Source organism: Mytilus galloprovincialis, unplaced genomic scaffold, assembly GCF_965363235.1.
Source record: "Mytilus galloprovincialis unplaced genomic scaffold, xbMytGall1.hap1.1 HAP1_SCAFFOLD_46, whole genome shotgun sequence".
NCBI classification, from domain to species: domain Eukaryota; kingdom Metazoa; phylum Mollusca; class Bivalvia; order Mytilida; family Mytilidae; genus Mytilus; species Mytilus galloprovincialis.
The window spans coordinates 57849-129937 of record NW_027467993.1 but is presented as its reverse complement, the minus strand read 5'-3'; the positions used below and the strand labels follow the sequence as shown (position 1 = coordinate 129937).

The 72089-nt window shown below is 33.9% G+C and overlaps 2 protein-coding genes and 2 long non-coding RNA genes across 4 annotated transcripts; 2 read left to right on the top strand and 2 right to left on the bottom strand.

Moving 5' to 3' along the window:
- Positions 1 to 21999: 21999 nt before the first annotated feature.
- LOC143059954 (uncharacterized) lies at positions 22000 to 25832 on the bottom strand. Its single transcript, XR_012973714.1, has 3 exons — positions 25795 to 25832; positions 22732 to 22906; positions 22000 to 22477 (listed from the first exon to the last, which is right to left on the bottom strand). It is a non-coding gene; the product is annotated as an uncharacterized LOC143059954 (long non-coding RNA).
- A 2266-nt stretch (positions 25833 to 28098) lies between these two features.
- Positions 28099 to 37086, bottom strand: LOC143059956 (uncharacterized). Its single transcript, XM_076233506.1, has 12 exons — positions 36950 to 37086; positions 36714 to 36753; positions 35857 to 35889; positions 35360 to 35395; positions 34989 to 35012; positions 33609 to 33632; positions 32730 to 32771; positions 31294 to 31323; positions 31014 to 31061; positions 29843 to 29869; positions 29380 to 29403; positions 28099 to 28148 (listed from the first exon to the last, which is right to left on the bottom strand). Exons 1-12 carry the CDS (start codon positions 36983 to 36985, stop codon positions 28099 to 28101), a joined length of 414 nt encoding a protein of 137 aa, XP_076089621.1. The 5' UTR covers positions 36986 to 37086.
- Positions 37087 to 46660: 9574 nt separating this feature from the next.
- LOC143059955 (uncharacterized) lies at positions 46661 to 50529 on the top strand. The gene is made up of 5 exons (XM_076233505.1): positions 46661 to 46839; positions 47601 to 47690; positions 48088 to 48321; positions 49567 to 49815; positions 50471 to 50529. Exons 1-5 carry the CDS (start codon positions 46749 to 46751, stop codon positions 50527 to 50529), a joined length of 723 nt encoding a protein of 240 aa, XP_076089620.1. The 5' UTR covers positions 46661 to 46748.
- Positions 50530 to 51928: 1399 nt separating this feature from the next.
- Positions 51929 to 53186, top strand: LOC143059953 (uncharacterized). Its single transcript, XR_012973713.1, has 3 exons — positions 51929 to 52020; positions 52616 to 52796; positions 53114 to 53186. It is a non-coding gene; the product is annotated as an uncharacterized LOC143059953 (long non-coding RNA).
- The last annotated feature ends 18903 nt before the right edge of the window (positions 53187 to 72089 follow it).

Sequence of the window (72089 nt, the reverse complement as noted above, 5' to 3'; positions counted from 1 at the left end):
CAAACACTAACCATGACCCTAACCCTAACCCTAACCCTAACCCTAACCCTAACCCTAACCCTAACCCTAACCCTGACCTTAACCCAAACACTAACCCTAACCCAAACCCCAAATGTGTTAAAATTGTTGTTTTGGAGGCCTAGCTTTATCTCGGAAAGGATAAGTCTAGGAGGGTAACCGATTGGATTTTCGTATTAAGTTTTTTCACGAACTTCTCAAAAATCAAAGTTTTGGAGGGATGGGGGGTCAGGTTATGGTTTTTGGTACTTTTCATAGTCGATCTTTTCAATATTTCAACATGATCCTATGCTTCGTTCGGCTTGATGTTAAAAAATCGGCCCCGTTAGGGGTAGTACTTTTTGACAATTAAGCCCCTGGTGAAGACCGCAAGTCTTTATCTTTTGTAGTTTGGGAGTTGGTGTTAATTTCGGGGTTAGGCTTTACTCTCGCACAAACGTTTCTTCAGTGAGGTCGGAAAGTGCGGTCGTACACTTCAGTGATACCAATAAGTTTTCATCCTTTAGATCGCCTTTCCATCTTTTAGGAACAGTTAACTTTATGAAAATATCTCTATTCAAATCCATTCTACATCTGTTTGAAGATTGAGGTCAAAGGCACTTTTCATACTCTGTACTTAGAAAAATTGTTGGAAATTTCTGACGCATGCGCAGTCACAAAAAAGGGCAGACATGCGCAGAAGTGACAATGGGCACCTCACTAACCCTCGTCAAAGTACACTACCCTGTCCCAATCATGACCCTAATCCGTACCCTAACCCTAACCCTGACCCTAACCCTGACCCAAACCCTGACCCTTACCCTAACCCTAACCCTGACCCTAACCCAAACACTAACCATGACCCTAACCCTAACCCTAACCCTAACCCTAACCCTAACCCTAACCCTAACCCTAACCCTGACCTTAACCCAAACACTAACCCTAACCCAAACCCCAAATGTGTTAAAATTGTTGTTTTGGAGGCCTAGCTTTATCTCGGAAAGGATAAGTCTAGGAGGGTAACCGATTGGATTTTCGTATTAAGTTTTTTCACGAACTTCTCAAAAATCAAAGTTTTGGAGGGATGGGGGGTCAGGTTATGGTTTTTGGTACTTTTCATAGTCGATCTTTTCAATATTTCAACATGATCCTATGCTTCGTTCGGCTTGATGTTAAAAAATCGGCCCCGTTAGGGGTAGTACTTTTTGACAATTAAGCCCCTGGTGAAGACCGCAAGTCTTTATCTTTTGTAGTTTGGGAGTTGGTGTTAATTTCGGGGTTAGGCTTTACTCTCGCACAAACGTTTCTTCAGTGAGGTCGGAAAGTGCGGTCGTACACTTCAGTGATACCAATAAGTTTTCATCCTTTAGATCGCCTTTCCATCTTTTAGGAACAGTTAACTTTATGAAAATATCTCTATTCAAATCCATTCTACATCTGTTTGAAGATTGAGGTCAAAGGCACTTTTCATACTCTGTACTTAGAAAAATTGTTGGAAATTTCTGACGCATGCGCAGTCACAAAAAAGGGCAGACATGCGCAGAAGTGACAATGGGCACCTCACTAACCCTCGTCAAAGTACACTACCCTGTCCCAATCATGACCCTAATCCGTACCCTAACCCTAACCCTGACCCTAACCCTGACCCAAACCCTGACCCTTACCCTAACCCTAACCCTGACCCTAACCCAAACACTAACCATGACCCTAACCCTAACCCTAACCCTAACCCTAACCCTAACCCTAACCCTAACCCTAACCCTGACCTTAACCCAAACACTAACCCTAACCCAAACCCCAAATGTGTTAAAATTGTTGTTTTGGAGGCCTAGCTTTATCTCGGAAAGGATAAGTCTAGGAGGGTAACCGATTGGATTTTCGTATTAAGTTTTTTCACGAACTTCTCAAAAATCAAAGTTTTGGAGGGATGGGGGGTCAGGTTATGGTTTTTGGTACTTTTCATAGTCGATCTTTTCAATATTTCAACATGATCCTATGCTTCGTTCGGCTTGATGTTAAAAAATCGGCCCCGTTAGGGGTAGTACTTTTTGACAATTAAGCCCCTGGTGAAGACCGCAAGTCTTTATCTTTTGTAGTTTGGGAGTTGGTGTTAATTTCGGGGTTAGGCTTTACTCTCGCACAAACGTTTCTTCAGTGAGGTCGGAAAGTGCGGTCGTACACTTCAGTGATACCAATAAGTTTTCATCCTTTAGATCGCCTTTCCATCTTTTAGGAACAGTTAACTTTATGAAAATATCTCTATTCAAATCCATTCTACATCTGTTTGAAGATTGAGGTCAAAGGCACTTTTCATACTCTGTACTTAGAAAAATTGTTGGAAATTTCTGACGCATGCGCAGTCACAAAAAAGGGCAGACATGCGCAGAAGTGACAATGGGCACCTCACTAACCCTCGTCAAAGTACACTACCCTGTCCCAATCATGACCCTAATCCGTACCCTAACCCTAACCCTGACCCTAACCCTGACCCAAACCCTGACCCTTACCCTAACCCTAACCCTGACCCTAACCCAAACACTAACCATGACCCTAACCCTAACCCTAACCCTAACCCTAACCCTAACCCTAACCCTAACCCTAACCCTGACCTTAACCCAAACACTAACCCTAACCCAAACCCCAAATGTGTTAAAATTGTTGTTTTGGAGGCCTAGCTTTATCTCGGAAAGGATAAGTCTAGGAGGGTAACCGATTGGATTTTCGTATTAAGTTTTTTCACGAACTTCTCAAAAATCAAAGTTTTGGAGGGATGGGGGGTCAGGTTATGGTTTTTGGTACTTTTCATAGTCGATCTTTTCAATATTTCAACATGATCCTATGCTTCGTTCGGCTTGATGTTAAAAAATCGGCCCCGTTAGGGGTAGTACTTTTTGACAATTAAGCCCCTGGTGAAGACCGCAAGTCTTTATCTTTTGTAGTTTGGGAGTTGGTGTTAATTTCGGGGTTAGGCTTTACTCTCGCACAAACGTTTCTTCAGTGAGGTCGGAAAGTGCGGTCGTACACTTCAGTGATACCAATAAGTTTTCATCCTTTAGATCGCCTTTCCATCTTTTAGGAACAGTTAACTTTATGAAAATATCTCTATTCAAATCCATTCTACATCTGTTTGAAGATTGAGGTCAAAGGCACTTTTCATACTCTGTACTTAGAAAAATTGTTGGAAATTTCTGACGCATGCGCAGTCACAAAAAAGGGCAGACATGCGCAGAAGTGACAATGGGCACCTCACTAACCCTCGTCAAAGTACACTACCCTGTCCCAATCATGACCCTAATCCGTACCCTAACCCTAACCCTGACCCTAACCCTGACCCAAACCCTGACCCTTACCCTAACCCTAACCCTGACCCTAACCCAAACACTAACCATGACCCTAACCCTAACCCTAACCCTAACCCTAACCCTAACCCTAACCCTAACCCTAACCCTGACCTTAACCCAAACACTAACCCTAACCCAAACCCCAAATGTGTTAAAATTGTTGTTTTGGAGGCCTAGCTTTATCTCGGAAAGGATAAGTCTAGGAGGGTAACCGATTGGATTTTCGTATTAAGTTTTTTCACGAACTTCTCAAAAATCAAAGTTTTGGAGGGATGGGGGGTCAGGTTATGGTTTTTGGTACTTTTCATAGTCGATCTTTTCAATATTTCAACATGATCCTATGCTTCGTTCGGCTTGATGTTAAAAAATCGGCCCCGTTAGGGGTAGTACTTTTTGACAATTAAGCCCCTGGTGAAGACCGCAAGTCTTTATCTTTTGTAGTTTGGGAGTTGGTGTTAATTTCGGGGTTAGGCTTTACTCTCGCACAAACGTTTCTTCAGTGAGGTCGGAAAGTGCGGTCGTACACTTCAGTGATACCAATAAGTTTTCATCCTTTAGATCGCCTTTCCATCTTTTAGGAACAGTTAACTTTATGAAAATATCTCTATTCAAATCCATTCTACATCTGTTTGAAGATTGAGGTCAAAGGCACTTTTCATACTCTGTACTTAGAAAAATTGTTGGAAATTTCTGACGCATGCGCAGTCACAAAAAAGGGCAGACATGCGCAGAAGTGACAATGGGCACCTCACTAACCCTCGTCAAAGTACACTACCCTGTCCCAATCATGACCCTAATCCGTACCCTAACCCTAACCCTGACCCTAACCCTGACCCAAACCCTGACCCTTACCCTAACCCTAACCCTGACCCTAACCCAAACACTAACCATGACCCTAACCCTAACCCTAACCCTAACCCTAACCCTAACCCTAACCCTAACCCTGACCTTAACCCAAACACTAACCCTAACCCAAACCCCAAATGTGTTAAAATTGTTGTTTTGGAGGCCTAGCTTTATCTCGGAAAGGATAAGTCTAGGAGGGTAACCGATTGGATTTTCGTATTAAGTTTTTTCACGAACTTCTCAAAAATCAAAGTTTTGGAGGGATGGGGGGTCAGGTTATGGTTTTTGGTACTTTTCATAGTCGATCTTTTCAATATTTCAACATGATCCTATGCTTCGTTCGGCTTGATGTTAAAAAATCGGCCCCGTTAGGGGTAGTACTTTTTGACAATTAAGCCCCTGGTGAAGACCGCAAGTCTTTATCTTTTGTAGTTTGGGAGTTGGTGTTAATTTCGGGGTTAGGCTTTACTCTCGCACAAACGTTTCTTCAGTGAGGTCGGAAAGTGCGGTCGTACACTTCAGTGATACCAATAAGTTTTCATCCTTTAGATCGCCTTTCCATCTTTTAGGAACAGTTAACTTTATGAAAATATCTCTATTCAAATCCATTCTACATCTGTTTGAAGATTGAGGTCAAAGGCACTTTTCATACTCTGTACTTAGAAAAATTGTTGGAAATTTCTGACGCATGCGCAGTCACAAAAAAGGGCAGACATGCGCAGAAGTGACAATGGGCACCTCACTAACCCTCGTCAAAGTACACTACCCTGTCCCAATCATGACCCTAATCCGTACCCTAACCCTAACCCTGACCCTAACCCTGACCCAAACCCTGACCCTTACCCTAACCCTAACCCTGACCCTAACCCAAACACTAACCATGACCCTAACCCTAACCCTAACCCTAACCCTAACCCTAACCCTAACCCTAACCCTAACCCTGACCTTAACCCAAACACTAACCCTAACCCAAACCCCAAATGTGTTAAAATTGTTGTTTTGGAGGCCTAGCTTTATCTCGGAAAGGATAAGTCTAGGAGGGTAACCGATTGGATTTTCGTATTAAGTTTTTTCACGAACTTCTCAAAAATCAAAGTTTTGGAGGGATGGGGGGTCAGGTTATGGTTTTTGGTACTTTTCATAGTCGATCTTTTCAATATTTCAACATGATCCTATGCTTCGTTCGGCTTGATGTTAAAAAATCGGCCCCGTTAGGGGTAGTACTTTTTGACAATTAAGCCCCTGGTGAAGACCGCAAGTCTTTATCTTTTGTAGTTTGGGAGTTGGTGTTAATTTCGGGGTTAGGCTTTACTCTCGCACAAACGTTTCTTCAGTGAGGTCGGAAAGTGCGGTCGTACACTTCAGTGATACCAATAAGTTTTCATCCTTTAGATCGCCTTTCCATCTTTTAGGAACAGTTAACTTTATGAAAATATCTCTATTCAAATCCATTCTACATCTGTTTGAAGATTGAGGTCAAAGGCACTTTTCATACTCTGTACTTAGAAAAATTGTTGGAAATTTCTGACGCATGCGCAGTCACAAAAAAGGGCAGACATGCGCAGAAGTGACAATGGGCACCTCACTAACCCTCGTCAAAGTACACTACCCTGTCCCAATCATGACCCTAATCCGTACCCTAACCCTAACCCTGACCCTAACCCTGACCCAAACCCTGACCCTTACCCTAACCCTAACCCTGACCCTAACCCAAACACTAACCATGACCCTAACCCTAACCCTAACCCTAACCCTAACCCTAACCCTAACCCTAACCCTAACCCTGACCTTAACCCAAACACTAACCCTAACCCAAACCCCAAATGTGTTAAAATTGTTGTTTTGGAGGCCTAGCTTTATCTCGGAAAGGATAAGTCTAGGAGGGTAACCGATTGGATTTTCGTATTAAGTTTTTTCACGAACTTCTCAAAAATCAAAGTTTTGGAGGGATGGGGGGTCAGGTTATGGTTTTTGGTACTTTTCATAGTCGATCTTTTCAATATTTCAACATGATCCTATGCTTCGTTCGGCTTGATGTTAAAAAATCGGCCCCGTTAGGGGTAGTACTTTTTGACAATTAAGCCCCTGGTGAAGACCGCAAGTCTTTATCTTTTGTAGTTTGGGAGTTGGTGTTAATTTCGGGGTTAGGCTTTACTCTCGCACAAACGTTTCTTCAGTGAGGTCGGAAAGTGCGGTCGTACACTTCAGTGATACCAATAAGTTTTCATCCTTTAGATCGCCTTTCCATCTTTTAGGAACAGTTAACTTTATGAAAATATCTCTATTCAAATCCATTCTACATCTGTTTGAAGATTGAGGTCAAAGGCACTTTTCATACTCTGTACTTAGAAAAATTGTTGGAAATTTCTGACGCATGCGCAGTCACAAAAAAGGGCAGACATGCGCAGAAGTGACAATGGGCACCTCACTAACCCTCGTCAAAGTACACTACCCTGTCCCAATCATGACCCTAATCCGTACCCTAACCCTAACCCTGACCCTAACCCTGACCCAAACCCTGACCCTTACCCTAACCCTAACCCTGACCCTAACCCAAACACTAACCATGACCCTAACCCTAACCCTAACCCTAACCCTAACCCTAACCCTAACCCTAACCCTAACCCTGACCTTAACCCAAACACTAACCCTAACCCAAACCCCAAATGTGTTAAAATTGTTGTTTTGGAGGCCTAGCTTTATCTCGGAAAGGATAAGTCTAGGAGGGTAACCGATTGGATTTTCGTATTAAGTTTTTTCACGAACTTCTCAAAAATCAAAGTTTTGGAGGGATGGGGGGTCAGGTTATGGTTTTTGGTACTTTTCATAGTCGATCTTTTCAATATTTCAACATGATCCTATGCTTCGTTCGGCTTGATGTTAAAAAATCGGCCCCGTTAGGGGTAGTACTTTTTGACAATTAAGCCCCTGGTGAAGACCGCAAGTCTTTATCTTTTGTAGTTTGGGAGTTGGTGTTAATTTCGGGGTTAGGCTTTACTCTCGCACAAACGTTTCTTCAGTGAGGTCGGAAAGTGCGGTCGTACACTTCAGTGATACCAATAAGTTTTCATCCTTTAGATCGCCTTTCCATCTTTTAGGAACAGTTAACTTTATGAAAATATCTCTATTCAAATCCATTCTACATCTGTTTGAAGATTGAGGTCAAAGGCACTTTTCATACTCTGTACTTAGAAAAATTGTTGGAAATTTCTGACGCATGCGCAGTCACAAAAAAGGGCAGACATGCGCAGAAGTGACAATGGGCACCTCACTAACCCTCGTCAAAGTACACTACCCTGTCCCAATCATGACCCTAATCCGTACCCTAACCCTAACCCTGACCCTAACCCTGACCCAAACCCTGACCCTTACCCTAACCCTAACCCTGACCCTAACCCAAACACTAACCATGACCCTAACCCTAACCCTAACCCTAACCCTAACCCTAACCCTAACCCTAACCCTAACCCTGACCTTAACCCAAACACTAACCCTAACCCAAACCCCAAATGTGTTAAAATTGTTGTTTTGGAGGCCTAGCTTTATCTCGGAAAGGATAAGTCTAGGAGGGTAACCGATTGGATTTTCGTATTAAGTTTTTTCACGAACTTCTCAAAAATCAAAGTTTTGGAGGGATGGGGGGTCAGGTTATGGTTTTTGGTACTTTTCATAGTCGATCTTTTCAATATTTCAACATGATCCTATGCTTCGTTCGGCTTGATGTTAAAAAATCGGCCCCGTTAGGGGTAGTACTTTTTGACAATTAAGCCCCTGGTGAAGACCGCAAGTCTTTATCTTTTGTAGTTTGGGAGTTGGTGTTAATTTCGGGGTTAGGCTTTACTCTCGCACAAACGTTTCTTCAGTGAGGTCGGAAAGTGCGGTCGTACACTTCAGTGATACCAATAAGTTTTCATCCTTTAGATCGCCTTTCCATCTTTTAGGAACAGTTAACTTTATGAAAATATCTCTATTCAAATCCATTCTACATCTGTTTGAAGATTGAGGTCAAAGGCACTTTTCATACTCTGTACTTAGAAAAATTGTTGGAAATTTCTGACGCATGCGCAGTCACAAAAAAGGGCAGACATGCGCAGAAGTGACAATGGGCACCTCACTAACCCTCGTCAAAGTACACTACCCTGTCCCAATCATGACCCTAATCCGTACCCTAACCCTAACCCTGACCCTAACCCTGACCCAAACCCTGACCCTTACCCTAACCCTAACCCTGACCCTAACCCAAACACTAACCATGACCCTAACCCTAACCCTAACCCTAACCCTAACCCTAACCCTAACCCTAACCCTAACCCTGACCTTAACCCAAACACTAACCCTAACCCAAACCCCAAATGTGTTAAAATTGTTGTTTTGGAGGCCTAGCTTTATCTCGGAAAGGATAAGTCTAGGAGGGTAACCGATTGGATTTTCGTATTAAGTTTTTTCACGAACTTCTCAAAAATCAAAGTTTTGGAGGGATGGGGGGTCAGGTTATGGTTTTTGGTACTTTTCATAGTCGATCTTTTCAATATTTCAACATGATCCTATGCTTCGTTCGGCTTGATGTTAAAAAATCGGCCCCGTTAGGGGTAGTACTTTTTGACAATTAAGCCCCTGGTGAAGACCGCAAGTCTTTATCTTTTGTAGTTTGGGAGTTGGTGTTAATTTCGGGGTTAGGCTTTACTCTCGCACAAACGTTTCTTCAGTGAGGTCGGAAAGTGCGGTCGTACACTTCAGTGATACCAATAAGTTTTCATCCTTTAGATCGCCTTTCCATCTTTTAGGAACAGTTAACTTTATGAAAATATCTCTATTCAAATCCATTCTACATCTGTTTGAAGATTGAGGTCAAAGGCACTTTTCATACTCTGTACTTAGAAAAATTGTTGGAAATTTCTGACGCATGCGCAGTCACAAAAAAGGGCAGACATGCGCAGAAGTGACAATGGGCACCTCACTAACCCTCGTCAAAGTACACTACCCTGTCCCAATCATGACCCTAATCCGTACCCTAACCCTAACCCTGACCCTAACCCTGACCCAAACCCTGACCCTTACCCTAACCCTAACCCTGACCCTAACCCAAACACTAACCATGACCCTAACCCTAACCCTAACCCTAACCCTAACCCTAACCCTAACCCTAACCCTAACCCTGACCTTAACCCAAACACTAACCCTAACCCAAACCCCAAATGTGTTAAAATTGTTGTTTTGGAGGCCTAGCTTTATCTCGGAAAGGATAAGTCTAGGAGGGTAACCGATTGGATTTTCGTATTAAGTTTTTTCACGAACTTCTCAAAAATCAAAGTTTTGGAGGGATGGGGGGTCAGGTTATGGTTTTTGGTACTTTTCATAGTCGATCTTTTCAATATTTCAACATGATCCTATGCTTCGTTCGGCTTGATGTTAAAAAATCGGCCCCGTTAGGGGTAGTACTTTTTGACAATTAAGCCCCTGGTGAAGACCGCAAGTCTTTATCTTTTGTAGTTTGGGAGTTGGTGTTAATTTCGGGGTTAGGCTTTACTCTCGCACAAACGTTTCTTCAGTGAGGTCGGAAAGTGCGGTCGTACACTTCAGTGATACCAATAAGTTTTCATCCTTTAGATCGCCTTTCCATCTTTTAGGAACAGTTAACTTTATGAAAATATCTCTATTCAAATCCATTCTACATCTGTTTGAAGATTGAGGTCAAAGGCACTTTTCATACTCTGTACTTAGAAAAATTGTTGGAAATTTCTGACGCATGCGCAGTCACAAAAAAGGGCAGACATGCGCAGAAGTGACAATGGGCACCTCACTAACCCTCGTCAAAGTACACTACCCTAACCCTAACCCTAACCCTAACCCTAACCCTAACCCTAACCCTAACCCTAACCCTAACCCTAACCCTAACCCTAACCCTAACCCTAACCCTAACCCTAACCTAACCCTAACCCTAACCCTAACCCTAACCCTAACCCTAACCCTAACCTAACCCTAACCCTAACCCTAACCCTAACCCTAACCCTAACCCTAACCCTAACAGTTAACTTTATGAAAATATCTCTATTCAAATCCATTCTACATCTGTTTGAAGATTGAGGTCAAAGGCACTTTTCATACTCTGTACTTAGAAAAATTGTTGGAAATTTCTGACGCATGCGCAGTCACAAAAAAGGGCAGACATGCGCAGAAGTGACAATGGGCACCTCACTAACCCTCGTCAAAGTACACTACCCTGTCCCAATCATGACCCTAATCCGTACCCTAACCCTAACCCTGACCCTAACCCTGACCCAAACCCTGACCCTTACCCTAACCCTAACCCTGACCCTAACCAAAACACTAACCATGACCCTAACCCTAACCCTAACCCTAACCCTAACCCTAACCCTAACCCTGACCTTAACCCAAACACTAACCCTAACCCAAACCCCAAATGTGTTAAAATTGTTGTTTTGGAGGCCTAGCTTTATCTCGGAAAGGATAAGTCTAGGAGGGTAACCGATTGGATTTTCGTATTAAGTTTTTTCACGAACTTCTCAAAAATCAAAGTTTTGGAGGGATGGGGGGTCAGGTTATGGTTTTTGGTACTTTTCATAGTCGATCTTTTCAATATTTCAACATGATCCTATGCTTCGTTCGGCTTGATGTTAAAAAATCGGCCCCGTTAGGGGTAGTACTTTTTGACAATTAAGCCCCTGGTGAAGACCGCAAGTCTTTATCTTTTGTAGTTTGGGAGTTGGTGTTAATTTCGGGGTTAGGCTTTACTCTCGCACAAACGTTTCTTCAGTGAGGTCGGAAAGTGCAGTCGTACACTTCAGTGATACCAATAAGTTTTCATCCTTTAGATCGCCTTTCCATCTTTTAGGAACAGTTAACTTTATGAAAATATCTCTATTCAAATCCATTCTACATCTGTTTGAAGATTGAGGTCAAAGGCACTTTTCATACTCTGTACTTAGAAAAATTGTTGGAAATTTCTGACGCATGCGCAGTCACAAAAAAGGGCAGACATGCGCAGAAGTGACAATGGGCACCTCACTAACCCTCGTCAAAGTACACTACCCTAACCCTAACCCTAACCCTAACCCTAACCCTAACCCTAACCCTAACCCTAACCTAACCCTAACCCTAACCCTAACCCTAACCCTAACCCTAACCCTAACCCAAACACTAACCATGACCCTAACCCTAACCCTAACCCTAACCCTAACCCTAACCCTGACCTTAACCCAAACACTAACCCTAACCCAAACCCCAAATGTGTTAAAATTGTTGTTTTGGAGGCCTAGCTTTATCTCGGAAAGGATAAGTCTAGGAGGGTAACCGATTGGATTTTCGTATTAAGTTTTTTCACGAACTTCTCAAAAATCAAAGTTTTGGAGGGATGGGGGGTCAGGTTATGGTTTTTGGTACTTTTCATAGTCGATCTTTTCAATATTTCAACATGATCCTATGCTTCGTTCGGCTTGATGTTAAAAAATCGGCCCAGTTAGGGGTAGTACTTTTTGACAATTAAGCCCCTGGTGAAGACCGCAAGTCTTTATCTTTTGTAGTTTGGGAGTTGGTGTTAATTTCGGGGTTAGGCTTTACTCTCGCACAAACGTTTCTTCAGTGAGGTCGGAAAGTGCGGTCGTACACTTCAGTGATACCAATAAGTTTTCATCCTTTAGATCGCCTTTCCATCTTTTAGGAACAGTTAACTTTATGAAAATATCTCTATTCAAATCCATTCTACATCTGTTTGAAGATTGAGGTCAAAGGCACTTTTCATACTCTGTACTTAGAAAAATTGTTGGAAATTTCTGACGCATGCGCAGTCACAAAAAAGGGCAGACATGCGCAGAAGTGACAATGGGCAGCTCACTAACCCTCGTCAAAGTACACTACCCTAACCCTAACCCTAACCCTAACCCTAACCCTAACCCTAACCCTAACCTAACCCTAACCCTAACCCTAACCCTAACCCTAACCCTAACCCTAACCCTAACCCTAACCCTAACCTAACCCTAACCCTAACCCTAACACTAACCCTAACCCTAACCCTAACCCTAACCCTAACCCTAACCTTAACCCTAACCCTAACCCTAACCCTTTTTGGTACTTTTCATAGTCGATCTTTTCAATATTTCAACATGATCCTATGCTTCGTTCGGCTTGATGTTAAAAAATCGGCCCCGTTAGGGGTAGTACTTTTTGACAATTAAGCCCCTGGTGAAGACCGCAAGTCTTTATCTTTTGTAGTTTGGGAGTTGGTGTTAATTTCGGGGTTAGGCTTTACTCTCGCACAAACGTTTCTTCAGTGAGGTCGGAAAGTGCGGTCGTACACTTCAGTGATACCAATAAGTTTTCATCCTTTAGATCGCCTTTCCATCTTTTAGGAACAGTTAACTTTATGAAAATATCTCTATTCAAATCCATTCTACATCTGTTTGAAGATTGAGGTCAAAGGCACTTTTCATACTCTGTACTTAGAAAAATTGTTGGAAATTTCTGACGCATGCGCAGTCACAAAAAAGGGCAGACATGCGCAGAAGTGACAATGGGCACCTCACTAACCCTCGTCAAAGTACACTACCCTAACCCTAACCCTAACCCTAACCCTAACCCTAAACCTAACCCTAACCCTAACCCTAACCCTAACCCTAACACTAACCCTAACCCTAACCCTAACCCTAAACCCTAACCCTAACCCTAACCCTAACCCTAACCCTAAACCTAAACCTAACCCTAACCCTAACCCTAACCCTAACCCTAACCCGTGAATTCCTGCACAAACATTTTATTTTCCAACAATTTTACAATTAACGTGTTCCCATATATATCGAGTCAAAGATAAATATATAAGAATTCCAAAACAGCTTTTAGAATTTGGATAGCATTATATATAACGAAATAACGAGTGAATAAAGCTGACTACATATTTTTCAACTTTTAACTTTTTGTCAAATTTCAATAATCAATTGATCAAAGTGGTCGGTTTGATTAAATGCATACTAATTAGTATAGTGTTCAATGAAGATGTATTATTTTCAGAAGACCTACGCTTTAGCTTTCCAACACAGTTTTTGGATCGATTCTAACCGAATGTATATCGTCAAAATATCCAATTTTGTACACCTACCCATAATGTGCAAACAGTGCTAAAGCTATGTTTTTTTTCATGTTTTCCATTTTTCTTTCACTTATTGAATATTAAAAAATCAACAATTTAGTCAACTCTATCATTCACAGTTTTCAGATTAAGAAAATCTTCATTAGAAATGTCAATAAAGGCTGATATATATTTTCACCTGTTTAAGTATACAGGTAGCCAACTACCGCTAATCTGCGATATTGTTCATCAGATAAAGACATGAATTAAAAAAAAAAAAAAAGAATAAGTACATATGTACAAACACATTAATTTAGTCTAAACTGAATGAATTTTTATTTGTTGTAAGTGGCTTTGAACTAGCTGTCAGTTAATTGCAAGTACTCTCAGATCTGTTTCTAGTGTCTTTTTGTTGTTGGGATGTACAAGTACCCAGCATCGTTCTCTTGTATTTTTTGTCCATCTGATGGGTTTTTCAACTATAGTTTATTCTTGTTGTACTATTATACCACTGTCAAGGTTAGGGGAGGGTTGGGATCCCGGGAATGTGTTTAACCCCGCCACATTATGTATGTATGTGCCTTTCCCAAGTCATGAGCCTGTAATTCAGTGGTTGTCGTTTGTTTATGTGTTACATATTTTTTTCGTTCAGTTTTTTTTCTATATAAATGAGGCCGTTAGTTTTCTCGTTTGAATTGTTTTACATTGTCATTTCTGGCCTTTCATAGCTGACTATGCGGTAGTGACTTGGCTCATTGTTGAAGGCCGTACGGTGACCTATATTTGTAAATTTCTGTATCATTTTGGTCTGATGCGGAGAGTTCTGTCATTGGCAATCATACCACATTTTCTTTTTTATATATACTCTATTTAGAGACATATATAAACATAAGTAGTTGCACATATTATCGGTTACCTATTAGAAAAATCCTTTAAATCACCTATATTACTTCGTCTCTATTGCATATATACTTTGACATCCCCAAAATCCCTCACTGCTGACTATTGAGATGATACGTAAAAGGGTAGGTTCTCTTTTTTTATTATAACTTCTTTATTTCTTGACCGATTATTAAGTTTTATAGCGGAATATGTGCAAAAATTATTGGTCCACTCTTGCAAAAAAATAAAAGTCTGGCAAAAAAAATCTTTGCTCAATATCGACAAGATGTATACTTAACAAAGTCAATAACAGTAGCCAAATGCCGCTGTTTAGTAGTAAATTACCGCTGATTAGTAACCATTTACAGCTGATAAGTAGTAAATTACCGCTAATAAATAGCCAAATGACGCTCAGATGTAGCCATTCACCGCTATGAGCGCTGCGGTAAATGGCTACACATTTGCGGTGAATGGTTACTTTGTAGCCAAATACCGCAGCGGTAATTGGATACCTTATAGCGTCAATTGGCAACATTACAGCGGTAATTGGTGACAAAACAGAGGTATTTGGCAACTAAGTAACCATTCAACGGTTATTTAGTAGCCATTAACGCTATAAGGTATCCAATTACCGCTGCGGTGAATGGTTACGTAGTTCCTAACTACCGCTTTTCTGTAGCCTATTACCGCTTGTATCGTAGCCAAATACCGAAGCGCTAAATGGATACCTTATAGCGTCAAGTGGTTACATTATAGCGGTAATTGGTGACAAAACAGAGGTATTTGGGAACTAAGTAACCATTCAACGGTATTTAGTAGCCATTAACGCTATAAGGTATCCAATTAGCGTTGCGGTGATTGTTACCTTGTTGCTAAATACCGCTCTTCTGTAGCCTATTACCGCTTGTATCGTAGCCAAATACCGCAGCGCTAAATGGATACCTTATAGCGTCAATTGGCTACATAACAGCGGTAATAACCTCCGTTGCCAAATACCCCTCTTCTGTTGCCAATTACCGCTTTCATCGTAGTCATTTACCGCAGCGCTAATTGGATATCCAATTAGCGCTGCGGTGAATGGTTACCTAGTTGCTAAATACCGCTTTTCTGTAGCCTATTACCGCTTGTATCGTAGCCAAATACCGAAGCGCTAAATGGATACCTTATAGCGTCAATTGGCTACATGATAGCGGTATTTGGCAACTAAGTAACCATTCAACGGTATTTAGTAGCCATTAACGCTATAAGTATAGCGTTAGATGGCTACATTTAAGCGTCAATTGGCTACTACATGGCCGATATTGGCTACTTTTAAGCGGTAATTGGCTACTATTAATTGACTATTTCGAAAAGATAAGTAATTAATGCTCAAACAGGAACCGATTAATAAGTAACATTTTTATACAACCATAAAACAAAAAAATGTCAATTGTGACTATACAAAACAATATTGGGCCAAAAGTAAAAATATTTAAATATATCTATACACATAAATGTACCATCTGATACCATTGTATTCACCCATAAGTACATGTGTAAACACATACTAAAAAGCATACACACATACAGATATTTGTATACATATACATAAATGTATATGCTCACCTACAAAAAAATTAAATACATACACATTGGTTTGTACATATACAAATGTGTTCACATATATACAAATATGTACACATATACTCAAATATGTACACATATACACAATTCTGTACATATATATACAAACATGTACATTTATACATTTGTACACATATACATAATGTATATGCTCACATTCAAAATTTTAAATGCATACACATTGGTATGGACAAATAAAAATTTGTACACATATACATAAATGTGTACATATATACACACAAGTGTTCACATATACACAAACATGTACATACATACAAATGGGTAAACATATACGAAAGGATATATATGCATATAAACACAAATATATACACATACAAAACATAAGCATTTATGTGTATACGTATAACAAATTTATTTACACGTTCACACTTGTGTACGTACATACACAAATTGACACAAACAAATAAGTATGCACATACAGAAAAATTTACTAATGTGGGTACACATATTTTTATGAGTGTTTTTATGAAGGTATACATACACATATGTGTATTTTTGGAATTTCTTTCTTTTTCGTGCGGAGATCTCATCTAAACTATCATTAAAGGTCTGAGAATATAATATATATATTTGATAATAGCAGTAACTTTAAATATCTTTATAGTAGCCTATTACCGTTGCAAGTTTTTTGCGATGACTTTGACCTGCTGACACAATGTTGTCCCACACTATTGGTACTGTATGGCATGTGCAATATCTAGACAATCATACAGCCTAACAATTTACAAAAGTTCAGGCCAAACTCTCTTTTAAAAAAAAATTGTAACATTTTGAAAGTGGATGTCAAAGAAAAAAAAAAAAAAGAAAAAGAAAAAGTCCCACAGTTTAGGTTCTAATGGCTTTCAAATATCCCAAAATGGAAAAAAAAACATCACATGCAAAATGATCCAAAAATAGTAGCCAATAACCAGATTAGCCAAAGAGGTACAAAAAAGGTAGCCATTGGGTAGCCATAGTAGCTAAATTGACGCATACAAAGTAGCCAAAGTAGCCATCGGGTAGCCATGGCTACCGTATTTCCGTTAGTTTGGCTACCACTGCTACTTCGTTTTACGTTGATTTGGCTACTGTGGTAGCCAAAACGGTTACCGTCGAGCCAACATTCTCATAATGAAAATTTTGGGAATATTTTTCCGTTAAATTGACAGCATTTTGGCTACTCGACGAGAACCCTAACCCTAACCCTAACCCTAACCCTAACCCTAACCCTAACCCTAACCTAACCCTAACCCTAACCCTAACCCTAACCCTAACCCTAACCCTAGTTTTTCACGAACTTCTCAAAAATCAGAGTTTTGGAGGGATGGGGGGTCGGGTTATGGTTTTTGATACTTTTCATAGTCCAACTTTTCAATATTTAAACATAATCCTATGCTTCGATCGGCTTGCCGTTCAAAAATCGAGCCCGTTAGGGTCAGTACTTTTGGACAATGAAGCCCGTAGTGAAGACCGCAAGTCTTTATCTGTTGTAGTTTGGGAGTTGGGGTTAATTTCGGGGTTGGCTTTACTCTCGCACAAACGTTTCTTCAGTGAGGTCGGAAAGTGCGGCCGTACACTTCAGTGATACCAATAAGTTTTCATCCTCTAGATTATCTTTCCATCTTTTCGGAACAGTTAACTTTATGAAAATATCTCTATTCAAATCCATTCTACATCTGTTTGAAGATTGAGGTCAAAGGCACTTTTCATACTCTGTACTTAGAAATATTTTTTGAAATTTCTGACGCATGCGCAGTCACAAAAAAGGGCAGACATGCGCAGAAGTGACAAAGGGCACCTCACTAACCCTCGCCAAAGTACACTACCCTGTCCCAATAATGACCCTAACCTTAACCGTAACCCTTACCCTGACCCTAACCCAAACACTAACCCTAACCCAAACCCCAAATGTGTTACAACTGTTGTTTAGGAGGCCTTACTCCATCTATGAAAGGGTAAGTCTAGGAGGGTAAGCGATTAGATTTTCGTATTAAGTTTTTTCACGAACTTCTCAAAAATCAGAGTTTTGGAGGGATGGGGGGTCAGGTTATGGTTTTTGATACTTTTCATAGTCGATCTTTTCAATATTTAAACATGATCCTATGCTTCGATCGGCTTGCCGTTCAAAAATCGACCCCCTTAGGATCAGTACTTTTGGACAATAAAGCCCGTAGTGAAGACCGCAAGTCTTTATCTGATAGTTAGGGAGTTGGGGTTAATTTCGGGGTTAGGCTTTACTCTCGCACAAACGTTTCTTCAGTGAGGTCGGAAAGTGCGGCCGTACACTTCAGTGATACCAATAAGTTTTCATCCTCTAGATTATCTTTCCATCTTTTCGGAACAGTTAACTTTATGAAAATATCTCTATTCAAATCCATTCTACATCTGTTTGAAGATTGAGGTCAAAGGCACTTTTCATACTCTGTACTTAGAAATATTTTTTGAAATTTCTGACGCATGCGCAGTCACAAAAAAGGGCAGACATGCGCAGAAGTGACAAAGGGCACCTCACTAACCCTCGCCAAAGTACACTTCCCTGTCCCAATCCTGACCCTAACCTTAACCGTAACCCTAACCCTGACCCTAACCCAAACACTAACCCTAACCCAAACTCCAAATGTGTTAAAACTGTTGTTTTGGAGGCCTTACTCCATCTGGGAAAGGGTAAGTCTAGGAGGGTAACCGATTAGATTTTCGTATTAAGTTATTTCACGAACTTCTCAAAAATCAGAGTTTTGGAGGGATGGGGGGTCAGGTTATGGTTTTTGATACTTTTCATAGTCAATCTTTTCAATATAAACATGATCCTACGCTTCGATCGGCTTGCCGTTCAAAAATCGACCCCATTAGGGTCAGTACTTTTGGACAGTGAAGCCCGTAGTGAAGACCGCAAGTCTTTATCTGTTGTAGTTAGGGAGTTGGGGTTAATTTCGGGGTTAGGCTTTACTCTCGCACAAACGTTTCTTCAGTGAGGTCGGAAAGTGCGGACGTACACTTCAGTGATACCAATAAGTTTTCATCCTCTAGATTATCTTTCCATCTTTTCGGAACAGTTAACTTTATGAAAATATCACTATTCAAATCCATTCTACATCTGTTTGAAGATTGAGGTCAAAGGCACTTTTCATACTCTGTACTTAGAAATATTTTTTGAAATTTCTGACGCATGCGCAGTCACAAAAAAGGGCAGACATGCGCAGAAGTGACAAAGGGCACCTCACTAACCCTCGCCAAAGGACACTACCCTGTCCCAATCCTGACCCTAACCTTAACCGTAACCCTAACCCTGACCCTAACCCAAACACTAACCCTAACCCAAACCCCAAATGTGTTAAAACTGTTGTTTAGGAGGCCTTACTCCATCTGGGAAAGGGTAAGTCTAGGAGGGTAACCGATTAGATTTTCGTATTAAGTTTTTTTACGAACTTCTCAAAAATCAGAGTTTTGGAGGGATGGTGGTCAGGTTATGGTTTTTGATACTTTTCATAGTCGATCTTTTCAATATTTAAACATGATCCTATGCTTCGATCGGCTTGCCGTTCAAAAATCGACCCCCTTAGGGTCTGTACTTTTGGACAATAAAGCCCGTAGTGAAGACCGCAAGTCTTTATCTGTTGTAGTTAGGGAGTTGGGGTTAATTTCGGGGTTAGGCTTTACTCTCGCACAAACGTTTCTTCAGTGAGGTCAGAAAGTGCGGCCGTACACTTCAGTGATACCAATAAGTTTTCGTCCTCTAGATTATCTTTCCATCTTTTCGGAACAGTTAACTTTATGAAAATATCTCTATTCAAATCCATTCTACATCTGTTTGAAGATTGAGGTCAAAGGCACTTTTCATACTCTGTACTTAGAAATATTTTTTGAAATTTCTGACGCATGCACAGTCACAAAAAAGGGCAGACATGCGCAGAAGTGACAAAGGGCACCTCACTAACCCTCGCCAAAGTACTCTACCCTGTCCCAATCCTGACCCTAACCTTAACCGTAACCATAACCCTGACCCTAACCCAAACACTAACCCTAACCCAAACCCCAAATGTGTTAAAACTGTTGTTTTGGAGGCCTTACTCCATCTGGGAAAGGGTAAGTCTAGGAGAGTAACCGATTAGATTTTCGTATTAAGTTTTTTCACGAACTTCTCAAAAATAAGAGTTTTGGAGGGATGGGGGGTCGGGTTATGGTTTTTGATACTTTTTATAGTCGATCTTTTCAATATTTAAACATGATCCTATGCTTCGATCGGCTTGCCGTTCAAACATCGACCCCGTTAGGGTCAGTACTTTTGGACAATGAAGCCCGTAGTGAAGACCGCAAGTCTTTATCTGATGTAGTTTGGGAGTTGGGGTTAATTTCGGGGTTAGGCTTTACTCTCGCACAAACGTTGCTTCAGTGGGGTCGGAAAGTGCGGCCGTACACTTCAGTGATACCAATAAGTTTTCATCCTCTAGATTATTTTTCTATCTTTTCGGAACAGTTAACTTTATGAAAATATCTCTATTCAAATCCATTCTACATCTGTTTGAAGATTGAGGTCAAAGGAACTTTTCATACTCTGTACTAAGAAATATTTTTTGAAATTTCTGACGCATGCGCAGTCACAAAAAAGGGCAGACATGTGCAGAAGTGACAAAGGGCACCTCACTAACCCTCGCCAAAGGACACTACCCTGTCCCAATCCTGACCCTAACCTTAACCGTAACCCTAACCCTGACCCTAACCCGAACACTAACCCTAACCCAAACCCCAAATGTGTTAAAACTGTTGTTTAGGAGGCCTTACTCAATCTGGGAAAGGGTAAGTGTAGGAGGGTAACCGATTAGATTTTCGTATTAAGTTTTTTCACGAACTTCTCAAAAATCAGAGTTTTGGAGGGATGGGGGGTCGGGTTATGGTTTTTGATACTTTTCATAGTCGATCTTTTCAATATTTAAACATGATTCTATGCTTCGATCGGCTTGCCGTTCAAAAATCGACCCCCTTTGGGACAGTACTTTTGGACAATTAAGCCCGTAGTGAAGACCGCAAGTCTTTATCTGTTGTAGTTTGGGAGTAGGGGTTAATTTCGGGGTTAGGCTTTACTCTCGCACAAACGTTTCTTCAGTGAGGTCGGAAAGTGCGGCCGTACACTTCAGTGATACCAATAAGTTTTCATCCTCTAGATTATCTTTCCATCTTTTCGGAACAGTTAACTTTATGAAAATATCTCTATTCAAATCCATTCTACATCTGTTTGAAGATTGAGGTCAAAGGCACTTTTCATACTCTGTACTTAAAATATTTTTTGAAATTTCTGACGCATGCGCAGTCACAAAAAAGGGCAGACATGCGCAGTCACAAAAAAGGGCAGACATGCGCAGAAGTGACAAAGGGCACCTCACTAACCCTCGTCAAAGTACACTACCCTGTCCCAATCCTGACCCTAACCTTAACCGTAACCCTAACCCTGACCCTAACCCAAACACTAACCCTAATCCAAACCCCAAATGTGGAAATACTGTTGTTTAGGAGGCCTTACTCCATCTGGGAAAGGGTAAGTCTAGCAGGGTAACCGATTAGATTTTCGTATTAAGTTTTTTCACGAACTTCTCAAAAATTAGAGTTTTGGAGGGATGGGGGGTCAAGTAATGGTTTTTGATACTTTTCATAGTCGATCTTTTCAATATAAACATGATCCTATGCTTCGATCGGCTTGCCGTTGAAAAATCGACCACCTTAGGGTCAGTACTTTTGGACAATAAAGCCCGTAGTGAAGACCGCAAGTCTTTATCTGTTGTAGTTTGGGAGTTGGGGTAAATTTCGGGGTTAGGCTGTACTCTCGCACAAACGTTTCTTCAGTGAGGTCGGAAAGTGCGGTCGTACACTTCAGTGATACCAATAAGTTTTCATCCTCTAGATTATCTTTCCATCTTTTCGGAACAGTTAACTTTATGAAAATATCTCTATTCAAATCCATTCTACACCTGTTTGAAGATTGAGGTCAAAGGCACTTTTCATACTCTGTACTTCGAAATATTTTTTGACATTTCTGACGCATACGCAGTCACAAAAAAGGGCAGACATGCGCAGAAGTGACAAAGGGCACCTCAATAACTCTCGCCAAAGTACACTACCCTAGCCCTAGCCCTAGCCTTAACCCTAACCCTAACCTTAACCCTAACCCTAACATACAAAGTGTGTCATATCAAGTTATATGTCTTGGAGCAGGTGCTACAATATAAAATAGACTAAGAATAGAGTCAATCTATTTTATTTTTAATTAGATCAAACAAATTGTTATCTTATAATCATTCCATATTGATAAAAGTGTCTAATCTTAAAGCATGCTAATAAAGAAAAAAGAAAAAAGAGATCAATAGACTACATTTAATCATGAATAACTACATTAATGTAAGATGCTTTTTGGGAACTATATACATGAAATGTGAAATGGAATAAGTTGGAAAATATGTATACCCTTATTGTAACAAAGTTCAATGAATAATGCACACAAAAAATTGGAAAATGTAACACTGTCAAACAGACAGGCATCATGATTTTCTTAATTCATGATAGTAGAAAAACATATATTCATCAAAAATATTGACTTTCACAATGTTAAAATCTGTATGGCCAGCTGGATATCCTAGGACATAATGGTCGTTCTTCTACCGTTTATTCCTCACAAGTCAATGTCTGTAAACCATCTTACAGGGAAGGCTTCATTGGCTTCCTGAAAAAAATATATAAATTGATGATAAAAAAAAAATGAATAAATTTGTGATATATTGAATAATTTAAGAAATAATCGTAAAATCTAGAAATGTTTTTGTCATAAACTAGTGTATGCCAATTTAAAACTGAAATGTAATAAACTCAAATGCTTAATAATGAAATAGAATATAAACTACCACAGATGTCGAACACTGAACATTTGGACCAAGTATAAAGAAGACTACATTCAAAATATATTACAGTATTACTGACTTTCTCATGTTTTTCACCTTGTCCCTTAGTTGGGACAAGGTGAATTCCTCCTCCTTGAAGACTCCTCGTTGAACTCCTTTGGACATCATCGTTTTTAAGGCAGTTTCGTTTACTGTCCAATTCAACAAGGCAGCGAAGGACCCCACGAATTTAGTCTGTTCTTTATTGAAACAAACTGAAATAAGATGCAGATGAAAAGGTTTAATATTCACCGTAATAATTTTTTGACATTATTTTACAACCTGATTGTTGCACAGTATGGAAAAAACATATCTAGTTAATTTGGAACCGCAGAATTACTGTAAGAAATTTCAAGCCCGTTAAACTACACCTTTGTCCCTAGGGTAATTCTTTTTATGTACACACTTCATTAGAAAGCATTTAATTGATTTCATTAATACAACTAATTTGTAACATCTTCTTGTATAGTTAATTAAGGAAAAACTCCTATTTGGATGTCAGACATAAGAGAAGAAATGCCAAATATCGTCACAAGGAAAAAATGTACATATTGCATCGTAAAATGTTATGTGTATTAATTTAAGGAGTCATACTTTTTTTCAGTAAATTTGGTAACACATGTACTGATAAAACAAAACAATGTCAAGTTTTGTATAAAATCAATATTCATTTTGAATCTTAAATTGATCGTTTGAAGTTTATATACATCATTTCAAATGATCATGGCAGAGTAGTAGTGTCGATATTTGCTACATTATTCAAATAACCCTCTAATTAGAGCTTTAAATACAATCTTGAAGAAAAACTTTACCAGATAGCGTTAGTTCAATTTTAACTAAAATATACAAGAATTGTGATGTATGATATAAAAAATAAAACCAAAAACTCTAAACACAAGGAAATAATTGACGTTTATACATATACTGTAAACCAACTTATTTTTGCGGATACTTAATTTCGCGTTTAGCTCTTTCTAGCCGAATTCGCAGCAATTTAATTTCGCGATTTTCAAATTTACTAAATGTAATTAGACAAGGACAGATCAAAGTTTTAAATTTTCGCGAAGATTAATATTCGCGGTTTTTTTACATCTCTCGAAATAAATCGTTTGCGAAAATAAGTTGGTTTACAGTAACATCCCGAAAATTTACTAAGACTCTTCATTGGAAAGTCATGCATTCTAGTATTTAGGTAACACACGTACGCGTATAGATGTTGAATATACTCAAATAATTCTTATTTTTTTCTGTTAGCACACACTAATTTCAAATAAAAATAATATTAAATACTTCCATGCGCAACATATAGTTGAAAATCGGATGTTTAAAACATCATTACAAATTATTCTGATAGAGTAGTTCTGTCAAGGTTTGCTACTTCTTTACATCATATCTTAAATTAACCTTTGAAGGCAATCGAAAAAAAACGCCAGATGACGCTGTTGCTCACCTTGGCCTAAAATAAACAAGAACCAGCATGTCAGATGACATGAATGAAACGAAAGACTCCGAACACAAGGAAATTATATATATTGATACATAGTACATCCAAGAATATATGTGTATTCGTTGACATAGTCTCTACTTAAACAAAATAAGTTTTTCAGTAATTAAGTAACACCCTTAAAACGGTGGAATATTCTCCCATAAATCTAAAATTTACTGATTGCACACAGCAAGGCAAATTGGCTTCATATTCAATACTGCCATATTCCTGTACATATACAATTCTGCACTTTGCAGTTGCATATGTATTGATAACGTGATATAGATAAACTAACTACTATTATCCTTCAGTTCTTTCGAGGCTACAGTTAGAACATTTGACACTATAATATAAAGAAATAAAATGCTTTGTCAGAAAAAAAGTAGCAATCAAAACTATGTAAAGTTGAACCAATTAGATATAATAAGTTGAAGGTGGCTCATATGAAAATTGCATGTTGTATTTCAGAAAGCATGAACTTTTATTCAAATGATATGTCGCCTCATTTTTACATTCTGAAGTCAAAGAATTAGAAAGCACTTTGAAAACGCATGAGCGCAGGCATCAGTTCATCGTTGTATTCATGTGCCATTATCCACTTTGTTTACAACTAACAAAAAATTATGAACATAAATGTTATCTAATTGAAATGTTTGTTAATGGCAGACCATCAGTGGGTAAGAATAGAAGTCAGAAAAAGTGTTAGCTTCATTAAATTTATCTTCTTATGTTCAACGAGATCCTAGCTAATGATTTCTGGATTTTGATAGAGTAGATCCGTCGATGTTTGCTGTTTTGTTAACATCGGACATTAATTTGAGCTTTTAATACAATCTAAAACAAAACTTACCAGATGGCTGTTGTATAACTTGACCTAACATATACAACAATGCGGAGTTCAGATATAATGGATAAAACGGAAGATTAAAACGGCCTCAAGGAAACTTGTTCAATAATTTAATAACACGCATGTAACATGTAATCGTAGAATATTATACTGTTAATCTTGTTTCGATTGTAGCACACAACAATGTCAACATACGTAAGAAATCAATATTCCATATTAAAATTGATCGTTTGATCTTTATATCATCATTACAAATAATTTTGATAGAATTGTACTGTCAATCTCTGCTACTTTTTTTTTAAATTGAAGTGTAGTTTCAGCTTTAAATACAATCAGAGAAATCTTACCAGATGGTTTTAATTCAACTTGACTTGAAATATACAAGAATTTTGATGTCAGATACAATGGATCAAACAAACAATTCTAAACACAAGGAAATTATTCACCTTTATACATCCTACATACTGAGAGTTTATATATGTCAGTTTACGTAGCCTCCTCATTAAAAAAGTCAAACTTTCAGTATTTGGTGTCACGCATAAGCGTAAATCTGTTGAATAGTCTCCCATCAATCTTATTTCTACTGTTAACAAACAACAATGTCAAATTACTTTAAAATTGAATACTTCATTTTAAAACTTAAATTGATCGTCTGATGGTTATAAACATCATTACAAATTATTCTGATAGAATAGTACTGTCAAGGTTCGCTACTTCTTTTAAATCACACTTTAATTGGAGCTTTTAAGACCATTGAAAAAATAACTCACCGGATGGCTGTCGTTCACCTTGGCCTAAAATATACAAGAACTTGCATGTCAGATAAAATGAATGAAACAAGACATTTCGAAAACAAGGAAACTATATAAATTGATACATTGTACATTTAGAAAGTATATGTGTATCAGTTAACGTAGTCTCTACTTAAACAAAAAAACAAAATTCTCAGTATTTAAGTAACACAGAAAGAACGGTAATATAATCCCATAAATTCTAATTTTACTGTTAGCATTAAGCCATGCAAATTGGCATTCATAATTACTGAAAACCTTTACTAAATTTTTTCATAGATATAAAGATTTGGTTTTGAAGTTTGGATGTACCTGTAGAAAACTTATTTCAAACGGGATAGCACATCCTCATTTTTACGGAAATGTTGTTAACCGTATTCGGAAATTTAGAAATGATCCATGTAAACTTGTCGCTCCTTTAAAAAAATTAATCTAAACGGTTACCTATTCAACACTGTTATAAGATCATTAAATATTGTTTTTATTGGAATAAATATTGATTTTGTTATCAGTAGATTAAAAGCTTACAAAATTTTACTAGTATGTTATATATATACATATTCATGGATCTACAATCTGTCGATACCTGTAACTTGGCATTGCACAAGGTCATGTTTTTCTCTGGCTGTTTATGATGTCTTTACACTAAATCCATTGGATGTTGGATGTGTACGGATTGATAGTTTAGTCTTAAGATGCATGATTTTTTTATTAGTTGTAAGCTTTGAACTAGCTGTCAGATAACTGCGAGTACTCTCAGATCTGTTCATTGTGTCTTTTGTGTCGGGAAGTATAAGTACCCGGCCACGTCCACTTATATTTTTGTCCATCTGATGAGTTAAGCCTTTTTCAACTGATTTTTATAGTTCGTTCTTATGTTGTACTGTTATACCACTGTCCCAGGTTAGGGAGAGGGTTGGGATCCTGTTAACTTGTTTAACCCCGCCACATTATTTATGTATGTGCCTGTCCCAAGTCAGGAGCCTGTATATTCAGTGGTTGTCGTTTGTTTATGTGTTATATATTTGTTTTTCGTTCAGTTTTTTTACATAAATAAGGCCGTTAGTTTTCTCGTTTGAATTGTTTTACATTGTCTTATCGCGGCCTTTTATAGCTGACTATGCGGTATGGGCTTTGCTCATTGTTGAAGACCGTACGATGACCTATAGTTGTTAATGTCTGTGTCATTTTGGTCTTTTGTGGTTAGTTGTCTTATTGACAACCATACCGCATCTTCTTTTTTATATTCACATTCAATACTGCCATTCTCATTCACATTTACCAGCGAGGGAATATATTTTGCAGTTGCATATGTGTTTATATTCAAATATGAATAAACTTACTGCTTTTTCTTTTCAGTACTTTGGAGGCTGCAGTTAGAACATCTGACACTGTAATATAACAAATAGAATTCTATGTCAGAGAAAAAGAAGAAATCAAAATTATATAAAGTTGTAACAGATTCCATACAATACGTTAGAATAAAATTAACGGTACCAATTTTTTTGCACCAGATGCGCATTTCGACAATACATGTCTCTTCAGTGATGCTCGTGGCCAAAATATTTGAAATCCAAAGCTTATATAAAAGAAGAAGAGCTATAATCCAAAAGGTCCAAAAAGTCGGCCAAATCCCTGAAAGGAATCAGAGCTTTGCATGAGGGAGATACATTCCTTAATTTTGTAATAATTTCTATAATTTTGTAACAGCAAATTCTAATAACACAACAAATCCGTATTTTCATGCCAGTACCGAAGTACTGGTTACTGGGCTAGTGATACCCTCGGAGATCAATAGTCCACCAGCAGAGGATCGACTTAGTGGTAGTTATACAATTAACGGTACCAATTTTCTTGCACCAGATACGCATTTCGACAATACATGTCTCTTCAGTGATGCTCCTGACCAAAATATTTGAAATCCAAAGCTTATATAGAAGATGAAGAGCTGTTATCCAAAAGGTTCAAAAAGTATAGCCAAATCCGTGAAAGGAATCAGAGCTTTGCATGAGGGAGATACATTCCTTAATTTATTATAATTTCTATAATTTTGTAACAGCAAATTCTAATAACACAAAAAAATCCGTATTTTCATGCCAGTACCGAAGTACTGGTTACTGGGCTAGTGATACCCTCGGAGACTAATAGTCCACCAGCAGAGGCAGCGACCCAGTGCTCATATGAAAATCGACTGTTGAATTTAAGACAGCATACTTTTTTTTATGTTGATAGAATGGAACTATAATTGTTTGCTGTTTTGTTAACACACCTTGATCTGACCTTTTAATACCATCTGAAAAATAAAATTCTTAATGCATGTAGTTCAACTTTACCTGAAATATACAACAATGCAGATGTCAGATGCAATGGATTACACAAAAAAATCCGAACACAAGGAAAGTTTTTCAGTAGTTTAGTAACACGCGTATAACGGTGGAATATTCTCCTGTAAATCATATTTTTACAGTTAGTAACAGCCAGTATGTTCCGTCAGTTACTTTGTTCTGGCGGAACTTTTAAACTTGTTATTTCATTCCGATGGAACTTTCCAACTAGTTGTTTTATTCCGAGTGCAGTCAAAAAGTTCCAGAAAAAAAGTAGCTAGTTGAAAAGTCCCTGAACAATGTAGCTAGTTGAAAAGATCTGGTGGAACAGAACAACTGGTTCATCGTTCCAAATATACCATATTTCGTCCTTTTTGTAGAAAGGGGGAAGAATGAGTATCAGCAGATATAAGAGCAAATCATTAATTAACAGGAATACCCAACGCATGAAAATGTATTTAAATTTTGATGTACTGAGGGGGAAGAACAAACTTCCCCAGCAAAATTTAAGTAGTATTTCAAAGCTCACATAAAACGGAATAAGTTGCATTATCATGCAAATTTAGTATTCATAGTATCCTCAAGAGAGGGAAGAATATCCCCTCCTCATGTGGGTCTTTGCATCAACTCTCCAAATGGAACTTTGTGACTGGTTGATAAGTTCCGTTGGAACTTTTGGGCCAGTTTGTTAGTTCCAGTTTTGACGTATTTGCCAAAGTGGAACTTTGTCACTAGTTGATAATTTTCTTTTGACTTTTGTCATCAGTATCTTGGTTTCCCTTTGAAAGGTTCAAATATGATATGTTGCGCTTTTACTTGGCATCAATTATCCAAATGGAAATTTCTGCCTGGTTGATAAGTTCCGTTGGAACTTTTGGGTTAGTTTGTTAGTTCCGGTTTTGACTAGTTTGGAAAAAAGGAACTTTCTAACTTGTTGATATGTTCCGTTGGAACTTTGCAACTAGTCACTCTGTTCCGGTGGAACTTTTAAACCAGAGGAAGAACTTTTCGACCGGAACTTTCCAACGTCGGAACAAAAGAGCATTTACACTTGTATTTAGCACACAGCAATTTCAAAATGCATTAAAATCAATATTCCATGTTTGAATTGATCTATTGATCTGTATATACATCATTAACAATAATGTTGATGGAATTGTACTGTCAATGATTGGTACTTTTTTGTAATTACTATGTAATTATGTAAATACAGCTTTAAATACTATCAGGGAAAACTTACCAGATGGCTGTATTTCATCTTTATCTGTAATGTACAATAATTTGGATGTCAGATATAGTAAATCAAACCTGAAATTCCGAACACAAGGAAATTATTTAAATTGATACATATTACATCCCGAAAGTTTATGTGTACCACTTTATGTAGCCTCTTCATTCAAAAAGTCATATTTTATCAGTATTTTGGTAACACGCCTCCGCGTATAATATTCTGCGATCAATCTTATATTTACTCCGCGTTGAATATTCTGCAATCAATCTTATACCTACTCTTAGCACACACCAATGTCAAATTACATTAAAATTAAAAACATACTTCCATATGAATCTTAAATTGATCGACTGATGTGTATAAACATCATAACAAATGATTCTGATAGATTAGTTATGTCAAGTTTTGCTACTTCTTTAAAATTACACTTTAATTTGAGCATTCGTGTCCGTTGGAAAAAAAAACAACTCACCCGTTGTTTGCTGTCGTTCACCTTGGCCTAAAATATACAAGAACTTGCATGTCAGATAAAATAAATGAAACAAAGGATTCCGAAAACTAGGAAATTATATAGATTGATACATGGTTCATTAAGAAAGTATATGTGTATCAGTTAACATAGTCTCAACTTAAACATTATTATTTTTCTCAGTTATTTAGTAACATGTATATATTGGTTGAATATTTTCCCATAAATTCCAATTTGAATTAAGCATACAGCCATGCAAATCGGCATTCACACTCAATACTGCCTTGTTCATTCATATTTACTAGCAATGGAATATATGTACATTACAGTTGCATATGTGTTAATAACGCGATATGGATAAACTTACTACTTTTTCTTTTCGGTACTTTGGAGGCTGTAGTTGGGAGATCTGACACTATAATTTAAATAAAATAGAATGCTTTATCATAGAAAAAGTAACAATCAAAATTTTACAAAGTTATAACCAATTTGATACGATATGTTATAGGCGGTTCATATGAAAATTGCATTGTGTATTTTAGACAGCATTTAATGTAATCATATTATATGTTCGCCGCATTTTTACATTCCGAAGTCAAAAATTTAGAAAGCACGTAAAAAGTATAAAAGTTCAGGCATCAGTTTTTCGATGCATTCATGTGCAATTATCCACTCTGTTGACAATCAATCACGAGGTCTAGACATAAATGGGTATGCATGGAAGTCAGACAACAGGTAAACTTTATTCAAATTATCTTCTAATACATCTTTACAATTTTTTGCTGTTTTGCGATTTTTGCTGTTTTGTTAACATCAAACTTTAATTTAATCCTTTAAAACAATCTAAATAAAAGACTTACCAGATGTCTGGTGTTTAACGTGACTTGAAATATAGAACATTGCAGATGTCCGATGTAATGTATAAAACGAAAAAAAACAAACGAAGACACGATTTTTTTTTAGTTATTTTCAGGAAGATATATTTGTATCAGGTAACGTATTCTGTTCTAAAAAAAATGACCTTTGAAATATTTCCCATAATTGTTATTTTTAACGTTACCACAAAAGATTTTTGCATTACGATTCAAAACTTCCTTATTCATTCCTCTTTTCCACCGAGAGATTTTCTGCACTATGCAGTTCCGTATCTGTTACGATATATGGATACACTTACTACCTTTTCTTTTCTGTAGTCCGGAGCCGGAAGCTATTGACTCAAACTCTGAAATATGAATATAAGAAAGTTTAATACAGAAAAAGTAGCAATCGAACAATGTGTAACGTTGTTTCCAATTAGATACCATATGTTACAGGTGGCTCATATTAAAATTGTATAATGTATTTTAGGCCGCATTAAGTGTTATTTAAATAATGTGGTTGCTTCAGTTTTTACACTCTTAAGTCATAGATTGAAAACGTGCATGAGCTTTGAATACAATCTGAATAAAACTTACCTGGAATAGAACTTGCTGGTGCAAATTGGCCTAAAATGTAAAAAAATGTGGATGTTACATGTAACGAAGGAGTACAACATACAGGACACAAGTAAAGTATACTTTTATTCAGATAAAATTAAGAAAGTTCAAGTGTAACAGTGTATGTTAGGCAGAAAAATAAAAGAATAACATACATTATTTAGAAGTGTATAAAAAAGAAGTTTATCTAACATAATTGATAGGTTACATTTGGTGGATTTGTTTCTACTATTTAGGATTTTTGATAGCTTAAGTAGGCAGGGTTTCCCACATGCATTTCCCGATGTGTTGGTTCGATACTAATGTAGTTAATCAAAGAGAAGATTGCTCTGAGGAATACGATTGCCGTTGTTTCATTGACACATGTATACATTTAGCTGGATAATATTATTTTCAAAACTAATTCAACTGCACATGTAAAATAGTTACAAAATAGCCAATCCCGGATAAAAGTGTAAGGACAATGTAATTAGGCCTATTGTGTTTTATTTTTGTACTATCAATTCTCGGGGTTGAAGTTTACTTTCCACAGCAGTCACTGAGACTCTGAGTGAGAGAAAGTATTCAACTTCGTATCTTATCACCTATTTTCCTACGTTATTTCTAGGAGGAACCCCATTCCTAACTTTTTAAATATTCAATTTCCGATGATGACTACAAATATTTTAATTTAAATGATGCATTTGATTTAAGATATGCAACAACAATAACCCTCAATAGCAGACATACATAGAAAAGATCCCATGAGTTATAAATTAATTAATTGAGTGGGGAATCCAGCGGAACCATTCAATCTTAAACCCCTTGATGTCAAGAAATCTATAGGAATGCGCATAATTTCAAAAACAAACCCTTGAGCAAGAAAGTATATAAAAATGTTTATTAAACGACCTAGATGGTTCTCTATTTCTTTATGGAAGTTCAATCGCAAATATCAGTTTCATAACGGTAACATATAAGAAAAACTCCACTTCAGTTCTTTTATGACAGAAATAGATTTATCGGAATTCAGAGAACTCTCGCATTTTATCAAAATTGGGAATTTCCTCTGACGTGTTTCTTTTATAAAAACACTAAATATACTGCTTAATTCTGATTTTCCGTGTTGTTAAAAACACGCATATAAGCCAAGGGAATTATCAAACATGAAGATTATGAAAAGAATATTAAAGGAAAATTGTTTAAGTTGAATCCCTTTGTTTGTTTTTAACTTTTAAAGCAAGACAATCATAAGAATCTGAGATTTTCTTTAATATTTAGAATAAAACGATTGACATGAGGGCATTGCTCTGAGCCACCGGTATAAGTCTACAGATTGCTTGAAAGCAATCGTATCCTAAAAACAAAGCTTCGATCTGCTGATCAAAAAAGGAAAGTAATAGTTTGCATTTATTTACATGTTTTAATCTACTTACTTAGCATGTAATGCATCAGCCGACTCTCATTTTCTGCAACATCTGAAAGTATTTCAGTTAATAAAATGGGAGAATGTGTCAAAGACAAAAAAGCACAAAACTGTCCAAAGCCACCAATGAACCCTCAACACAAAGAAAATCAAATACAAAGAGTCGGCTAGTAAACATGCAAATTGCAATCAAGACATAGACGACCACTTTTGTTAGTTTTGAGATGATATAGATATCGAGAAACATAGGAAATCAAACTAACCCTAACCACTAATATATGAAAATTATAATGCTAATCAGAAATAAAGTAGCAATTAAAACTATGTAAAGCTGTTACCAATTGTATATCTTATGTTATAGGTGGCTCATCTTAAAATGTCATATTGTATTTAAAACAGCATTAAATGTTATTCAATAAAAGTGGTCGCCTCATTTTTACAATCTGAAGTATAAAAATGAAAAAACCTTGAATAGTGCATGGAAATTTGAAATTTGAATTTTATGACTGTTGATTCATTCATATTGTTTTTCATGTTTTCTTGACCATATGTGGACTACTGATGTTCAAATGTAACTGTTAATTATCAATGAGATGTGAGGCAATAAATAATGAAATTTGACAACCAATTTAATTTCCCATCTTAATTGATATACATCTATACCGAATCAGTTTACTTATTTCTTTTGGAAGTTTCAAAGGTAATAATTTTGCTTTTACTTAAAAGACTAATATTATAATTATCCATTTTAGCTATGTCCAAAACCACCCTTATCATACATACTCCTATAGTCGCAAGTATTATTCTTTATATTATTCTTCATCTAAGTATTGGAATATTGTAAATGAAGATACATTTACTACCTCACATTTTTGTTAACATTTCTTACCTTGCAGTTCCGGCTCTTCATTTTCTGAAAAAAAAGAAAATTATATTACTTAGTATTGCTCAACCATTATGTTCAAAAACTCCGACAAATTTGTACAATGAAACCATATCACTCTTTGTACACTTTTATCTGATGTAAATAAATTGGTACATGAAACAATGTATCAACAGTTCACGACAGATTCCCCTTATCCTTTGCCTTTAGGCATTGATACAAAAAAAGAATCAGATGTCTATAACAAATGAATTAAATTCTTTCTCTGATTTCGCCATTATTTAACACATTGGCGTGCTTGTCATTTTACTTTTCAACTTGGTAAAAGTTAAAAATCAAAACATCACCGATGCCAATGATGATAAAATGGAAGCAATAACTACTTGACTTCTAAAGTCCTTACCATCCATATTCTCTGATGTCTTCACTTCTCCATCTTCCAATGAATAATTTTGCATTTACTATATTAATTGTTTACGACATGAAACGTTTACAGTTAAATATGACATAGCTAATTACAGTAGTTATATAAGGCCTACAGTACGGAATAACTCATGGAAACAATGCCATTTGAAGGTACCAGAAAAGTCATTCTCCTCGAATATCAACTCTTAGAAGATGAAAGTTTCGTTGGGCTCACTGTAATTTTTTTTTGCATTTTATGCATTAAGTATACTCTTTGTTACCGACATTAATTGTTACAAATGGTTACGGTTCAATACGAAAGAATAAATAATAGCAGTAATATGAAAGACAAAGTACGGTATTAAAAATGAAAAATTTGCCATTTCAAGGTACAAGAAAAGGTTACCGCTTAGAATGTCAAATACTTGAAAATGAATGATTTGATATGCATGATCATTATTTAAATTGTTAAATTTTATTCATTTTTTGCAATGTTATTAGTCACGTCAGATTTTAAAATCTTTTGTATGAACATAAGTGTGCTTAACTCTGTTGCAGGTAAAAACCTTGTAAAACTACAAATTAAATGCAACGGAAGAATACAGCTGTTCAAGAGTCATATTTCCATTAAGTTAAAATAAATCCGAGTAACAAACTAACACAGAGAGAAACACATCAGATACGTTAGGAAGACAAAAAGTTATATCAAATTAGCATGTTTGAATACTTAAAGCGTTTCATAACGTTACAGACTGCAGGACGTACAGAATAATGTCAATTAACTTTTGGATATATTGAAGGCAATTATTTTGCCTTTTCTTTAACACCAGAGTCCTACTTATATTCCTTTTTTTTAAATTAAGTCCACATAACAGTTATGCGACATACTCCTTTATTTGCAGATATTATTTCTCTGTAAAATTAGTTGTTGTATGAAAGAAGATACATTAGCTATTTTACATTTTGTTTGAAATTTCCTACCTGAAATCTCCTCCTCTTTATGTTCTGAAAAAGAAAAAAAGGAGTGTATAAATATGCTACAGTATGTTCCAAAACTTCTGGTAATTTGTACACAGAAACTATGAACTTGTAGGACAATGAATCTGAATCTAATAAATTGGTATTTATTAACAGTTCTTGACATATTCCCTTTCTTTTATGTATTTATGCATTGATAATTCATCTATAATAGAGGAGTTGAATTATTCCTCTGGTAAGATCGATATTGTACTTGTTAAAAATATTTTTCTTTATCATCATTAATTTACGTATTTTTTTCAATTGCGAGAATTATATATAAGTCTTGATTTGAAAACATATACGACTACAGATTATTAAAAACTAGTTGTTACCTCTTTCTTCTGCTTCCTTCTGTTTGGTTAGTTTTCCTAGAATAAGCAAGTTTAAATATGCATTACATCCCGTCTAGTCTTTTAAAACTTTAATTATCTATTTGTAAGGATTTGACAAATCATGCAATCAGCTTAATTTTGCTTGTTTTGGTTTCGTTTGAAATATACTAAAAGTTTACTCATTGTAAATAATGGTATAAACTAGATCGGTTTTAGTTCAGTGTCCCGAAGTATTGTAAAATAGTATTTTTCACTTTACTCATTTAACATTTGTTTTACTCAGTGGCGATCAATTCATAAACATTTAAAATTGAAAGTATTATGATATTTCTCATTTAGATTTCTTTATATTGTTGTCATTAAATCTTCAAGCTCTTGGTAGATACATTACATATTTGTTGTTTTGGATAAAAGGCAAGAAAAATAATTTTTAAAACTTCATCAAGGTCATACAATATTACTCTGGTTCTAGAATTATTAAATGTTAATTAACTTACTTTCAACAAACATTTTCAGGTCTGTAACTGTTGCTGAAAAAAATATGGAAGGTCTTACTTGTACTCTTAGGTTTTTACCCATTCCATGTAACAAGATGAATCAAAAAGGCAATTATATACGAGACCATGCAACATTCAATATTTTACACAACTTATTTAGATAAATGACATAAGTAACTTATTTTTTTTGAAAAATTCGCCAAAATCAATAACACCATACAACTGTATTTCTTAATATTAATACCGAAATATCAGCTCTTTTCGTTTCGGTCTGTATGATGCCACAAGAAGTTTTGACAACAAATTTGAATAAGAAAATAGAAATGATTTCTTCGATCAGAAATGTTAAAAGGTGGATGGATGAACAGATCAATCATAAGTCGCGTTTAAGCTGTTATATGAAGTTCTAGAAATATTAGGATTTGAAAAAAGTTGAATTATTAAACTTTTAATTTTAAAGACTAATCTTACTATGTAAGTGGTACTATCTACGTTGTAGGGCCTTTTTTTTTTCATTTGGCATATGTTGGTTATAAAAAGGACCTTGTATATTCAGTGCACAAACATGGCAATGTTGACAGACACATAAAATATTTGAAATTTTGTGCACTCTCCTTCTTATGGTGTAGTTTTTATATTGTGACGGGAGTCACGAAGTAATAGTAATGAAACTTGTAATAGTATGTAAATGCCAATTTGTGTACATTACTTAACCTGCATTCAATTATTAAAATATATTAACACTAAAATTAATCATCGAAATCGTCCCTATAGAAACCAATTTCAGATCGTTTTGTCCAGATAAACGGGATTTTCTCCAGATCAAGCATATGTTACAACAATGAAAACAATCCTACCTATATGTTGTTCTCTTATTTCATTCTTCAGATCTTGGCTCTGAAAAAAACCAAATAGAATTAGTTACAAATAAAACAACAATTCATATAGGAATACTAATTCCACACTTAATTATTATATTGACGTGAATAGCCAAATAATGTTCACTTTAATTAATAACAGTGTTACTCAATTCATATAGATAATGTCTATGTAATTAGTAATAACAGGTCTAGTTCTTTATAAATATACCTACCGACTCTTCAAATTGTGCTTTAATCCAAGATTCCATGTTCTGAAAAAAGGAAGTGTAGTTTGATTGAATATTTAGGATACGATTAGGTTTACAAAAATAAATATTGTATCAGACACTCAACTTATATTTGCTTAAGTGAAACGGTATGTATTGAAATAAACATGCCCTTCATTCGAACACCATATTCAAATTCATGATCACCATGCAATGTAAACTTCCTTGTTTTAAGTCGTAATTCTTTACTTAAAATTTGCAGTTTCCTTAATCTGTTGACAGTTCTCAGTTCATAGTTTTCATCACAATGTTAGGGTTTTTGAAGTTGTCGTCAGCAAGATTAAAACCACAATAAAGCATTTGTTTGCTTTGCCTGTTAAATGTCATTGATTCATATGTCTAGGAATATGTTTGTCAGAATCAAAGACAAAAAGTTTAGTTGTCAAACTTCTGTCAGAGTACTTCTCGTCACCATAATCTACACCTCCGGACGCACGATTTACGGATAGTGTCACGATAAAGTATTTTTTCCGTTTCACATACTTTTGACTTATTCTTGAAAACTATTTGACAGTTTTTATCGAAGTACTGAAAAATGACAAAAAAGGTTTTTAGTACTGAAAAATGACAAAAAATGTTGGTACTGAAAATGAGAGAAATTTTCAATTCTAAAAAATGACAGACAATTTCAGTACTGATAAATGACTGAAATTTTTAATACTTAAAAATGACTGCAACTTTCAATACTGCAAATTGAATGAAGTTCTTAGTAACGAAAAAAATATTTCCAAGCATTATATTGAACATATGCACATGATTATTTGTACTGAAAAGCTATATGTACTGAATGATAATATTTTTACCAGTACTGTATATTTAGTGGCATTAAAAGTACATGTAAACGCAATGCAAATTCCTGGTAGTGTATTTATTTTTGAGAACATGTGACAACAATACCAAGACAATATATCGTCGTGCATCACTGCATAAGTTGTTCTTACGCAATTGTAAGCAATTTCCTTTCAAAGAAGTCAATAAAATATTGACAAAGAATTTCCTTTCATGTCCAAAAATCACCAAACCCCAAACCAAATATGAAACAATCATTCGCGTTCAAGGAAACCAAGAAGATATTTATGTAAAATTGTCCTTGTGGATACAGTGGTTGAGTTTTAAAATATCGGCTAACAGGAAGTTGATGCATATCAGATCTACATCAAAATGATGGAAATCACTCCTGGAAAGATTGGAAGAGTAGTTTGAATAATTTCATATCGGTATGGCATGTACAAACAAGAACTTTAATAACGCACTATTTCTGACAATTGCTTTAAAAAGAATAGTGCTTTCCCAGTATAAAGATAAAACGAGCGCGATTCAACTCTTAATTTGCACAATTTTATTTAAACTGCAGTTGATACCTTAAGAAAAAAATGTTCCCTGTTTTGAACATGTTTTAAAAAAAATGCAAATCAAAAATTCAACAGTAAATTTTACCAACTATCCTTGTAAGACATTTTAAAGACCAACAGATAAACTTGTAGCTAAGAACTTTAAAGTGCCAACAAAAATGGTGTAAATAAGTTTTCATTTTTTGGGGGCATTGAAACATAGGTGATATGACAGTGAAGATTAAAAGTTGTAGAGAGCCTTTTAATCTATGTTTAGGGTATTTTTCAGCACAGGGCATTGGAAAAGCAAACACACTAAAAAACTTGTTATATTGAAATGTGGATTCTTTCTTGATTGCAAAAATATATATTCACTTCTAATAAATATTCAAATGCCTAAGTTTGTGAATAGATATTTGACTAAAAAAATGTTTGATGGGAAATAAACTGAAAAAAAGGTTTGTTATATTTAAGAGTTTTAAAATTTTACTATCTGTTTCAAGCCAATTACTGATGAAAAAAAAATAAGTGAACTATCCTAAATTGTTGATTAATTACAGATGATTATTGGAAATTTATTAGGTAAAGTATAAGCCTTACTTGAAGACCTTTTAAATAATTAAAGATTAACAAGATCTTTAACAAATATAAATATAAATATGATTATTTAAATTGATAGATTGATTGTTGGTTGCTTTGTGCTAATGCGGCGTAAAACAACCAACAATCAACCAATATATCTAAATAATCATATTTGTATTTATATTTTTTAAAGATATTTTTAATCCTTAATCAATCATTTATCTTCCAGACATAATTTATAGAATCACTTTATGTAGTATAGATCAAAAGTAATAGGCAATAGATAAATCCTCGTTATATATCGAACATCTAATATACACATTTGTGTATTCAATTATGAGGTCAAATACTTGTGTATTAAGAATTAGATGTATATTGAAGAGTCTGTATAATTATGTAAGACTGAAGTTGAAAAGTAATGTTGTCAATTTAATTGGCAGTTTAGAAGGTGGGGCATTGTAATTAGAGGTCCATCTTGTCTCTAATTGTTCTTTGAGGATGACAGTTGTCAATCATACTAGTATTGTATCAAATCTCAATAATCTAATCAAAATGAATAAAAAAAGCCTGCACATCAAAATATTTTAACGACATACATTCTTGAATGAACTGCTCAAAAATGTATCCATTTTTTCACAGTCAATACATACATCAGAACTAAAGGGAACTATATTTCAGTGTTAAAACATAAATTTAGTAGCTAACCTGTCTTGTTGTTAGGGAGGCCGATGCCTTATGAAAGATTAAGAACACGTTCCAATCTTTCCATAAATGCTTCATGTAAAATATGTAAAATTTTCAAATTTAAAAAAGTCTTGTCGTAAGGCATTTTAAGAATCTGGAAGATAAAGGGGTAGGCATTCGACTGTTTAAACTTACGTTTTGTGTCAACAGGGCAAGGTGGGTAAACAACTTGTTTCTTTTAAACTATGTCCAAACTAAGGTATAAACGGACAGACTACTCCTATCTTTCAAAGTCAATACAAAAGTTAACCTGGGCCTTTTGGCCCAAAGGACCTTTTCATATCATTTTCACCGTGTGTAAAAAAGTTTTCAATTTGAAAATATCGGCAAACAGGAAGTTGATGCATATAAGAAAAAAAAATGCTTTATATGAAATCATCAATCTTTGTAAGATCCAAATTTTCAAGATTTTAAAACTCTAATCATGTTTTCGAGAGAAAAAAATAAAAGTAGAAACTCTGATTCCATATACTCTTTTGCATATGCATTGCTGATGTACATTAGGTTAATTACTTATGTTGATAACGTCTTTTAACAAAAAGGCAATAACTATGTGATAATTAATAGTCAACAACTCATTTTATAAAAAAAAATACAGTCCAATTATACGAATAAGGATACGAAAATGTATACATCACAATGAAAACCTCTCATACTGCAAACTATTTGTGTTTCCCGAAATAAATAAAACATTCATTCAAATAATTCATTATTAATGGAAACAATGGTAGTCATAAGAGTAGTAAAATGTTACTGACCTGCTATCAATAAGTATTAGTACCGATTGATCTTCCTCTATCGTTTTAAATGATCGACCTTCCTCCTTCCGTTTATGACGTTTGACATTCTTCCTCCTTCCTTTTCTGGCGTAAAAGGTAAGGAGGAGGAATGTATTTTATAGAGAGGAAGGATTAAGTTGTGTGGCACCAAGAGGAAGGCGGAAGGTCTGCGGCGAGAAGCGGAAGGAGGAAGATGTGTTGTGATAAGAGGAAGGAGAAAGGTGTGTTTTAAAAGAAAAAGGAAGGAGCTCATTCCGCATCCTTCCACTTGTTATCGTGTGTAAAAAAGTCTTAAGTTTAAAAATCCACACACAGGAAGTTGATGCTTATCAGATCTAAAAAATGCTTTATGAGAAATCATAAATCTTTGTCAGATCCTAATTTGCAAAATTTAAAAGCTCTTATCATGTTTTCGAAAATTACTTATGTTGATAACGTCTTTTAACAAAAAGGCAATGACTATGTGATTATTGAGAGTCAACAACTCATTTTATAAAAAAAAAAAAGAATACAGTCCAATTATACGTATAAGGATAAGAAACTGTACAACACAATGAAAAGCTCTTCTTTTGCAAACTATTTGTGTTTCCCGAAATAAATAAAACATTATTCAAATAATTCATTATTGAAGAGTTCATTGAAAACAAAAATAGTCATACGAATAGTAAAACGTTACTGATCTGATATCAATAAGGATTAGTACCGATTGATCTTCCTCTATCGTTTTTAATGATCGACCTTCCTCCTTCCGTTTATGACGTTTGACATTCTTACTCCTTCCTTTTCTTGCGTAAAGGTAAAGGAGTAATGTTTCCTATCAAAAGGAAGGATAAAGTTGTGTGGCACAAAGAGGAAAGCGGAAGTTCTGCGGCGAGAAGCGGAAGGAGGAAGATGTGTTGTGATAAGAGGAAGGAGAAAGATATGTGGTGACAAGAGGAAGAAGGAGAAGGGAAGGAGGCAGGTGTGTTTGAAAAGAAAAATGAAGGAGGTCATTCCGCATCCTTCCACTAATTACCGTGTGTAAGCAAGTCTTAAATTTAAAAAATCGACGCACTGGAAGTTGATGGTTATCAGATCTGAAATATGCTTTATAAGAAATCATAAATCTTTGCCAGATCCTAATTTGCAAAATTTAAAAACTCTAAACATGTTTTCGAGAGAAAAATAATAGTAAAAATTCTGATTCCATACACTCTTTTGCATAGGCATTGCTGATGTACATTAGGTTAACTACTTATGTTGATAAAGTCTTTTAACAAAAAGGCAATGGCAAGTGATTATTGAGAGTCAACAACTCATTTTATGAAAACAAAAAATACAGTCCAATTATACGTATAATGATACGAAACTGTATACATCACAATGAAAAGCTCTTTTATTGCAAACTATTTGTGTTTCCCGAAATAAATAAAACATTCATTCAAATAATTCATAATTGAAGAGTTCAATGAAAACAATAATAATCAGAAGAATAGTAAAACGTTACTGACCTGATATCAATAAGGATTAGTACCGATTGATCTTCCTCTATCGTTTTCAATGATCGACCTTCCTCCTTCCGTTTATGACGTTTGACATTCTTCCTCTTTCCTTTTCTGGCGTAAAAGGTAAGGAGGAGGGATGTATCCTATCAAGAGGAAGGATAAAGTTGTGTGGCACCAAGAGGAAGGCGGAAGGTCTGCGGCGAGAAGCGGAAGGAGGAAGATGTGTGATGATAAGAGGAAGGAGAAAGGTATGGGGTTACAATAGGAAGAAAGAGAAGGGAAGGAGGCAGGTGTGTTTTAAAAGAAAAAGGAAGGAGCTCATTCTGCATCCTTCCACTTGTTACCGTGTGTAAAAAAGTCTTAAATTTAAAAAATCGACACACAGGAAGTTGATGCTTATCAGATTTAAAAAAATGCTTTATGAAAAAGCATAAATCTTTGACAGATCCTAATTTGCAAAATTTAAAAACTATAATCATGTTTTCGAGAGAAAAAAATAATAGTAAAAATTCTGATTCCATACACTCTTCTGCATAGGCATTGTTGATGTACATTAGGTTAATTACTTATGTTGATAACGTCTTGTAACAAAAAGGCAATGACTATGTGATTATTGATAGTCAACAACTCGTTTTATAAAAAAAAAGAATACAGTCTAATTATACGTATAAGGATAAGAAACTGTACAACACAATGAAAAGATCGTCTATTGCAACCTATTTGTGTTTCCCGAAATAAATAAAACATTATTCAAATAATTCATTATTGAAGAGTTCAATGAAAACAATAATAGTCATAAGAATAGTAAAACGTTACTGACCTGATATCAATAAGGATTAGTACCGATTGATCTTCCTCTATCGTTTTAAATGATAGACCTTCCTCATTCCGTTCATGACGTTTGACATTCTTCCTCCTTCCTTTTCTGGCGTAAAGGGAAAGGAGGAGGAATGTTTCCTATCAAAAGGAAGGATAAAGTTGTGTGGCACAAAGAGAAAGGCGCAAGTTCTCCGGCGAGAAGCGGAAGGAGGAAGATGTGTTGTGATAAGAGGAAGGAGAAAGGTATGTGGTTACAAGAGGAAGAAGGAGAAGGGAAGGAGGCAGGTGTGTTTTAAAAGAAAAAGGAAGGAGCTCATTCCGCATCTTTCCACTTGTTACCGTGTGTAAAAAAGTCTTAAATTTAAAAAATCGACACACAGGAAGTTGATACTTATCAGATCTAAAAAATGCTTTATGAGAAATCATCAATCTTTGCCAGATCATAATTTGCAAAATTTAAAAACTCTAATCATGTTTTCGAGAGAAAAATAATAGTAAAAATTCTGATTCCATACACTCTTTTGCATAGGCATTGCTGATGTACATTAGGTTAGCTACTTATGTTGATAAAGTCTTTTAACAAAAAGGCAATGACTATGTGATTATTGAGAGTCAACAACTCATTTTATGAAAACAAAGAATACAGTCCAATTATACGTATAATGATACGAAACTGTATACATCACAATGAAAAGCTCTTTTATTGCAAACTATTTGTGTTTCCCGAAATAAATAAAACATTCATTCAAATAATTCATAATTGAAGAGTTCAATGAAAACAATAATAGTCATAAGAATAGTAAAACGTCACTGACCTGATATCAATAAGGATTAGTACCGATTGATATTCCTCTGTCGTTTTCAATGATCGACCTTCCTCCTTCCGTTTATGACGTTTCAAACCCTTCTTACCTTTTCTGGCGTAAAGGGAAAGGAGGAAGGATGTATCCTATCAAGAGGAAGGATAAAGTTGTGTGGCACCAAGAGGAAGGCGGAAGGTCTGCGGCAAGAAGCGGAACGATGTGTTATGATAAGAGGAAGGAGGAAGATGTGTTGTGATAAGAGGAAGGAGGAAGATGTGTTGTAATAAGAGGAAGGAGAAAGGTATGTGGTTACAAGAGGAAGAAGGAAAAGTGAAGGAAGCAGGTGTGTTTTAAAAGAAAAAAGGAAGGGGGAAGGGGGAAGGGGGAAGGTATTGCTATTTCCGCATCCTTCCTCTTGTTACCGTGTGTAAATAAGGAAGATGTGTTGTGATAAGAGGAAGGAGGCAGGTGTGATTTAAAAGAAAAAGGAAGGAGGAAGGTGTGTTTAGGTATTCCTCCTTCCGCTTGTTACTGCATGCCTTGGTCCTTCCTTATCCTTATTTGTGTTACCAAACACCATTCTCCTTCCACTTGACCTTCCACATCTTCCTTCTTTCTTCCCTTTACGTCAGAAAAGGAAGGAGGAAGAATGTAATACGTCATAAATGGAAGGAGGAAGGTCAATCGTTTAAAACTATAGCACGAGGAGGTAAACACAATCGGCACGAAGTCTTATACAATATCAGGTTAGTTAATATTTATTACTCGTATGTCTACCATTTTATTGAACAGCTAATAAATGAAGAATCTGAATACATATTTTTTTTTTCTCGGTAAAACACTGAAGTTCTGCTATAAAAGATATTAACAGCGGTTCCATAACGATTTTAAATTTAAAAAAATCTAATATTTTGCATATACCCCTTTTTATTCCCTTTAATCTAATATAAACTGTACTGTAATACTTTATGGTATATTTCATGGAAATGCATTTATATATTTAAAACAAAAATAATGTAAAACGTCATAAATAAAATCCTTCTTTCTCTTGTTGCTACACATACCTTCTTATGTGAATATTATCGCTTCAACTGTTAGTTGAAGATGAGTGTACGGCACTGACTGGGGGTCAAGCCCTCGTACGGTCGTTATTTGTTTTCTTTACGCGTACTTTATACTTAATAACTATTGGTATAAAATCAAATGATCTACTACTATTATACTACTTGTATGCCTACAATTGTTATCATTGAACACTTAAATAATGAATGTTTGAATTAATGTTTTATTTCTTTTGGGAAAACATGAAACAAAATGCTATGAAAGAAGTGTTAATTGTGATGTAGACATTTTTGTACCCTATATTGAATACCCCGAATGTATATTTTTTCATTGATATAGTTGTTGACTATGCAAAAATCAAATACTCATTGCCTTTTTTAAAAGACATTTTCAACGAATGCGATTTACTAAATACACTTCAGCAATGCATCTGCAGAAGATTTTAAGAAATTTCGAATTTGTACTCTTATTGCTTTCTCTCGCCAAAACGATTGAGAGTGTTTAATTATCAAAACCTTAAAACAATTAAATGATTTGCAAATATCACACATGTCTGTTTGTCCGCCTTTCAGTTTTCGTAGACTTGTATACATATGTTTTCTTAATCAATAATTAGAACGACTGTAAATCCAATTTTACAGTTGAATTTTAACTATGACATGTATTAAATGTTTTATGTTGAAATAATCGTAGCTATGACATTATTTTTTTACACTTATATTCCTTGTTTTTTTCTTCTTCAGAAATGGATAATTGGATGAAAATACAAATGAATCAAATGGTAAGTCAAAGGAGAGAATAAATCTGTAAAAAATAATAAGAATTATTCAGTAGTATGTACTCATATGATATCATGACGCAAATGTAAAACTATAATTTAGTCATGACAATATAACATAAGATAAAATGACAAAATATAAGACAGTTGGATCATTTACAGGCAGATACACTGAAGTGAGAAATAAAAAATAAGTACTGAGAATATAACAAAATAATCAATCTTAGCGTGTTTAAACTATTTGGAATTTTGGGACCTCAATGCTATTCAAGGGTATCACCAGCCCAGTAGTCAGCACTTCGGTGTTGACATGAATATCAATTATATGGTCATTTTTATAAATTTCCCGTTTACGAAACTTTCCATTTTTCGAAAAACTAAGGATTTTTTTATCCCAGGAGTAGATTACCTTAGCCGTATTGGCACAACTATTTTGAATTTTGTGACCTCAATGCTCTTCAACTTTGTACTTGTTTGGCTTTTAACTGTTTTGATATGGGCGTCACTGATGAGTCTTATGTAGACGAAACGCGCGTCTGGCGTATTGAATTATAATCCTGTTACCTTTGATAACTATTATAGAAATATTTTATCTATAATGATTGGACAGAAATCTGAATCAGTAATGTGTACACTTCGGCTACTATCTGCAATAAATTGTTATCTGTATTGCTTGACACTTTGTTCTGTTTGTTCACCTGATGGTTTTTCTTTAAAAAAAAATAATAATCTTTTAATGTACATGTACAAATGTAAGTATGCAACCTTAATTCCAGTTTTATTGTTATTATGAATCACATTACCACTTGTACAAGATACATATAATTCAATTAAAAAAAATGAAGTATAAAAATAAAACACAGTTTTATTACTTTCAGACAGATGAACTGAAGGCGGAAATACGAAATGGGAACATGGAATTGAAAGCATTATTTAACAACTTTAAAGCGGGTGAATTGAAAGCAGACGTAACAAAAGGGAACATGGAATTGAGAGCAATAATTACAGATCTTATAAATGGTAAATAATTGTCTTTTTGTATCGCTTAATACAGTCACAACTATATTCATTTCTTAACGTTTGGCTATGAATAGACCTGTGATAAAAATGTCGATAAAAATATATAGAGAATCTACCACTCCACAGGCTATTGCTCAGAAGTTCACTGTTGTTATATAAAATAATAATATAATTTGTTAATTGCTTATATTGTTGATATCGAAGCTGTTTTCGTGTTTGATATTGCTGATGTTTTTAAACAGCAACTACTAAAAGTGAAAGCAGCGGACAAAAAGACAGCACACAGGGGGATGAAACAACATCAGAGGAGGATGATGATGATGACGAAGATAGCAGTGATCATATGGATGGTCATGATGAGGAAGCTAAGGATGATATTATTGATAACGATGATGTAGAAACAGAAAAAGAACAGAAACAGACAGGTGGAGCAGGTAAAATAGATTGTATTATAGTTTTCTATCTTTCATTGCTGAACTCTATCGTTATTTCTAAGCAAATTGAGAATGAAAAGGGCGTATGCATCCATGAGTCAAAAACCCGACCAAAGAGTAAAAAACAGCCGAAGGCAAACCATTGGACTTCCCCAAAGTGAGAAAATACAACACTGAGAGGCAACCTAGCCCTTTAAACAAACATGTGTCTTATTTCAGTGAAAAAGGGCGTCACATTCAACTCCGAAACATATAGAAAAAATCAGTAAATTAAGGTTTGTAATTTTATATTTTCTCCGTCAACTACCGATACGTACTATTTATAAAGACTTTCAAGTTTACTAAAGGGAAATTAAGGTAATGATGACTTAAGAATTACAAAACAGTTGATTAAATATATAACACATGATTTTGTTGAAGGAATCGTGGCAAAACATGTTTAATTTAAGACATTTAAAAAACAATTGTTCTGTTAAAAAAAGCTTTCGAATTGCCATACAGAACAATTTTTCAAGACAGAAAAAAAGAAAAACTGTACAAGATTGTTGTTTTTGATCTAACTAGCCGTTATTTATTTATTCCTTACTTAAAGATTTTAAAAATACAACCAAAAATTAACAATAAAACAAATAAGTTTGTAAACACGTTCTAATATGAATGGAAATGTCGCACAAGGATCACAATCGTGAGCAGATTTTTACGTTAGTGCAATACAAGATAAGAAAACATCTGTAAATGAATCATCATTTATTTTTGGTCAGACACTATGATTGTTAAAGGTGAAAAATGGTTTACCCAAAGCAGAACACCATCTCAACCCAGTTCATCGAAGTCAAAGCTTACACCTAAAGGTATGTATGTTACATAGAAAAAACATATGCCACAGCCATCTATACTACTAAAATAACAAGTTTCAATTTGATAGCGGGCATGACGTAAAAAAGACGAATCACAAACATCAACTTTATATATTACTAATATAGGACAATGGAGTTTATTAAAAATAATGTCATCCAAGGTCCTTATGTTTTCTATACAATAAATTAATTTCTTAACGTTCGGCTGGGAAAAGACCTGTAATAAAAAAAATGACAATATACAGTTGTATAGAGAATCTTCAACTCACCAGGCTATTTCTCAGATATTCACTGTTGTTATAGAAATAAATAATATAATTTATTAATTGCTTATGTTGTTGATATCGAAGCTGTTTTCATGTTTGATAATATTGCTGATGTTTTCAAACAGCAAATACTAAAAGTGAAAGCAGCGGACAAAAAGACAGCACACAGAGGGATGAAACAACATCAGATGAGGATGAAGATAGTCAATACATGCATTACCAAGGAAACACTAAGCACGAACATAGTGAGGATGATGATGATGATGACGAAGATAGCAGTGATCATATGGATTTTCATGATATTATTGATAACGATGATGTAGAAACAGAAAAAGAACAGAAACAGACAGGTGGAGCAGGTAAAATAGATTGTATTATAGTTTTCTATCTTTCATTGCTTAACTCTATCGTTATTTCTAAGCAAATTGAGAATGAAAAGGGCGTATGCATTCATGATTCAACAACCCGGCCAAAGAGTAAAAACAGCCCAAGGCAAACTATTGACTTCCCCAAAGTGAGAAAATACAGCACTGAGAGGCAACCTAGCCCTTTAAACAAACATAAGTCCTAGTTCAGTGAAAAAGGGCGTCACATTCAACTCCGAAACATATACAACAAATCAGTAAATTAAGGTTTGTAATTTTATATTTTCTCCGTCAACTACCGATACTTACTGTTTATAAAGACTTTCAAGTTTACTAAAGGGAAATTAAGGTAATGATGACTTAAGAATTACAAAACATTTGATTAAACATATAACACTTGATTTTGTTGAAGGAATCGTGGCAAAACATGTTTAATTTAAGACATTTAAAAAATAATTGTTCTGTTAAAAAAGGCTTTCGAATTGCCATACAGAACAATTTCAAGACAGAATAAAAGAAAAACTGTACAAGATTGTTGTTTTTGATCTAACTAGCCGTTATTTATTTATTCCTTACTTAAAGATTTTAAAAATACAACTAAAAATTAACAATAAAACAAATAAGTTTGTAAACACGTTCCAATATGAATGGAAATATCGCACAAGGATCACAATCGTGAGCAGATGTTTACGCAAGTGCAATACAAGGTAAGAAAAAATATGTAAATGAATCATCATTATTTTTGATCAGACACTATGATTGTTAAAGGCGAAAAATGGTTTACCCAAAACAGAACACCATCTCAACCCAGTTCATCGAGGTCAAAGCTTACACCTAAAGGTATGTATGTTACATAAAAAAAAAACCATATGCCACAGCCATCTATACTACTAAAATAACAAGTTTCAATTTGATAGCGGGCATGACGTAAAAAAGACGAATCACAAACATCAACTATATATATTACTAATATAGGACAATGGCGTTTATTAAAAATAATGCCATTCAAGGTCCTTATGTTTTCTATATATTAAATTAATTTCTGAACGTTCGGCTGGGAAAAGACCTGTAATAAAAAAATGTCAATATACAGTTGTATAGAGAATCTTCAACTCAACAGGCTATTTCTCAGAAATTCACTGTTGTTATAGAAATAAATAATATAATTTAATAATTGCTTATGTTGTTGATATCGAAGCTGTTTTCATGTTTGATAATATTGCTGATGTTTTCAAACAGCACATACTAAAAGTGAGAGTAGCGTGCAAACAGATAGCACACCGAGGGATGACACAATCTCAAGTGAGGATGAAGATAGGCAATACATGCATTACCAAGGAAACACTAAACACAAACACAGTGGGGATGATGATGATGACGTAGATAGCAGTGATCATATGGATGGTCATGAAGAGGAAGCTAAGGATGATAAGATTGATAACGATGAATTAGAAATGACAAAAGAACAGAAAAAGACAGATATAGCAGGTGAAATAGATAGTTTTATATTTATCTACCTTTCGTTGCTCAACTCTATCTTAATGTCCAAGCAAACGGCGTATGTATCATAAAGTCAACAACCTGGATCACAGAGCAGATAATAGCCTAAGGCCAACTATGGGACGTCTCGAAAGCGAAAAAATACAGCACTGGGCAACAAGCTTGCCAATTAAACGAAAATGTGTCCTAGTTCATTGAAAAAGGGCATCACATAAAACTCCGAAACATAAAGATTAACAAATTTCTAAAAAAATATCCAAGACTATCAAAAAACAGAGGCTCCTGACTTGAAACATGCATAAATATGCAGCGGAGTAAACGTGTTTTGAGAGATTTTAACCCTCTTCCTCAACCTCTAGCCAATCCAAATAGCAATACGCACAGTAAAAACTCAGTTAAAAAGAAGTTCGAGTCGGATGTCAGAATAGGTAAAAGAAGAAACTAAGCAAAATAATACATTAATTAACAAAGGAACACTAGCAGTTACTAATACGCCCGCTTCAGATCTCAGTTAAAATGATTGAAAAATAAGAGTTAGGGTTCGGGTTAGGGTTATGTCTTCAACATATGACAATCAAGAACATCTCCCATTTAGGGGTTTACTAGAATACCATCCTAAAACATATGTGAAAAACACAAACAGTAACCACGCTAACAACTAGTTTGAGAATAAATGTGGCTATATCCGATGATGAAATTTAGTAAATGTTTTGACTAGTTTGTTATATCGAAAACCCTAGTGTAATAATTTTTCAGTTATACATAGATTTCTTTCGTTTAAATCAAATACGTTGTTACATATACGACCGAATAGAATTCATAAGTTTGTCAATATTCGTTTTGAAGAGCAGGTTCGAGAGAAAGGTGTGTATATTAAATGTAATTCCTTATTATACTTTTTACCTTTACCTTCAAGTTATATATGTCATTCAACTATTAAACTTTACTTTCAACAGTGATTGAAATGCTGTGTGTGGAACCAATAAATGTGACACCTTCTACAAAGCATACCTTTTCTTCAAAACAGAACAGTCCACCAGAGCCAATACTTCCAGCCCAAGGGAAGCCGAAAAGTAAGGATACATTTTTAATCTACTCTTTACGTGCATGACTTGTGTTTTGTATTGTATGTGATGGGTAGATAGCAACGTAGAAAAAAACCCCAACATTTTCTGATTTTTTTTTTTCAGGAAAAAGCTTGACACAGGTGATTGAAGAACTGCAAAGTACGTATATTTTTAAAAGCTAATAAATTTTCAAACAATATATACACGATTATATGGTCAGAATGTAAAAGTTAAGAAAACCGAAACGTGCATTATGAAATGATAAAGTGCAATCGTGTGGATAAAAGGTACTGCATACAATTTCATGATTTATTGATTTAAGAGATTCTACTGCAATAAATTGAGTAAAACAGATAGTTGATCTTTGCATTTGCAAATGACGATTTCCGATAACTATTTTCAAATTTTTCTTTACAGAGTCACACAAATTACAGAAATTGCAAGAAAAGGAACCGTCTGACACATCCAAACCCATTGGTAAGTTAAACAAACAAGAGCATTTTGTACAAATTCTGTAAGCAACTCATTTATTATTTATTCATTCTGTCAATATCTTATGGTGTTTTTAAAATTGAAATTTTTAACAAATTTTGTTCTATTTTTGTAGTTCAGCAGACCAAACATAACCTTTGTAAAACACAAAAGAAAAAATCTGTAAAGGAAGGTTTGTAATCTCATATTTTCCCCGTTAACTTTTTAATATTACCAAAGACATTCAAGTTTACTAAAGGGAAATTAATGAAATGATGACTTTAGAATTACAAAACATTTGATTAAACATATAACACATGATTTTGTCGTGGCAAAACATGTTTAATTGAAGACATTTAAAAATAATTGCACTGTACTTTGAAATTGCCATACAGAACCATCTCAAAAAATGAAAAATGAACAATGAAAAATATAAGTTTGTAAACACGATCCAATATGAATGGAAATGTCGCACAATGATCACAATCGTTAGCGGATTTTTACGATAGAGCAATACAAGGTAAGAAGAAATCTAAGTAAATGAATTATCATTATTTTTTGCCAGACACTATGATTGTTAAAGGCGAGAAATGGTTTACCCAAAGCAGAACACCATCTCAACCCAGTTCATCGAAGTCAGAACTTAAACCTAAAGGTATGTATATTACGTACGAAAAAAACACCATCTGTACTGCTAAAATGACAAATTTTAATTTGATAGCGAGCATGACGTAAAAAAAAGACGAATCAAAGAAATCAACTTTATATATTACTAATATAGAATAACGGAGTTGATTACAAATATTACCATCTAAGGCGCTTATGTTGTCTCGATAATACAATTTGCTATACTTCACTAATACCAAAAATACCTATTACCAGTTACCTAATATGTCAGGCGCTCACCTAATTGTGTGCGTCCACTTAACTGTGTATTTGAGATTTGTTATATACACGGGTCATAACCTGTACTTATTCATTAGACAGGAGTTGACACTACTACGTGTACTCATTGACCAAACAAATTTATCTACAAACAGTTTTCGGTTATAATCAGGACGTGTGAATTCAAATAGATTTATATTGAAAGCAGAGCAAACGCCAATACAAATACAATACAATACAAAAACTAGGCTGAAAATAAGGCGTAGGTACTTTATGTCGCGGAAGTGATTTCTGTATATATTAATTTGACTTGCGTACAGTTGATATCATACATGATCTTGACTACCATTTCAATTTAATTTCAGGACATTTCACAGATGAACAATCAAAATACATTATAAAGTACAATAACAATTCCAATCCAACCTGGTCGTCAGCCAATTTTGTAATGCAAAACTTAAAAATGGCTGGTGAGCACTTTTACATATGGATGGAGGACGAATTTTCAGTACAGCAACTGAAAGATAAAGTCAAAAACTTAAAAAAGTATGTTTTATGCAAAAATGTAGAAGTATATGTGTCAGAGTAAACATTTGCTTCAATTGTATTTTTTTATATTTTTTAAATGTAATTCAATTAAATACGCTATTGATACATGTTATGGAATTGTTATTGTGTACTACATGTGTAACACTTTTCCGTAAAACAACTGAAAGATAAAGTCCCTTGAAACAGTATGTTTCATACCAAAATGTAGAATATATTTGTCAAAACTATTTTGCTTTTTTTGACTACATTATTGATAAATGTTATGCAATGTGTTATTGTGTACTACAATTGTCACAAGTTATATATAGTTTCAGGGCAAAGGAAAAGAAAGAGAGGAGAAGTGTGATAAGTCCAAAATGTTGAGCGAAGATTTTACTCTCTGGCAAGACCATAGTGAAAATAAAACAGTTTTGTTAAAGTATATTGTAGTACAAACTATTTTCCTTTTTTTGCAATGCCGCACTGTTGGTGTTGTACAATGATAAATAGGGCAATGTGTGTTACCTTAAAACAGATGATGACAAAATATAGTTCAATATATATCTTTGAATAAATAACCTATATGTAAATATACTAGGTTTTTTGGTTCTCAATTAATTCCGGATCAAGAACACATTAAAATATACTTTACCTTATCTGCCAAGAGTAGATTACTACATGATGCAATACATTGACGAACGAACCACACATTCTCTTAAAAACACCTGAATGAGTTTCTGTTCTGTAAGAGTTACTTTCAATTTAATATCCAACAAGGTTTTTTTTAACGAACCTTGACTACCCAGGAATGTTTTGCACGGTCATATCGCTGTCCCTTTTATCGTTTTTATACTGCGGACCTTCCTTCTTCAATGTATGACATTTGACACTCTTTCTCTTGCATTTTCTGACGTAAAATCATCCTTCATCCACCTGTCAATTCACAGCTTCTTCTTTTGCCTATGCGTTACTATCACAGAAAGAAAGGAGGCGGTGTTTACTATAACGTAAATATATAAATACAGCCTAATATTTCGACCCGTTAAGGTCTTCCTCAAGAGATATTGCATTACAAAAAAAGACATGAATATATAAATTATACATTCTACTATTTTTTTTTTCGATACAGACACTTTTCTTTTTTTGTCTTAATATAAAAATGCACTTCGACATATTTCTATTTTTTTTTTCAAAACATAACAATAATTCACAAATATACGAATAATGGTGCATGTATAACCACAACTAACAGCAAATTATTAAACACTCAAATATGATAAACACTCAAAAAGGTAAAAAGGTAAAGGTTTAATATTTTGAAACCGTAAGTTCTTTGTCAAGGGATATATACAGTAGATATATACAGGCTTTTTACAGGAAATTTTATCTAGCTCTAACTGTATAGTTTTATTGTTGATATTCACCCCATATGTATCTAGTGTTAAATTAGGAATTTCTATGACAGAACTTTCTTGGTATTCCTAATTATTTGACGATTTTATATTCACAAAAGTAGCATACATAAAACGACAAAGTTATTTTTCATTTACCTGTATATGTTATGAGAAACCGCTTTTTCAAAAGAGATTATTTTCTAAGGGTTGTTAAATATTTCGCGGTGGTGCCTTGCCATGGCTTTGTTTGGACTTGTTTGTTTGCTTTTTGGCCCTGAATGTTTGTCTTGAATATTTTATTAACTATGTTTTTGCATTCAGGTATCGCAGATCAAATTTATTCGTTCATAGTGTGTTAATCTACGTTTTTTGATTGAGTTAAGGCTTCCAATTGATATTTTATCGTGTATTTGACTATGTTGTGATGTTATACTATTGTTTCAGAAAAAAGGGAGAAGGTTTGGTACCATTAAAACGTTAAATCCCGCTGCAAATGTTTGCACCTGTTCTAAGTCAGGAATCTGATGTACAGTAGTTGGTGTTTGTTTATTCAATTTATACGTGTTTCTCGTTTCTCGTTTTTTATATAAATTACACCGTTGGTTTTCCCGTTTGAATGGTTTTACACTTGTAATTTTGGGGCCCTTTATAGCTTGTTGTTCGGTGTGACCCACGTGGTGAAGGCCGTACATTGACATATAATGTTTACTTTTATAAATTGTTATTTAAATGGAGAGTTGTCTCATTGGCTCTCATACCACATCTTCCTATATCTATTGCTTGGATTTTGATTAAAATATCCAGACCAATATAATCAAAACATGTCGGGCTGATGAAAAACAATACAGTATTAACAAAGTATTATACGAGTACTAATCTTCATAACAAACAAACCGACAATTCAATAACAAACTTTAACAACATATATAGTAACATAATACAGCAGTTTGTAATAGTCTAGTCGGAAAAAAAGTGATCGTGTGGTGTGTAAAGCATTAGTCGTCGCGAAACTGCGGACCCAACTCATTTTAAAGATTAAAAGATACAATGCATCTGCACAAACATCACATTTTGTAACATACAATTCATCTGCGCAAACAAGTCAATTAGAAGATCAATGCATCTGCGGTTTCAACTCAGTTTTAAGATTGTAAGATACATGCATTAAAATAAATTCTAAACCTTTTTTTCTATTTTGCTCTACCTGAAAACCTTCTATTACACAATAATGTAAACATACAGTACTCATATCAATAAAACATTAACAGTGTGACCAGTGTGAAAATCAATATATTCAAAACGTAGAAATGATCAGATTTAAAATCAAATAATCAACCCCTGCATAATCCTTTTCGGAAAGTGCAGCTGTACACTTCAGTGGTACCGATAAGGTCCCGTCCTCTAGATCGCCTTTTTAGCTTTTTGGAACAGTTAACTGTAATAAACTAGTTCTATTCGAATCTATTCTACGCATGTTTGAACATTGAAGTCAAAGACATACTGTACTTAGCAATTTTGTGGGGGAAAATAGGTTCTGCCTAACCCTAACCCTAACCTCTATATATTCATACACCAGCCATACCACAACCATAATATATCATTCCATCTATGTCTAGACCCGACATTTGTCTATAAACCTTAGCCAAACACTAACCTTAACCCTAACCCAACCCAAACCCAAACTTTAACCCTAACCCAAAACCCAAATTCGTTAAAATATTTATTTTGAAGACCTTACTTTATCTTGGAACGGGTTAGTCTAGGCGGGTAACCGATTAGATTTTCGTATTAAGATTTTTCACGAACTTCCACAAATAATAGTTTGGGAGGGGTGGGGTCAGGTTAGGGTTTTTGGTACTTTTAAAATCGATCTTTTCAAAATCTCAGTATGATCCTATGCTTCGATCGGCTTCAAAATCGACCCCTTTAGGAACAGTACTTTTTGACGAGCAAGCCAATGGTGAGGACCTTAAGTCTTTATTTTTTTGTTGTTTCGGAGTTGGGGGTAATGTCGGGGTTATGCTTCACTGTTTTCAAAGTCAATCTTTTCCTAAGCTCAACATGATCCTTTGCTCCGATCAAAATAAAATTAAAAAATCGGTCTCATAGGTGCAGTATTATTGGACGAGCAAGCCTATAGTGAAGACCGCATTACTTTATCTTTTGTAGTTTCGGATTTGGAGTTAATGTCGGGGTTAGGCTTCACTCTCACATAAACGCTTCTTCATTGAGGTCGGAAATTGCGGCTGTATACCTCAGTGATATCATTAAGGTTTCGTCCTCTAGATCCCCCTTTCAGCTTTGCGGAACAGTTAACTGTAAGAAACTATCTCTATTCGAATTCTTTCTACACTTGTTTGAACATTGAAGTCAAAGGCACACTGTACTTTTCAATTTTTTGGGGAAAAAAAGTTCTGCCTAACCCTAAGTCTACCCTAACCCCTAAATATTCATACACCAGCCATATTACAACCATAATATATCCGTCCATCTATTTCTTTACCCCAACTTTGTCTATAGACCTAACCCAAACCCTAACATTAAACCTAACCTTAACCCAAACTCAAACCTTAATCCTAACCAAAACCCCAAATTCGTTACGACCGTTATTTTGAAGGCCTTACTTTATCTTGGAACGGGTTAGTCTAGAGGGGTAACCGATTGGATTTTCGTATTAAGTTTTTTCACGAATTTCTCACAAATCACAGTTTGGAAGGGGTGGGGGTAAGGTTAGGGTTTTGGGTACTTTTCAAATCGATCTTTTCATCATCTCAGTATAATACTATGATTCGGTCGTCTTGAAATAAAAAAAAAATCGGCCCTATTTGGGGCAGTAATACTTGACGAGCAAACCTATGATGAGGACCTTAAGTCTTTATCTTTTGTAGTTTCGATGTTGTGGTTAATGTCGTGGTTAGGCTTCACTCTTTTCGAAGTCAAAATCTCACCATGATCCTGTGCTACGATCGGATAGAAATTTAAAAAGAACGGCCTAACAGAGACAGTATGTTTGGACGAGCATGACTATGATGAAGACTGCATGTCTTTATCTTGTGTAGTTTTTGAGTTGGTGTTTATAGATATAGGAAGATGTGGTGTGAGTGCCAATGAGACAACTCTCCATACAAATAACAATTTAAAAAGTAAACCATTATAGGTTAAAGTACGGCCTTCAACACGGAGCCTTGGCTCACACCGACCAACAAGCTATAAAGGGCCCAAAAATTACTAGTGTAAAACCATTCAAGATTAAGGGTTCACTCTCACACAAACGTTTCTTCAGTGAGGTCGGAAAGTGCGGCCGTACACTTCAGTGATACCAAAACGTTTCCGTCCCTTAGGACGCTTTTTCAGTTTATCAGAACAGTTAACTTTAAGAAATTATCTATTGTCGAATCCTTTCTACACCTGTTTGAACATCGAAGTCAAAGGCACTTTTATACACTGTGAGGAGGTCAGTTTTTCTATTTTCTTTCGTCCATTTATATTGGGGGTAACAAAGTCCATTTAATGTTTTCTTCCACCACGAAAGGGACAATTGACATTGCGTGTCTTTTTTTTAAAAACTACTTTTTATTTGTATTGTACATAGACCAATTGTCGTTTAAAAAAATTGATTGTATAAATCATTTTGTCCATTAATATTGGAGGTAACGCAGTCAATTAAAAGTGTTGAGGTTTGGCAAACACTTCCAACACATCAGTTTTTGTTCCATTACTGTAGATTACATATTTAAAAATTGGGAGGACACTGTCATCCCGACCAAAATTGTCGACCCGAAAAGTTGATCGATCCACATCTTCGGGACGGCGATTGATGCTTTCGCACAAAAATTGTCACATATATAAAGGAACATTTCAAAAAAAATATCAAGAAGAGGCTTTTCATACACTGTGAGAAGGTCAGTTTTTATTTTTTTTTTTCGTCCATTAATATTGGTTTTTAATGTTTTCTTTCACATCGAGAGGGACAATTAACATTGCGTGCCTTATTTATAAACCACTTTTTATTTGTATTGTACATAGACCAATTGTCCTCTTAAACGATTGATTGTATAATTCCTTTCGTCCATTAATATGGGAGGTAAGGCAGTCAATGAAAAGTGGTAAGGTTTGGCAAACACTTCCAACACATCGGTTTTTGTTCCATTACTTGAGATCACATATTTAGCAACTGGGAGGACATTGTCGTCCCGACTGAAATTGTCGTCCCGAAAAGTTGTCACATATATAAAGGAACATTTCAAAAAAATGTCAAGAAGAGGCTTTTCATACACTGTGAGAAGGTCTGTTTTCATATTTACTTTCTTCCATTAATATTGGGGTTAACAAAGTCAATTTAATGTTTTCTTCCCACACTAGAAGGACAGTTGACATTGCATGTCTTATTTATTAACTATTTTTTATTTGTATTGTACATAGATCAATCGTCGTCTTAAACGATTGATTGTGTAAATCCTATCGTCCATTAATATTGGGGGTAACGCAGTCAATTAAAAGTGTTAAGGTTTGGCAAACACTTCCAACACATCAGTTTTTGTTCCATTACTTGAGATCACATATTTAGCAACTGGAAGGACACTGTCGTCCCGACTGAAATTGTCGTCCCGAAAAATTGTCACATATATTAAGGAACATTTCAAAAAAATATCAGGAAGAGGCTTTGCATACACTGTGAGAAGGTCTGTTTTTATATTTACTTTCGTCCATTAATATTGGGGTTAACAAATTTAATTTAATGTTTTCTTCTAACACTAGAGGGTCAGTTGACATTGCGTGTCTTATTTATTAACTACTTTTTATTTTTATTGTACATAGATCAATTGTCGTCTTAACGATAGTTTGTATAAATCCTTTCGTTCATAAATATTGAGGGGAACACAGTCAATTAAAAGTGATCAGGTACAGTACTTGCAACCTTAGGCGTTACTGTTTGACGTGAACTTGACTGATCGGTGAATGATCGATGACGGATGTTTGACTGATCGATGAGTGATCGGTGATTGGTGACCCATAGGATCCGTCAGATAAGTCAAATAACCTATGTGAGAGTTACCCTGACAACTGTCACCGATCGATCAGTAAATTAAATTTATGCACGGATCGGACGGATACGTATATATTTAAAATTCTTATGTAAACTGAACTCGACAGTGTTTACAAACGATGAACGCGGACCTCTACGAAGACACCTTAATTTACACGTTAATTTGTAATAAAATTAGTTGCAATAAAAAAGTGAAAATATTATAACAGAATAAGATGCTTAGAGCGTTAAATTGTTTGTGTTGATTACTAGTTTTGTATTAAATATTGTTAACATCAGAGACATATAATACATAATTGTATTAAATGACTCTGTTAACATGAACTTATTCCTACGAAAATGGTTATTATTGACCGCCATTGGATTTTTGAACTTTTTATAGTTTCGAATAGGTTGTTTTTTTATGAAATTAAAAGAATGTCAAAGAAATAATATTAAAATTTTGTTCGAATTGTTTAGAATTACCAAAATTATTATTCTTTTTATCAAAAATGATACTATTTTATTTGAAATCAGTTATTTTTACCTTGTTGAGACAAGTCATCTAATCAGAATTGAGATATGAGAATTAAAATACTTAAACTTTTATTTTTGTGGAATAAGAATGCAGTCAATGATTTATTTTGATAGAAATCATTAACTGTCATATGATTTGAGTACTTTTTGACATCAAGATTGGCTGTTCTTCATAAAATATGCTTACTTTAAGGAAAAAGATACTAAATTTTTGTACACATTGCCTAAAATGCAAATATTTCTTCATTTTACTGAAAATTATTGACCGCCATGAAATTTTTGTACTTTTTATAGTTTAGAATAGTTTTTTTGTCATAAAATTAAAAGAATATCAGAAAAATCATACTAAAATTTTGTTCGCATTGTTTAAAATAACCAAAATTATTCTTCTTTTTATCAAAAATGATACTATTTTATTTGAAATCAGTTATTTTTACCATCTTGAGACAAGTCTTCGAATCAGAATAGAGATATAATGAGAATAAAAATACTTAAACTTTTATTTTTGTGGAAAAAGAATGCAGTTATTGATTTATTTTGATACAAATTATTAACCGTCATTTGATTTCAGTACTTTTTGTACATCAAGATTGGCTGTTCTTCATAAAATATGATTACTTTAAGGAAAATGATATTAAATCTTTGTACGTGTTGCCTTAAATGCAAATATTTCTTCATTTTACTGAAAATTATTGACCGCCATTAAATTTTTGTACTTTTTATAGTTTAGAATAGTTTTTTTCATAAAATTAAAAGAATATCAGAAAAATCATACTAAAATTTTCTTCGCATTGTTTAAAATAACCAAAATTATTCTTCTTTTTATCAAAAATGATACTATTTTATTTAAAATCAGTTATTTTACCATCTTGAGACAAGTCTTCTAATCAGAATTGAGATATAATGAGAATTAAAATACTTAAACTTTTATTTTTGTGGAATAAGAATGCAGTTATTGATTTATTTTGATACAAATTATTAACCGTCATTTGATTTCAGTACTTTTTGTACATCAAGATTGGCTGTTCTTCATCAAATATGCTTACTTTAAGGAAAAAGATACTAAATTTTTATACGCAGTGCCTAAAATGCAAATATTTCTTCATTTTACTGAAAATTATTGAACACCATTAGATTTTTGTACTTTTTATAGTTTAGAATAGTTTTTTTCATAAAATTAAAAGAATATCAGAAAAATCATACTAAAATTTTGTTCGAATTGTTTAGAATTACCAAAATTATTATTCTTTTTATCAAAAATGATACTATTTTATTTGAAATCAGTTATTTTTACCTTGTTGAGACAAGTCATCTAATCAGAATTGAGATATGAGAATTAAAATACTTAAACTTTTATTTTTGTGGAATAAGAATGCAGTCAATGATTTATTTTGATAGAAATCATTAACTGTCATATGATTTGAGTACTTTTTGACATCAAGATTGGCTGTTCTTCATAAAATATGCTTTCTTTAAGGAAAAAGATACTAAATTTTTGTACACATTGCCTAAAATGCAAATATTTCTTCATTTTACTGAAAATTATTGACCGCCATGAACTTTTTGTACTTTTTATAGTTTAGAATAGTTTTTTTTTTCATAAAATTAAAAGAATATCAGAAAAATCATACTAAAATTTTGTTCGCATTGTTTAAAATAACCAAAATTATTCTTCTTTTTATCAAAAATGATACTATTTTATTTGAAATCAGTTATTTTTACCATCTTGAGACAAGTCTTCGAATCAGAATAGAGATATAATGAGAATAAAAATACTTAAACTTTTATTTTTGTGGAATAAGAATGCAGTTATTGATTTATTTTGATACAAATTATTAACCGTCATTTGATTTCAGTACTTTTTGTACATCAAGATTGGCTGTTCTTCATAAAATATGATTACTTTAAGGAAAATGATATCAAATCTTTGTACGTGTTGCCTTAAATGCAAATATTTCTTCATTTTACTGAAAATTATTGACCGCCATTAAATTTTTGTACTTTTTATAGTTTAGAATAGTTTTTTTCATCAAATTAAAAGAATATCAGAAAAATCATAGTAAAATTTTCTTCGCATTGTTTAAAATAACCAAAATTATTCTTCTTTTTATCAAAAATGATACTATTTTATTTAAAATCAGTTATTTTACCATCTTGAGACAAGTCTTCTAATCAGAATTGAGATATAATGAGAATTAAAATACTTAAACTTTTATTTTTGTGGAATAAGAATGCAGTTATTGATTTATTTTGATACAAATTATTAACCGTCATTTGATTTCAGTACTTTTTGTACATCAAGATTGGCTGTTCTTCATCAAATATGCTTACTTTAAGGAAAAAGATACTAAATTTTTATACGCAGTGCCTAAAATGCAAATATTTCTTCATTTTAATGAAAATTATTGACCGCCATTAAATTTTTGTACTTTTTATAGTTTAGAATAGTTTTTTTCATAAAATTAAAAGAATATCAGAAAAATCATACTAAAATTTTCTTCGCATTGTTTAAAATAACCAAAATTATTCTTCTTTTTATCAAAAATGATACTATTTTATTTAAAATCAGTTATTTTACCATCTTGAGACAAGTCTTCTAATCAGAATTGAGATATAAGGAGAATTAAAATACTTAAACTTTTATTTTTGTGGAATAAGAATGCAGTTATTGATTTATTTTGATACAAATTATTAACCGTCATTTGATTTCAGTACTTTTTGTACATCAAGATTGGCTGTTCTTCATCAAATATGCTTACTTTAAGGAAAAAGATACTAAATTTTTATACGCAGTGCCTAAAATGCAAATATTTCTTCATTTTACTGAAAATTATTGAACACCATTAAATTTTTGTACTTTTTATAGTTTAGAATAGTTTTTTTCATAAAATTAAAAGAATATCAGAAAAATCATACTAAAATTTTGTTCGAATTGTTTAGAATTACCAAAATTATTATTCTTTTTATCAAAAATGATACTATTTTATTTGAAATCAGTTATTTTTACCTTGTTGAGACAGGTCATCTAATCAGAATTGAGATATGAGAATTAAAATACTTAAACTTTTATTTTTGTGGAATAAGAATGCAGTCAATGATTTATTTTGATAGAAATCATTAACTGTCATATGATTTGAGTACTTTTTGACATCAAGATTGGCTGCTCTTCATAAAATATGCTTACTTTAAGGAAAAAGATACTAAATTTTTGTACACATTGCCTAAAATGCAAATATTTCTTCATTTTACTGAAAATTATTGACCGCCATGAAATTTTTATACTTTTTATAGTTTAGAATAGTTTTTTTTTCATAAAATTAAAAGAATATCAGAAAAATCATACTAAAATTTTGTTCGCATTGTTTAAAATAACCAAAATTATTCTTCTTTTTATCAAAAATGAAACTATTTTATTTAAACTCAGTTATTTTTACCATCTTGAGACAAGTCTTCTAATCAGAATTGAGATATAATGAGAATTAAAATACTTAAACTTTAATTTTTGTGGAATAAGAATGCAGTTATTGATTTATTTTGATACAAATTATTAACCGTCATATGATTTAAGTACTTTTTGTACATCAAGATTGGCTGTTCTTCATCAAATATGCTTACTTTAAGGAAAAAGATACTAAATTTTTGTACGCGGTGCTTAAAATGCAAATATTTCTTCATTTTACTGAAAATTACTGAACACCATTAAATTTTTGTACTTTTTATAGTTTAGAATAGTTTTTTTTTTCGTAAAATTAATAGAATATCAGAAAAATCATACTAAAATTTTCTTCGCATTGTTTAAAATAACCAAAAAACCAAAATTATTCTTCTTTTTATCAAAAATGATGCTATTTTATTTAAAATCAGTTATTTTTACCATCTTGTGACAAGTCTTCTAATCAGAATTGAGATATAATGAGAATTAAAATACTTAAACTTTTATTTTTGTGGAATAAGAATGCAGTTATTGATTTATTTTGATACAAATTATTAACCGTCATTTGATTTCAGTACTTTTTGTACATCAAGATTGGCTGTTCTTCATCAAATATGCTTACTTTAAGGAAAAAGATACTAAATTTTTATACGCAGTGCCTAAAATGCAAATATTTCTTCATTTTAATGAAAATTATTGACCGCCATTAAATTTTTGTACTTTTTATAGTTTAGAATAGTTTTTTTCATAAAATTAAAAGAATATCAGAAAAATCATACTAAAATTTTCTTCGCATTGTTTAAAATAACCAAAATTATTCTTCTTTTTATCAAAAATGATACTATTTTATTTAAAATCAGTTATTTTACCATCTTGAGACAAGTCTTCTAATCAGAATTGAGATATAAGGAGAATTAAAATACTTAAACTTTTATTTTTGTGGAATAAGAATGCAGTTATTGATTTATTTTGATACAAATTATTAACCGTCATTTGATTTCAGTACTTTTTGTACATCAAGATTGGCTGTTCTTCATCAAATATGCTTACTTTAAGGAAAAAGATACTAAATTTTTATACGCAGTGCCTAAAATGCAAATATTTCTTCATTTTACTGAAAATTATTGAACACCATTAAATTTTTGTACTTTTTATAGTTTAGAATAGTTTTTTTCATAAAATTAAAAGAATATCAGAAAAATCATACTAAAATTTTGTTCGAATTGTTTAGAATTACCAAAATTATTATTCTTTTTATCAAAAATGATACTATTTTATTTGAAATCAGTTATTTTTACCTTGTTGAGACAGGTCATCTAATCAGAATTGAGATATGAGAATTAAAATACTTAAACTTTTATTTTTGTGGAATAAGAATGCAGTCAATGATTTATTTTGATAGAAATCATTAACTGTCATATGATTTGAGTACTTTTTGACATCAAGATTGGCTGCTCTTCATAAAATATGCTTACTTTAAGGAAAAAGATACTAAATTTTTGTACACATTGCCTAAAATGCAAATATTTCTTCATTTTACTGAAAATTATTGACCGCCATGAAATTTTTATACTTTTTATAGTTTAGAATAGTTTTTTTTTCATAAAATTAAAAGAATATCAGAAAAATCATACTAAAATTTTGTTCGCATTGTTTAAAATAACCAAAATTATTCTTCTTTTTATCAAAAATGAAACTATTTTATTTAAACTCAGTTATTTTTACCATCTTGAGACAAGTCTTCTAATCAGAATTGAGATATAATGAGAATTAAAATACTTAAACTTTAATTTTTGTGGAATAAGAATGCAGTTATTGATTTATTTTGATACAAATTATTAACCGTCATATGATTTAAGTACTTTTTGTACATCAAGATTGGCTGTTCTTCATCAAATATGCTTACTTTAAGAAAAAAGATACTAAATTTTTGTACGCGGTGCTTAAAATGCAAATATTTCTTCATTTTACTGAAAATTACTGAACACCATTAAATTTTTGTACTTTTTATAGTTTAGAATAGTTTTTTTTTTCGTAAAATTAAAAGAATATCAGAAAAATCATACTAAAATTTTCTTCGCATTGTTTAAAATAACCAAAAAACCAAAATTATTCTTCTTTTTATCAAAAATGATGCTATTTTATTTAAAATCAGTTATTTTTACCATCTTGTGACAAGTCTTCTAATCAGAATTGAGATATAATGAGAATTAAAATACTTTAACTTTTATTTTTGTGGAATAAGAATGTAGTTATTGATTTATTTTGATACAAATTATTAACCGTCATATGATTTGATTACTTTTTGTACATCAAGATTGGCTGTTCTTCATAAAATATGCTTACTTTAAGGAAAAAGATACTAAATTTTTGTACGCGTTGCCTAAAATGAAAATATTTCTTCGTTTTACTGAAAATTATTGACCGCCATTAAATTTTTGTACTTTTTATAGTTTAGAATAGTTTTTTTTCATAAAATTAAAAGAATATCAGAAAAATCTTACTAAAATTTTGTTCGTATTGTTTAAAATAACCAAAATTATTCTTCTTTTTATCAAAAATGATACTATTTTATTTGAAATCAGTTATTTTTACCATCTTGAGACAAGTCTTCTAATCAGAATTGAGATATAATGAAAATCAAAATACTTAAACTTTTATTTTTGTGGAATAAGAATGCAGTTTTGATTTATTTTGATACAAATTTTTAACCACCATTTGATTTGAGTACTTTTTGTACATCAAGATTGGCTGTTCTTCATAAAATATGCTTACTTTAAGGAAAATGATATGAAATTTTTGTACGCGTTGCCTAAAATGCAAATATTTCTTCATTTTACTGAAAATTATTGACCGCCATTAAATGTTTGTACTTTTTATAGTTTAGAATAGTTTTTTTTCATAAAATTAAAAGAATATCAGAAAAATTTTACTAAAATTTTGTTCGCATTGTTTAAAATAACCAAAAGTATTCTTCTTTTTATTAAAAATGATACTATTTTATTTGAAATCAGTTATTTTACCATCTTGAGACAAGTCTGCTAATTAGAGTTGAGATATAATGAGACTTAAAATACTTAAACTTTTATTTTTGTGGAATAAGAATGCAGTTCTTGCTTTATTATAATATAAATTATTAACTGCCATATGATTTCATTACTTTTTGTTCATCAGGATTGGTTGTTCTTCATAAATTATGTTTACTTTAAGGAAAAAGATATTATTTTTTTGTACGCGTTGCCAAAAATGCAAATATTTCTTCTCATATTGGAAAATATTGTAATTTCAATTGCAATCAGTTATTATAAATGATTTTCATAAGTATTTTGTAGAAAATGTGAATTATTCAAGAATAAATCTGCTTAAAATTATTTCTTTCTTTTTAAAGAATATATTTATGTTTACCACCATTAGATTTTTGTACTTTTTATTGTTTAGGAATAGTTATTTTTTTATTAAGGTAAAAAAAGACTATCAGAAAAATATAATGTAATGCTGTTTGCATTGTTTAAAATTATTCATATTTCTTGTTAAAAAAACAGCATTTATTTATGTAATTTGTTATTTTAAAGGCTTCGATTGTATCGAGATTATATAGAAAGTCCATGATTATGATAAGTTTTTTTTTTAAAGAATTTTATGATGATAAGGATAAAAAAAATTAAAATATTGAAAAAAATAGACTACATTTTTCAATAACTGATCCTTTCATTTTGTTTTTCCCGAGTATGTTTGGAAAATAATAAAATCAATTTCGCGATGTAGACTCTCGCCGGGTTTGAACAAATATATAACCTAAATAAAACGAAAAAGACCATTCTTTAATGATGATATTTTAATTTAAGTTTTATCTGTACAATTCTTTTCATTTCAATTCACAAAACTTTGCTAAATAATTAATAAACAAAATGTATCATTGAACGTTCGATTTTCACGAGTCGCCATTTTAATTAAATTAAACGAAACTAAGATTCCGTAATTTGTATTAGTTTATCATGTGACGTATTAAAGTTCAATCCGTTATCAAGGTCGATCGGTACTATCCGTCCGATCAGTCCGATCAGTCAATTACTTTTACTATAAGTCTGACGGATTGCTGACATGAGTTTGACGCGAACTTGACTGATCGGTGACTGATCAATGACCGCTGATTGATCGCTGAAATAGTAACGCCTAAGGTTGCAAGTACTGTACGGCAAACACTTCTAACACATCAATTTTTGTTCCATTACTTGAGATCACATATTTAGAATCCGGTAGATAATTGTCGTCCCGACTAAAATTGTCGTCCCGAAAAGTTGATCTAATCCGCATCTTCGGGACGACGATTGATGCTTCCGCATCTTCGGGACGACGATTGATGCTTCCGCATCTTCGGGACGACGAATGATGCTTCCGCACGATAATTGTCACATATATAAAGGGACATTTCAAAAAAATATCAAGAAGAGGCTGTTCATACACTGTGAGAAGGTCAGTTTTTATATTTTCTTTCGTCCATTAATATTGGGGGTAACAAGGTCAATTTAATGTTTTCTTCCACATCGGGAGGGAAAATTAACATTGCGTGCCTTATTTATAAACCACTTTTTATTTGTATTGTACATAGACCAATTGTCGTCTTAAACGATTGATTGTATAATTCCTTTCCTCCATTAATATGGGAGGTAAGGCAGTCAATTAAAAGTGTTAAGGTTTGGCAAACACTTCCAACACATCGGTTTTTGTTCCATTACTTGAGATCACATATTTAGCAACTGGGAGGACATTGTCGTCCCGACTGAAATTGTCGTCCCGAAAAGTTGTCACATATATAAAGGAACATTTCAAAAAAAATGTCAAGAAGAGGCTTTTCATACACTGTGAGAAGGTCTGTTTTCATATTTACTTTCTTCCACTAATATTGGGGTTAACAAAGTCAATTTAATGTTTTCTTCCCACACTAGAAGGACAGTTGACATTGCATGTCTTATTTATTAACTATTTTTTATTTGTATTGTACATAGATCAATCGTCGTCTTAAACGATTGATTGTATAAATCCTATCGTCCATTAATATTGGGGGTAACGCAGTCAATTAAAAGAGTGAAGGTTTGGCAAACACTTCCAACACATCAGTTTTTGTTCCATTACTTGAGATCACATATTTAGCAACTGGAAGGACACTGTCGTCCAGACTGAAATTGTCGTCCCGAAAAATTGTCACATATATAAAGGAACATTTCAAAAAAATATCAGGAAGAGGCTTTGCATACACTGTGAGAAGGTCTGTTTTTATATTTACTTTCGTCCATTAATATTGGGGTTAACAAAGTGAATTTAATATTTTCTGTCACTAGAGGGACAGTTGACATTGCGTGTCTTATTTATTAACTACTTTTAATTTTTATTGTACAAAGATCAATTGTCGTCTTAACAATAGTTTGTATAAATCCTTTCGTTCATAAATATTGAGGGGAACACAGTCAATTAAAAGTGATCAGGTACGGCAAACACTTCTAACACATCAATTTGTGTTCCATTACTTGAGATCACATATTTAGAATCCGGTAGATAATTGTCGTCCCGACTAAAATTGTCGTCCCGAAAAATTGATCTAATCCACATCTTCGGGACGACGATTGATGCTTCCGCATCTTCGGGACGACGATTGATGCTTCCGCATCTTCGGGACGACGATTGATGCTTCTGCATCTTCGGGACGACGATTGATGCTTCCGCATCTTCGGGACGACGATTGATGCTTCCGCACGATAATTGTCACATATATAAAGGGACATTTCAAAAAAATATCAGGAAGAGGCTTTGCATACACTGTGAGAAGGTCTGTTTTTATATTTACTTTCGTCCATTAATATTGGGGTTAACAAAGTGAATTTAATGTTTTCTTCTAACACTAGAGGGACAGTTGACATTGCGTGTCTTATTTATTAACTACTTTTAATTTTTATAGTACAAAGATCAATTGTCGACTTAACAATAGTTTGTATAAATCCTTTCGTTCATAAATATTGAGGGGAACACAGTCAATTAAAAGTGATCAGGTACGGCAAACACTTCTAACACATCAATTTTTGTTCCATTACTTGAGATCACATATTTAGAATCCGGTAGATAATTGTCGTCCCGACTAAAATTGTCGTCCCGAAAAGTTGATATAATCCGCATCTTCGGGACAACGATTGATGCTTCCGCATCTTCGGGACGACGATTGATGCTTCCGCACGATAATTGTCACATATATAAAGGGACATTTCAACAAAATATCAAGACGAGGCTGTTCATACACTGTGAGAAGGTCAGTTTTCATATTTACTTTCTTCCATTAATATTGGGGTTAACAAAGTCAATTTAATGTTTTCTTCCCACACTAGAAGGACATTTGACATTGCATGTCTTATTTATTAACTATTTTTTATTTGTATTGTACATAGATCAATCGTCGTCTTAAACGATTGATTGTATAAATCCTATTGTTCATTAATATTGGGGGTAACGCAGTCAATTAAAAGTGTTAAGGTTTGGCAAACACTTCCAACACATCAGTTTTTGTTCCATTACTTGAGATCACATATTTAGCAACTGGAAGGACACTGTCGTCCCAACTGAAATGGTCGTCCCGAAAAATTGTCACATATATAAAGGAACATTTCAAAAAAATATCAGGAAGAGGCTTTGCATACACTGTGAGAAGGTCTGTTTTTATATTTACTTTCGTCCATTAATATTGGGGTTAACAAAGTTAATTTAATGTTTTCTTCTAACACTAGAGGGACAGTTGACATTGCGTCTCTTATTTATTAACTACTTTTTATTTTTATTGTACATAGATCAATTGTCGTCTTAACGATAGTTTGTATAAATCCTTTCGTTCATAAATATTGAGGGGAACACAGTCAATTAAAAGTGATCAGGTACGGCAAACACTTCTAACACATCAATTTTTGTTCCATTACTTGAGATCACATATTTAGAATCCGGTAGATAATTGTCGTCCCGACTAAAATTGTCGTCCCGAAAAATTGATCTAATCAACATCTTCGGGACGACGATTGATGCTTCCGCATCTTCGGGACGACGATTGATGCTTCCGCATCTTCGGGACGACGATTGATGCTTCCGCACGATAATTGTCACATATATAAAGGGACATTTCAAAAAAAATATCAAGAAGAGGCTGTTCATACACTGTGAGAAGGTCAGTTTTTATATTTTCTTTCGTCCATTAATATTGGGGGTAACAAAGTCAATTTAATGTTTTCTTCCACAACGAGAGGGACAATTGACATTGCGTGTCTTATTTATAAACCTCTTTGTATTTGTATTGTACATAGATCAATTGTCGTCTTAAACGATTGATTGTATAAATCCTATCGTCCATTAATATTGGGGGTAACGCAGTCAATTAAAAGTTTTAAGGTTTGGCAAACACTTCCAACACATCAGTTTTTGTTCCATTACTTGAGATCACATATTTAGCAACTGGGAGGTAATTGTCGTCCCGACTGAAATTGTCGTCCCGAAAAATTGTCACATATATAAAGGAACATTTCAAAAAAAATGTCAAGAAGAGGCTTTTCATACACTGTGAGAAGGTCTGTTTTTATATTTACTTTTGTCCATTAATATTGGGGTTAACAAAGTGAATTTAATGTTTTCTTCTAACACTAGAGGGACAGTTGACAATGCATGTCTTGCTTATTAACTATTTTTTATTTTTATTGTACATAGAACAATTGTCGTCTTAACGATTGTTTGTATAAATACTTTCGTCCACAAATATTGAGGGGAACACAGTTAATTAAAAGTGATAAGGTATGGCAAACTCTTCCAACACATCAATTTTTGATCCGTTACTTGAGATCACATATTTAGAATCTGGAAGATAATTGTCGTCCCGACTTAAATTGTCGTCCCGAAAAGTTGATCAATCTGCATCTTCGGGAGGACGGTTGATGTTTCCGCACGATAATTGTCAAATATATATAAAGGGACATTTCAAAAAAAAATATCAAGAAGAGGCTGTTCATACACTGTGAGAAGGTCAGTTTTTATATTTTCTTTCGTCCATTAATATTGGGGGTAACAAGGTCAATTTAATGTTTTCTTTCACATCGAGAGGGACAATTAACATTGCGTGCCTTATTTATAAACCACTTTTTATTTGTATTGTACATAGACCAATTGTCGTCTTAAACGATTGATTGTATAATTCCTTTCGTTCATTAATATGGGAGGTAAGGCAGTCAATTAAAAGTGTTAAGGTTTGGCAAACACTTCCAACACATTGGTTTTTGTTCCATTACTTGAGATCACATATTTAGCAACTGGGAGGACATTGTCGTCCCGACTGAAATTGTCGTCCCGAAAAGTTGTCACATATATAAAGGAACATTGCAAAAAAAATGTCAAGAGGAGGCTTTTCATACACTGTGAGAAGGTCTGTTTTCATATTTACTTTCTTCCACTAATATTGGGGTTAACAAAGTCAATTTAATGTTTTCTTCCCACACTAGAAGGACAGTTGACATTGCATGTCTTATTTATTAACTATTTTTTATTTGTATTGTACATAGATCAATCGTCGTCTTAAACGATTGATTGTATAAATCCTATCGTCCATTAATATTGGGGGTAACGCAGTCAATTAAAAGAGTTAAGGTTTGACAAACACTTCTAACACATCAGTTTTTGTTCCATTACTTGAGATCACATATTTAGCAACTGGAAGGACACTGTCGTCCAGACTGAAATTGTCGTCCCGAAAAATTGTCACATATATAAAGGAACATTTCAAAAAAATATCAGGAAGAGGCTTTGCATACACTGTGAGAAGGTCTGTTTTTATATTTACTTTCGTCCATTAATATTGGGGTTAACAAAGTGAATTTAATGTTTTCTGTCACTAGAGGGACAGTTGA

Excerpts from the sequence above, each read along its gene's own strand:
- LOC143059956 (XM_076233506.1), bottom strand. The coding sequence starts at position 36,985 with ATGGAATCTTGGATTAAAGCACAATTTGAAGAGTCG. Across the intron at positions 35,890-36,713 it reads AATAAGAGAACAACATATAG|CAACAGTTACAGACCTGAAA; the intron begins GTAGGATTGTTT and ends TATTTTTTTCAG. Across the intron at positions 29,404-29,842 it reads TGAACGACAGCAAACAACGG|ATAAAGATGAAATACAGCCA; the intron begins GTGAGTTGTTTT and ends TGTACATTACAG.
- LOC143059955 (XM_076233505.1), top strand. The coding sequence starts at position 46,749 with ATGGATGGTCATGATGAGGAAGCTAAGGATGATATTATTGATAACGAT. Across the intron at positions 46,840-47,600 it reads GAAACAGACAGGTGGAGCAG|ACACTATGATTGTTAAAGGT; the intron begins GTAAAATAGATT and ends ATTTTTGGTCAG. Across the intron at positions 47,691-48,087 it reads GTCAAAGCTTACACCTAAAG|CAAATACTAAAAGTGAAAGC; the intron begins GTATGTATGTTA and ends GTTTTCAAACAG.